This window comes from Tenrec ecaudatus, chromosome 4 (genome assembly GCF_050624435.1).
Source record: "Tenrec ecaudatus isolate mTenEca1 chromosome 4, mTenEca1.hap1, whole genome shotgun sequence".
Lineage (NCBI taxonomy): Eukaryota > Metazoa > Chordata > Mammalia > Afrosoricida > Tenrecidae > Tenrec > Tenrec ecaudatus.
In genome coordinates this window covers 167,574,156-167,646,244 of record NC_134533.1, presented here as the reverse complement: position 1 = coordinate 167,646,244, position 72,089 = coordinate 167,574,156, and the positions used below count along the sequence as shown (strand labels likewise).

General features: G+C 40.9%; 1 non-coding gene across 1 annotated transcript; it reads right to left on the bottom strand.

Annotated features, from left to right (window-relative positions):
- Positions 1-37,665: 37,665 nt before the first annotated feature.
- LOC142447318 (U1 spliceosomal RNA) lies at positions 37,666-37,829 on the bottom strand. Its single transcript, XR_012784060.1, has one exon. It is a non-coding gene; the product is annotated as a U1 spliceosomal RNA (small nuclear RNA).
- Positions 37,830-72,089: the final 34,260 nt, after the last annotated feature.

Genomic DNA, 72,089 nt, shown 5'->3' with positions numbered 1-72,089 from the left:
GAAAAATCACAGGCAGTGGGTGCAGAGTCACATAGATCTAAGATTGATGGGAATATAGCAGGTTGTCACTATTTCTCAGGATCGGTGGTCCCCTCGAGGCAGACAGAGTTCCAGCACTCAGGAAGATGAAAGGAGAGAGAGAGAAAGTGAGAGAGAGAGAGAGAGAGAGAAAGTTCCCTGAACTCCTCACTCTTTTTTTTAAAAAACATTTTATTAGGGGCTCATACAACTCTTATCACAATCCATGCATATACATACATCAATTGTATAAAGCACATCCGTACATTCTTTGCCCTAATCACTCTCAAAGCTCCTCACTCTTACACAAAAGGCAACACCCCCTAGAAGGTGTCGTCAAGCTACATCATCCAACTGTAACAGGAACCAACAACAAAAAAGGCAGCTGCTCTAACTAGAGCTGTTCGCTGCTGCTAGACGCCATCCAGTTGGTTCCTATCCAGAGTGGCTCTATGCACAACAGAACCAAACACTGCAAGGTCCCATGCCATCCTCACAATTGTTCCTATGCCGGAAAGCTCACTGTTGCAGCCACTGTGTCAATCCATCTCCTTGAAGACCTTCACCATTTTCGCTGCCCCTCCACTTTACCAAGCATCATGTCCTTCTCCAGGGACTGGTCTCCCCTGACAGCATGTCCAAAGCATGTTGATGAAACCTTGCCATCCTTACCTCTAAGGCACACTCTGGCCATCCTTCTTCCAAGATAAATCCCTTTGTCTTTTGAGCAGTCATGGTACTTTCAATATTCTTCTCTAGCACCACATTAGAATGCATCAATTCTTCAGTCTTCCTTATTTAATATCCAACTTTCAGATGCCCGTGAGGCAATTAAAATACCACGGCTTGGGTTAAGGGCACCTTAGTCCTCAAAGTAACATCCTTGCTTTGACAACTTCAATCTCTTCTCCATGTATCACGATGGTACCTACTGTCCCAGTTGAGAAGATTCTTGGTCTTCTTTAAATTGAGTTGTAATCCATACAAAAGTCTGCAATCTCTGATTCTCTGTCAGCAAGTGCTTCACGTCTTCTCACTGTCAGCAAACAAGGTTGTGTCATCTGCATATTACAGGTTGTTAATAAGCCTTCCTCCTATCCTAAGGCTTATTCTGCTTTATATAATCCAGCTTCCCTAAAGATTTGCTCATAAATAGATCTATATAGTCATTATCAGATGAAAGACTGTGAAGTAGTTAATCATCTGAAAATGTATAGATAGAGGAGAGCTGAGGAAATGTGGACAATGTACAACCCAGTAATTAACAGCAAGTAATAGGAGATATAATCTTACCCTGAAGCTTCACAGCTTAAGAACTTTACAACTGCTTCATCTTCTTTTACTTAAAAAATTAAATAATAAAGAGTTTTATGTCAATGAATCAGTTTATTACAGTTCAGCTGAAGTCCACCGGTCAGATGCTAGCTGGTGCCATCCAGACACAAACAGTTACAGCTGATAAAGCAGGATGGAGAAACAAGAGGCAGGAGGTCACAGACCACAGCGGGCCGCAGAGCACTGTAGATCCAAAGTTGGCAGGATGTGCAAGGACACAGACTCCAGGCTTGGCAGGCCACATGAGCCGCCAGCCCTAGAGCCAGATGCAAAGTCCAGGCAAGCAGGAGGGAAGAGGACTCTCTTTCACGGTTTTTTCTTTCTTTCCCAAAGCATCTTATTGGAAGCGAATACAGCTATCATATCATTCCATGGGCCAACCACACTGAGCAGTATTGTACAATTGCTAGTACAATCTGTGTCAAAACCTTCCCTTCCTTCTCGATCTCCTTAACATCAGCTCCCTTTACCCTTCCCTCCGCCACTGTCCCCCTCAGGAACCCTTGCTTCACTTGCTGTCCCTACAAGTTCATCAGTCCTGGGTTCATACACCGAAAAAGAGAAAAACATACAACAAAACTCAAGAGGGCTACGTCCAATGACAAAATACATCTGAGATGAACCCCAATATGAAAAGTAAAACAACAAAAACAGCACATAAAATGCTGAAAATCAGATCAGGACCAATGTGCATCACAGGCAGGACCAACTGACAAGGTTTTAACTGTTCAAGCCAGGTTGACCTGTTGATCTCCTGTAGCCAGTTTCTTCCCATTTCTCTGACCTCCAGGTGGGGGCAATCTTTCACTCTGTGATCACTTCTTAATCCCCATATTTTCTCATTTCCCTTGTCTTTCTACCACCCACCTGCCTGCTTTACTCTTTCAGCTCTCTTCTTCACTTTTTATCCGCAGGCCATTATCTCTCAACACATCAACTCCAATTCAAGTGGTTAGGGATGATATGAAAGTAGATATTTTAAAATATTATTTTAAACTAACTCACTGAATGTTCATATAACTTGTTATTTTATATTTAGCTTAATTTAAACTCTTAAACCCTTGAAACAAACAAACAAAACTTAATTGCCTCTTAACCTATTGTTATTTTTGCCTAATTGAATTGTTTCTATTTAGCAATGGAATTGGTCTTAAATTTAAGTAACGCTTACAAAGCTGTAAAGGCATATGACCTCTCCATTCTGTCTTCTTTTTCTATCACGAATAATGTTGAGCATCAGGACCTTCAGACTCCGCAAACACTACCTGAAGTGGATGTGTCTCCTGGAAAAAGCATAGATTAAAACAAATCTGTACTCAAGAAAAAACTTCTCAAAATTATGCCCAAAAGATTCATATGGGGTACAAATTTTTTAAATTATGCTTTTAGATGATAATTAAAACACGCATGTAAATGGAAACTACTCTGAATGAGAATCACTGGAAAAAAGAAACAGTAGATCTAGACATTTGGAAAAGATCACAGATATTACCATTAAATGCACTCTATAAAATACCAATGTCCCAATGGAAATTAATGTACCTACAAAAATAAGTGTACAGATGGCAAGGAACATACAGATTTTAAAATTTAGAAAGACATAATTTTAACGTTTATAATATACAATTTAAATATATTTTATAATTTACATTGTTGACATAACTGACTTAATGAACTGGTTAAACAGAAGTAAATGTAAAAGTGTTGAGTCAGACAATAAGACTAAAGAATTTACCAAAAATGGAGCAACAAGAAAAAAGGATATAGAACGTGTGAAAGAAAGGGGCACAAGACATGTGCACTTAACCTACAAGGGACCTTTAAAATATTCGTGGAAAAATTCCATTGTCTTTCAATTCCGTTTTGCTAAAAGGTTTTGAAGCCCTCTTATACATGGGGGCCCCCCCCAAACTGGAATTGCGTTGTGTGGAGCAAAGCTTTCGCAATACACAGTTTTCCTGTTAGGCGTGCTTCCAGCAACCTGCTCTGAGTTAGTGTACCCAATGGCATCACCCGAGAAGGTTCTTTGGTCAGGTGTAAATTTTTTTGTAAAAGCAGTTTTGCTTGAACCTTGTTTTCATCAGGCTAATTTAAAAGATCAGCTTGTGGCTGAGGAATTTTGTTTCCTTCTTGGGAAAAATGCAGCAGAAACTGTTGTGATGTTGAACAGAACTTACAAGAACAGCTCTTACGGGAAAAATTCAAGTGTGCAAGAGGTTTTCTCATTTCAAAAAAGGTGAAATGTCCATTGATGACGAACCTCATTCTGGACGTCTGTCAAAGGGACAAAAATGTCAACTCATGGTGCATGTGGAGTTCATTCCACCAGGTCAGATTGTTCGTCAAACTTTCTGTTTAGAGGTTCTGAAAGATTGCCTAACAGTGTGTGACAAAAAAAGGTCTGGTTTATGGTAGACTGGGGACTGGTTATGCCACCATCACCTGTTCACACTGCCATCTCAGTGCACCAGTTTTTGACAAAAGACAGCATGCCTCTCTTGGCCCACACACCTGACTCACCTGACCTCACTCTCTCTCTCGGCAACGTCTTTTTGTTTCTGCGAATGAAGAGGGACATGAAAGGACAGTGATTTGATGACTCAAAAGAGCTGAAGCAAAAAACAAGGGAGGTGCTGTCAGCCATCTAAACAGATGAGTTTGAAAAAATGTTTCCAAGAATGAATTGCAGATTTGGCAATTAAATGTAATGAAGAGTACTTTGAAGGTGATACGGTTGTTTTGTAAAAAAATTTAAATACATAGCCTTGAAAAAATATTGTTTCTTTGGAGGTAGGGTACTCCTGACATTCAATATGCTTTCATGGATGCTATAATCAAGAGATCAAAAGACATGTTTTCTTCGGTACATCTGCTATATAAGAACTCTTTACAGAATTGGAAAACAAGGATTTTACTTTGAGGAATTACGTGTGATTGGCCCAAGTCTTGGGATTTTCAACTGCCTCATGCATGTGAAAAGGTGGGTATTGAAAAAGGAAGACCAAAGAAGATTCAATACATTTGAATTGTGGTGCTGGAGAAGAATATTGGACTGCTCAAAGGTCAAACTGACCTGTCGTGGCAGAAGTGCGGCCAGAGTGCTCCTTAGATGCATATTGTGCTCCTTAGATGCATAGAGTGCTCCTTCGTCTTGCATATTGTCAGGAGAGACAATCCTTGGAGGACATCATGCTTGGTAAAGTGGAGGGCCAGTGAAAACGAAAGCCCTCAAGGAGATGGGTTGACACATTGGCTGTAACAATGGGCTCAGCATAGGAACCCTTGTGAAGATGGCACAGGACTGGGCAATGTTTTGTTCTGTTGTTCATACGGTCACTATGAATCAGAACCAATCCGATGGTGCTTAGGAGCAACAATCAACATTTTCCTAGGGTCCCGGTGGTGTAATGGTGTAGTGGATTATGCGTCAGGCTGTTAACCAAAAGGTCACCAGTGAAAACCACCAGCTTCTCCCTGGAGAACTCACTCACGCACTGTCAGAGTAGAACTTGCCCTGCACATTTCGAAAATGGTTACTTTTTACACCACTGAGGCTCCTTTCTGAGGGAGAAAGGTGAGCTTTTTACTCATGCAAAGTATCATAGTTCAGAAACCCACATGGGCAGTTCTACCCTGTCTTACAGGGCACCCATGAGCCAGAATTGCCCTCCAGGCAGCAAGGGACCATATTCATAGCCCTGGTAAGTAGAGGGAGGTTACCAAAATGGGGTTGCTAACTGCAGTCTGTTGTAGAAACTCTATCGTAGCAGTTTTACTCTGTCCTATAGGGTGGCTATGAGTCTGGTTTGACTAGATGGCAGGAGGGGCTTTTTTTATTATTTGATTTTTAAAAAATTTGTACTAATCTCTTCACCTATGGGACAAACACTGTCAGAAAGAATAAGAAGAAAACAAAACACACACATGCAGAGGAAAAATCAAGACCTTTTGTAAGGTCAGTGGGAATGCATAATTAGAAATCACTTCTTTTTTTTTACCGTGGTCCAGGCATTTTGCCTGGAGTAATTAAAGCTGAAAGCATTCTAGTTATTAGTATGAGTAGGAAAGATATTTTAAAATAAACAATCAGAAAGGATAGTCAACAGGTGAGCACTTAATATGATTAGCTGCCCTACGAGGGATGAAAAGAACCAAGTTGTTTCAAATCCCCATTGCATTCTCACGGCGGCCAACAACTGAGCTTATACGAGAAGGTCGAATTCATCGTTATCTTTGAACATCTCCTATCTACCACCCAAAATTATAGCTGCTTTACATGTTGTATTATCTCATGTAATCCTCACAGATACTCTCTAGATTTGGGAACGATCATTAATCTAAAATGTGTAGATAAGAAGAGTCTTGGCAAGTTTAAATAATTTACCCAAGGTCACAAAAATTGTGACAGAACTGGGACTGAAAATGAGAAATCTTCAGATTCCATATTTAACCCGATGTAATAATGCCTCAAAGCATAATTTTGTAAAATTAGGGTTTATGTTTTAATCTTTGCCTTTAATCAGTGAGCTTCTTTGGGGCAGAATTTAATCCTCATTATTTTCTTTGCATCCCCAGAGAATGGAATAATGCCTGATACGAAGCAGGAACTCGGTGGCTGTCAAGTAAGCACAAAGATGAATTAACAATAAAAGAAGGGTGGAAGGAATTAATACAAAAAGGAAGCAGGACAATTGAGGTTTGTTCAAAAAACTAATTCTACACTAAGAATTCAATCCCTTTGCTTATTTTTGTGCCCCTTCATTTCTATGGCAGCAACATAGGAGTATTTTATGATGATAAGCACCATTTTTACTTCTGAATTAAATGAAACACATTCAATAATATGCACTTTACCCAGGGATTTAAATGAACGATTGAAATTCCATAATCAGAACATGACACAACGAAGCCAGCATATAATCATATGTTTTCTATAATAAGCTACTCGAAGTGTTCTTTGGGCTACAATTTTGTAATCTAGACATGAGAGGAAGATCACTGCTCTCGACAACATTCAACACAGGCACTTCAGCAGGCTGTGGATAAAAGGAACACCCCTCTTTTGCATTCCATAGCTGTTCTCTCTTCCCTTATCAGTGAGCAGCCAGTTCTGATGGTTACCTTCACATCCTCTGCCATCTTCCTCCAGCTCTGGCCAGCTTGACATTTGCAGTAATAACTGCCAATTGTATTACAGCATCAGTCCTGACAGCCACCATTTTCAATGGCACATTCATTTATATCTGCAATTGAATAGTTAAACAGAATTAGCCTCCTCTAGCTAGATTCACAAAAGAAAATTCTCAGCCTCTCCTAAAATCAGTCATTCCAGACTTACCTCATTTTTTCCCTTGAACTCAGATAAAACGCAACTATCTCATTTTAATTCCACAAATTTTCTCTACTCTTGATGCAAAGAAAGAGACAACATTTGGTGTAAGAAATATTATTTTTGAACAGTGAACTAAGGGCTCTTCTAGCTTTATGGATTTTGGTTTATGGTACAGATCCAGAAATTTCACTTCCAAACATTTGAGGATTTTAGAACTAAGAGAGAGAAAGTAGAACACTTGGCCACCTCTTCATCCATTCAATATGCTGTTATTAACTTCTCAAAAAGTAATTTTCAGCATTCACCACTATATAAATGACATTGTGATAGATAGTGTGATGAAAAGAGAAGATGGTTCCCTATTTCCCAAAGCATAAAATCTTGCCGGGTTACAGGCCAAAACAGCAGTGTCATTCGGCTGTGCCTATGTGTTGGACGCCATAGGGAGAGGCACGCTGGCTGGGCTGCTGACCTCTTTAGCAGTTCCCATCCGCCAGCTGCTCAAAGAAGGAAAGATACGCCTTTCTGCTCCAGTAAAGGTTTACAGCCTTGGAAACGCAAGGTGCAAATATACTTTTCTAGTAGGTTTGTTCGAGTGAGAATTGAGTGATGCTGGTGAGTGTACACAAGATTTTCCCACAGCCCACCTTGGGGCTATAAGCCCCAAGTAACTCTTTATGGATAGGGCACAGTTTTATAGAAACAATAGAGCTCATACATATTCTGACTCATCTGTGGTTTCGACATAGTTCTTCTCCAAGGAAGTACTACTAGGGCAGGTTGTCTAATTGATTCAGAAGGTCCTTGTCTCATGAGGTGCATGAGGGACCATGTAGGAAAGGAGGACAAGGAAGGGAGATGGAAGAGGGACAGAGAATGAGTTAGCCAGGATAGAAGAATGAGGTAGTTAGTTTATTGTGCCAACCTGGCTGATAAACACATGTGGGGTTAATTGAAGGGCAGAGGGATAAATGGCTCCGTGAGTCTTGCCTTTCTGGTTCTTGAGTCTCTTGCTTTCTGATGATCGCACCAGGGTGTAGCTACTTTAGCCAGTTCCCTGCTTTAGCTGGCAAGGCTCACTTCTTGTAAGACATCCCTGAGGAGAAGCCACATGGACCTACCCCGATGCAGCCCTGGGTGCTGGAGCAGCCGGGTGGAGATCCCTGCCAGTGTTGAGATGCTTACTGGGTTCACTGATTCAGCTTTCCTTCTACAGGCGGCATCGTTGCATCTGCTTTGTGAGGAGGATTTAGTGGATTGGTGTTGGACATATGGGTTAATGTTGGACTTGTGGGCTTGGGCAGCACTGGGTTGGGATGTTTTGTTCACATGAACTTAACCTTTATATAAAACTCTCTCTTACACATATGACTTGCTGTGGATTTGTTTCTCTAAAGCACCTACATTAACACAAAGAAGTCGACAAAGTGGAAGTTCAGACAATGGGAGTGGAGCCACCGTAACTATGGAACTTGGATCCTGACTGAGTGTACCTAACCGAGGGCTCGTTGTGCAACTGTTAAGATTGATCTTGTTTATTTTAGTGTATTTCCAATGTAGTGTGTCATAATACAGAAAAGTACACCAATCTTAATTATTCAACTTCTTGAGTTTTCAGAAATAGAATATTCACACGATCCCCAGAATACCTAAAATAGAAAAAGTAGACTATCTCACATACTGCCAAGGATGAGTAGCATCTGGTCCCTAGTACAGTCCTGGTGAGAGTTTAAAATAGACCGGGCTTCTGTAGAATTCTATTTTTGCTATACTATTATCACAGAATATCTCATACCTTTTGACCCAGAATTCCCAATCCTGGATCTATTCCTCCTCAGTGCATATGTGATTTCATTAAAGACAAACAGGAAAAATACACTAATTCCATTCAGCATAAAAAGCAAACTCTGGTCAGCATATAAATAAAAATATGGAATATTCATAGGTTGGAGTAATATACAGGAAAGTGAATGACAAATGAAAGGGGAATATACATCTCACCAAAAGAATTCTGGAGTTTAAAAGCTAGATAAAACAACAACAACAACAACAGAAAATATACATAGATTCTAATTTTACTTAGTTCAAAAAAAGCAAAAGTAACAATGAAAAGGTATCAGTATACTTACCTTCAGCAAGGCAGAGCGATCGCTTCTTGGGTGTTTATTATATCCTATGAGTGTATGTATGCAATCACAGGATTAAGGTGATATTATCATATTGTGAATTCATTGTGAACTTTCCTGAAGAATTAGTTAGATCAAGTAACACACATTTATGGTACTGTTCATTTGGATAACATTTTCTAATTGCTTGCTCAAATATTTTGCCCATTTGTCTACTGATTAGAGTGGATTTTTCTTATAGATTGATTTAAACAGTCGAGTAGTATGCCTGTACTATGAATATTCCTTTTAACTCTTCCACTAGTGACTTTTGATAAGCAAAACATTTCAAATTTGAATGAAATTTAACTTTTTTTCCCCTTCTTTACAATTACAAAAATAAAAGATTTGTAGAAGTAGTTGTGTAATGGTTTAGCATTGAGTAGCAGTCCACAAGGGTCATAGTTCTAAACCACCAGCCACCCCTCAGGAGAACGACAGGGCTTTCCACACCTGTAAACAGTTTCATCTTTGAAACTCACAGGGGCAGTTCTGCACTGTCCTATAGCATCTGGCATCCACTCGATCGATCGTAAGGTAGTTATCTATGGTCATGAAAAATTCCTTTTTTTTCTTTCCCCAAAGCTTTACTGATTTACAGTTCACATCTAAAACCTGAATCATCTTCACTAATATGTGTGTATAGTTTGAGATAAAGGATCAGGTTATTTCAATATGAATATTAAATAACTAGAACATTTATGGAAATAGTAATTCTTCCCACCCCTAGTATTTTAATGATATTATCATAATTGACTTTGAATGATAAACTTATAACAAATATCAACTGTTTCTGGGAATTTTGGGTATTCGTGTGCCAACACTATCCATCTTAATTACAATGAAGTGCCTGAAGGCACCCACCTGCACAGGAAAACCTTCTGCCCCAGAGCACTGTTTTCTCATTCCATGGATCAGGAAACTCACTACACCGTCTGATGCTTTGGTGAACTTGCCACTGCTACCGCCCTTCTCCATGCCTTCTCTGCTGTCTCTTGCCGTCTCTGTTGTCACAGTGCTGTCTCCTGAACCCAGGATGTAAGAAGCTTCAGGTCCGAAAGAGGCACTCCACTCCTCATTGTTTCTCGATGCTAGTGAGATTCCCCCATTTCTGCTCCTGAGATGGCTTCTTTTATACCCAGCAGGATGGTGGGTGTAAAATATTAAAATAACAAAATTGAACAATCCCCACATTGGAGTTCCAAGTCTTGCGATCACAATTAGCCCTGCTAATAATTATTCAAAGTTGAACCATATAATCCAGTCAACATCTTCCCTTCCTTTCCTTTACCAGACTCATCAGAAAAAGAGACAACAGACCAAACTTGGTTAAGAGTTACAATCATATCAAGTAAATCACTGCACCTTAGACCTTGAGTATAGTTTAAAACATTTCACTGTAGATATGATGTGTATTGTAGGTTTGTTTTGTTTCTTAGATCAAGAAAGATCATTTCTACTCTAGATTAAGTGTTTGCATCATAAATGAGGTTCAAAGTTTTCATGACTCACTTTTCTTAATCTAGAAGGTTATAATATTCATTATTTATTCTTCTCATGATATAAACACATTTTTTGTGTGTTTCTGAAATAAAACTCAGTGTGATGCAACATTTTCATGTATTCCTATATTTAATTAGCTAATACATTGCTTAGGATTTTTGTGACTATGTTCATCAGAGATATTGGATTGCTTTTTCATTCTTGTCATAATCTTTGTTAGGTCTTGGCTTTGAGGTATCTTTGGTGAGTAAAATGTTGGAATAATTTTCCTATTTTCTGAAAGAGTTTATGAAATATTGGTATAATTTTCTCCTTAAATATCTAAGAGAGTTAATCTGATGATGTCATCTGGGCCTTTGTGTGTGTGTGTGTAATTACACATTAAATTTCTTTAATAAATGTAAGATTCAAATTTTCAAATGAACATGCTATATAAATTATGCTTTTCATCTGTCATTGATGTGAGCAGTTATACGCATGGGGTAAAATATATGAGACCCTTGCAAATTGAGATGAAATAATCATTTTCTCTCCTTCATGGTCTGGACATTGGGAAAAAAATTATGCTTTTCAAGAAATTAATCCATTTCACACAAACGTGCAAGTATGATGTTACATTGTTCATGATATTTTAACGTCTCTTTAATGTCTGACTAATATGTAGTGAGGTCCCCTTTCCTATTCATGAACTGAATAATGTGCATCTTCTCTTTCTTCCTTGCTAGGTTTTGCTAGACATTTTAGTTGTCTGTCTGTCTCAGTTTTATTTTAGTCTTTTAAAAGAGCTTCTGGCTTTCTGGATGTTTCAGTATCCATACTTTTTCCATTCACATTATGCTGTTGCTTTATTATGACCCTTTCTACCTTTCTGCATTTATTCCATTGCTCTGGTTTTAACTTTCGGAGATAGCATCTCCCTCCCCATGCAACCTCTAGGATTCCTCCAGGGTCTGGCTTGGGCTTTCTAAGTGCTGGTAGCGTCAGGGTAGAGATCTCTTACCGGGTACCTATCGTGCCATAAGAGACATTTCAATAGACCAAAACCGAAGTGAGGAAAGTTTTACTTTCTAGACATGGAAGCCACGCAGCATCAGTCCTTACACATCGATTGTTAAAGCAGTCACAGTCATCCAGGATTCCATGGGGTGAAGAAAATTCTCATCTCAATGTAAGAAATAGTATATGATTTCAAAGAGGTTGTGGAAAATTGAATTAAATTTGTTCACACATTTTTTTGAAGCCCTCTTGTAAATGAGTCTCAGGCGGGAAAAAAATCGATGGCAATCTCTGAGAGACTGTATGACACTGTATTACATTAACTATTTAAGGTGATACATTTCTCTAAAAATGCAGTGTCAACCACATACCACAGGTTTTGCCATACTTTCATTCAATTATGAATTAAAAATTATCATCCAATTAAAAATATGTTCTAATCTATGGTACATTTTTTAAAATTGTTTTGAAGCTTGTTTTGAGGTTTGTATCCTACACTTGAAGACTATTCTTTCATGTTGCTTTACACATTTCCAGATATATTGTACTCTGCATGATTTTAGTTCTGCAAAATTTTATGAAATTGTTTTTTATATTCTACCACATTGTTACTTTTACCATAAAACAAATCTATGTTTACTGAAAAAAAAAGTTCTATAATTGTTAGGTATAGGTTTCTATAACTACATGTATAAATAAACATTATATATGGAGAGATATATGTAAAGTATGCATATATCCATATAATGTTCATTATATTTGTACCTATGACAACTAAAATAAAATTTTATCACATTAGGTTGAATTTATTAATTAGGTTTTTAATATCTCCACATAATTAAACAAATTTATATGCATATTTTATCAGCTACTGAGAGATATGGTAAAAATATTCCCTAGAATTATGTATTTGTTCTTTTTAGTGCTTCAAGTTTTGTTTTACATGCTTAGAAGCTTTATTATACATGTGTGAATATATATCTATATATATATATATATATTTATATATATATATATATATATATATAGAGAGAGAGAGAGAGAGAGAGAGAGAGAGAGAGAGAGAGAGAGAGAATGGCTGTGTCTTCCTAAGCCACCACTTGTCTGTCAGTTTGTCATACTCTGGTGATTTGTATGTTGCTGTGATGGTGGAAGCTATGTTTCTGGCATTTTCAAATACCAGCAGGGTCACCCAAAGTGAATGAGTTTCAGACGAGTTTCCAGATTAAGAACAGACTACGAAGAATGAATAAACTGTCCGCTTCAGAGGAATTAGCTACTGAAAACCTTCTGGATAGCACTGAAGCATTGTCAGATATTGAAAACCTCACGAATATCAGCAGAGCATGATCAGATATAGTGCCAAACGATGAGGCTCTCAGGTCAAAAGACACTCGGCACCTGACTGAGGAAGAGCTACCTTCGCAAAGTAAAGTCAAACGTAGTGACGTGGATGGAGTAGAGCCTGTGAGTGTAAAGCCATTGAGGTCTTCATTTGCTCATGGGGCGTGATTCAAAATGAGAAGAAACAGCCGCAAACATCTATTAATGATTGGAATTAGTATGCATGAAGTATGAATCTCGGAAAGCCAGAAATGATCCAAAAGGAAACAATGTATAGAGATCAATACCATAGGTGTTAACGAGCTAAAATAGACGGGGATTGGCCATTTGGAACCAGAAAATCATTTGGTTTACTGTGCTGCGAGTGACAGATTCACGAGGAATGGCTTCACATTCATTGTCAAAAGGACTTTTCAAGATATAGCTTGAAACACAATGTTGTCTGTGCTAGGATTATATCTATCTGCCTCCAAGGAAATCCAATTGTTACAACTATTATTCAAATTTATGCACCAGCCACTAATGCTGGTGATGAAGAGATTACAGAATTTTACCAATGTCTTCAGTCCAAAATTGATCAAACATGCAATCAAGATGCATTGATAATTACTGGTGACTGAACTGGAGAAGAAGGAAAAGTAATTGATCTTGATGATAGAAACAAAAGTGGAGATTGCATGATAGACTTTTACAAGACTGATGACTTCTTCATTGCAAATATCTTTTGCAACATGGACTTCTCCAGATGGAATATACAGAAATCAAATTGACTATCTTTGTGGGACGAGATGATGGAGGAGCTTAGTATCAGTACTAAAATGATTCCAGGGGCCTGGCCTGTACTTGAGATGGTTTCTCAGTTCATGTAGGATATGCTCAAGGTTGTAATTGACTCTTATGGGCTGGTTTTTAATTTTATTCACCTTGAACTTGTACATGAGCAATTGTTTGTTATTTATCATTTGCCGTTGCTCTGTGGCCTTGTTCTGACTGCAGATTTTGAGCTCCTTAGTATCTTTGCACACGTGTAGTTGATTGGCTTCCTGTGTCTTACCACTGGAGAGGGCCATAAGTACATGCTGACTCTGCTTGTGCTTACTGTCACTTTAATACTCCTCTCTTAACTCCTTTTAAATGGATTTGTTTGCAGCATTCTTTTTACTAATTTATTAGATTTTCAGTCATGCTTCTTTTATTATTAGTTTAATTATCCTACACATACAACATCTATCATTAATGGTTATATAAGTAGCACTGTAACCACTTCCCACAGAATGCTAGACTTTATAAAACTTTAACTCCCTAGATATTCTTCCTACATTTCATGCTACTGTTATGATGTATTCGAATTTCACATAGCCAGTCCCCGTAGACCATCAACCATCCGTCATGTTTCCCCATCCAGTGGTTATTTGTGTATTGCTAAGATACATGTAGCTATGCCACTGGTATTTAAACAGCAGCAGACTCATCCACAATTGTTAGGCTTTAGCAAGGCTTCCAGACTACAGCAGACCAAGAAAAAAAGCTTAGAACGTTACTTCCTAAAATTAGCCAATGAAGATTATTTGAATTACGCTTGAGTTTGGTGTCACACAGAGCTAGAAGATGAGCCCAAGCCTGGAAGGTTTTCCAAGTTCACGGTGGCTACAGCAGCAGGCCCCGAGCTTATCAAAGAGTGTGACGAGGGGCAGAACCCAGCCCCATTTCATTCTGTTCTCCGTGGGGTCACCATCAAAATCAACTTGACTAGAACAACAACAATAACAACAACCCCCAGAAGACATCATCATTTATCTTCGTCCATTTTAGCTATTTTTTGCTAGAGTAATTTACGGGCCACTAATGGTTAAGCACTCACATGCTCACCAGAAGGTTAGAAATTCATTCAAACCGTCAGCTCCATGGGAGCAGGGACCTGGTGATTTGCTTTCCTAAATATTGCATCCTAGAAAAACACTCTGGTTGTGCTGAGCGGGAACCAACTTGACAGCACACAGCCACAGAGCGCAGCTTGCAGTGGCTGCCAACCTGCAAGGTGGAGGTTCAGCCCCACATAGCAACAGCATTTCTACCCAGCAACCCCTGAGGTCACTGGAAGTCAGGGTCAACTCCACAACTAACAACAGCAGCCTCAGGATGCAGTTGAATTCAATCACACAGGATGCAGTTCGTCTTCAGCTTACTCACCCTTTCTGGGGCTCATTAGTGTCTCCGACATTCCTGGGAGGCTTTCTGGTATCACATTCTTCCTGTCTGAAAACCAGGTGTAGTACATTCACAGGGCTCAGCTGGAAATATATTCTTTTAGATTTGTTTATCTGAAAATTTCATATTTTTGATAGTTTTATTAGCATATACTCCACATATCATATGATTGAATTGTTCACTCATACTAGGAATCAATTTCAGAACATTTTATTCTTTTACTCATTGCTATTAGTGTCCCATTTCCCACCAAACTCCCCTTCCATGCTCCCCTGTTCCTGTCTTTATAAGGTCACCCATCCTAGATTTCATGTACAGAATACACAAACAAGACGCTAACCAAAAAACCCCAACAACAATGACAAAACAAAATAGTGAAAAACCTCAATCAAAAAGAAAGCAGAAAATATTAAAAACTGAATCAGGTTTAAAATGAGTCAAAAGGGAGATCAAATCCTAAAGTGTTAATTTTTTTTTCTTTGTAAATGCCTTTTATGGTGAACATTTTATTTATTTATTTATTATCATTTTATTCGGGGCTCATACAACTTTGATCACATTCCACACATACATCAATTGTGTAAAGCACATTTGTACATTCATTGCCCTCATAATTCTCAAAACATTTGCTCTCCACTTAAGCCTCTGGCATCAGCTCCTCATTTTCCCCTTCCCTCCCTGCTCCCCCCACCCTCATGAACCCTTGATAATTTATAAATTATTATTTTGTCATATCTTGCCCTGACCGACATCTTCCTTCACCCACTTTTCTGTTGTCCATCCCCCAGGGAGGAGGTTATATGTAGATCCTTGTAATCAGTTCCCCCTTTCCAACCCATCCTCCCTCCACCCTTCAGTATCGCCATTCACACCACTAGTCCTGAAGGGATCATCTGTCCTGGGTTCCCTGTGTTTCCAGTTCCTATCTGTACCAGTGTACATCCTCTGCTCTAGCCAGATTTGTAAGGTCGAATTGGGATCATGATAATGGGGGAGGCGGGTTTAGAAGCATTTAGGGACTAGAGGAAAGTTGTATGTCTCATCGTTGCTACATCACACCCTGATTGGCTCGTCTCCTCCCCGAGACCCTTCTGTAAGGGGATGTCCAGTGGCCTACAAATGGACTTTGGGTCTCCACTCTGAACTACCCCCCTCATTCACAATGATATGATTTTTTGTTCTGATGATGCCTGATACCTGATCCCTTCGACACCTCGTGATCACACAGGTTGGCATGCTTCTTCCATTTGGGTTTGACCTACATGGCCACTTGTTTCCCTTTAAGCCTTTAAGACCCCAGGCACTATATCTTTTGATAGCCAGGCACCATCATCTTTCCTCACCACAATTGCTTATGTACCCATTTGTCTTCAGCGATTGTATTAGGGAGGTGAGCACACAATGATATGATTTTTTTTATTTGATGCCTGATAAATGATCTCTTCAGCACTGCGTGATCACACAGGCTGGTGTGCTGCTTCCATGTGGACTTTGTTGCTTCTGAGCTTGTTTACCTTCAAGCCTTTAAGACCCCAGACGCTATATCTTTTGATAGCCAGGCACCATAAGCTTATAAGCTTCCTTCACCACATTTGCTTATTCACCCACTTTGTCTTCAGCGATTGTGTCGGGAAGATGAGCATCAAAGAATGCCAATTTAATAGAACAAAGTATTCTTGCATTGAGGGAGTACTTGTGAGGAGGCCTAATGTCCTTCTGTTACCTTAATACTAAACCTATAAATATATGCACACAGATCTCTTCCCCATCCTCATATATAAATATATTTACATATGTACATGCCTTTATTTAAACCTCTATAAATGTCCTCTGCCCCCTAGCTCTTTCCTCTATTTCCTTTGACTTTCCTCTTGTCCCATTATCATGCTCAGTCTTCATTTGGGTTTCAGTAATTTCTCTTGGTTACATTACCCTTGATCACGCCCTACCAGGTCTCATACACCCTACTCACCACCGGTTATTATCTCTGCAGGTCTGTCTAAATAAGATAGGCTGGATGAACAATCTGGAGGAGAAAACAACGGGACCGACAGTTCCAGGGGGATATGGGGGAGGGAGAGGGTGAGGGAAATGTTATGGTGGTAACAAACCAAGGGACAAGGGAACAACAAGTGATCCAAACTGGTGGTGAGGAGGGTGTAGGAGGCCTGGTAGGGAGTGAAAATATTACATTTGAACTTGTCTACATTTCCGCATTCTCAGCTTCACAATGCTGTCTGTCTGATAGCACGGATAGTCATACCCCCAATGTCAGAGGGGTTCACCTAGGCTTCATTCATGTGGGGACACTGAAAATGGGTTGGGGCTTCCACTGCCATCCATAGCCTTCTGCAAACAGGTGTTCACAGTTTAAACTGTGACAGCTTCCTCCTTCAAATGTGGATTTTACACATACAATCCTTGGATCACAGAGACTGTTGTGCTTCTTCCATGTGGATTTGTTGACTCCTCACTTAGATGGCTCCCTGTTTTAAGACAAGACTTTCTCAGTCCAAATGCTATTCTCTCTGATGTTTCTTCAGCACACTTTGCTAGATATAACACGCACATCTTCAGTGACCTCTACATGAGAGTGAAGATTGAGTAGGACCATGCAATCAGAAGTAATTGTTCTTTAGATCGGTGTTAGAATTAAATGCGAGTTCCTCATCTAGTCGGATGTCTATGGTTTAACTATGTCTCTGATTCACTTTAGAGATATCAATATCATTTTATAAGGAGAACATTGAAAATAATCCCCCGGGGACATAGGTAATTCTTCTATTGATAGTGTCATTAATTTAGTGAATGGTATAGAATTTAAAACAATGTTGCAGTCCAAATGAATTGTTGACTTGTACAGATTTAAATGATTAAATGACTGAAGACTATTTACATGAACAATGGGATTGATGACATGACAAAACTTTTGATAACACGTTTCAGAGGCAGAACCATGCGAACTAGACCAATATATGTAAGAGATCAAGGAGGCCATTAAAATATATGGTAGGCTCTCACACCATCATTCAGTGTGCACCTTCAAAGCAGGAGATTTCCAGGTCCATCTATGTAATGAACTGTTTCATGCTTTTATCGCTGCCTTTTAGGGATTCAAAGTCCTCCACTGTTTGCATGTACCATAGTTTCTTCATCCATTCTTCTACTGATGGGCGTCTGGCTATTTCAAGCTTTTTATTATTGTGAACTGTGCCGCAGTAAACATGGGAGAGCATACATCTGTAGTGTTCTGTCTTTTAATTTGGGGGTACAAGCCCAGCAAAGATATTATACTTCGATTCCCAGTTTTAGGGATCGCCGTATCACTTTCTACTAGCTGCTCCATATTTAAGAACCCACTAGCAGTGTATGCGAGTTCAACTCTCTCTGCACCTTCTCCAGAATTTATTGTCAAATTTCTCGTTGTTTTGATTTTCATCTCCCACATGGCTAGTGAGTGTGAGCATTTCCTCGTGTGTTTGTTAGCCATCCAAGTGTCAACCCTGGAAACTGTCTGTTCAGGTCTTTTGCCCACCTTTCCACAGCAATTCTTTTCCTTTTTCTTATTGAGGCGTTTCAGAATTCAATAAATTTTAGTAATTAGTCCCTTTTTCATTGTATCATTGCTAAAGATTTCCCACCAATTCCTGGTTTCTCTTTCTACTATTTTGATAGTCTTTTGATGTGCATAGAAATGCCATATTTTTAACTTTAATATTTTGTAGCTTTTTCTTTTTGAACAGTTTAGATTGGTTCATAGAAAAATCTTGATTGTAGATATATCCTGCACCCAATTTCCACTATGATAAACATATTAAATTACTACGCTGAACTTGTTACAATTAATGCCCCGATATTAAAACATTGTTTTTATTAACTAAGGCATCCTGGTGGTGCAGTGGTTTTTGTATTAGGATGCCGGCTGTAAGGTCATTTGTTCAAGTCCATCACCTACGCCATGGGAGAATGGTAAGGTTGTTTGCTTCCATAAAGACATGCAGTCTCAAAATCTGATTACTCCTCTATCCTATAGGGTCATTATGAGTGAGCATCAACTCAATAGCAATGGGTTTATTATTAACTAAAGTCCTTACCTAATTCAGATGTTCTTTGTTTTTATGTAATGTCCTTTTTTCTATCCCAAGAGCTCATCCAAAATATTACTTTTCTATTTGGAGTCATGTTGCTTTAGGCTTTGTAGATTTGGACAATTACTCAGACTTTCCTTGTTTTGGATGACCTTGGCAGTTTTTAGCCATGCGAGTTGTGAACCTTGAAGTGTGTATGGTACTTCAACTTTCCCTATGGTTAGATTAGAGTTATGTTGGAGTCAAATTTTCCAATATAGCTCATCTATGTCTCTATAACTTATACCATATGATTGGGTGAGACTATGTGAATGGGTGTTTGAAACATGCACCGTGGGGATTAGTGGATATGAGAATGAGGCATTTCAGAAGCAGGAAGATAAAATCCCCTGGACCATCAAGGAAGAAAAGCCATCAGCAGAGCATGTTTGAAATCCCTGCCTATAGTGACAGAAGGAGCAGAGGCCATGCATGCCATGTTAGATTAGAGGCAGAGGAAGGCCACAGAGCCAAGACTATGAGACTGTAAGGCAGAGCAGTAGGCTAGCTTCCTGGCCCACAGAACAAGGCAGAGGCTAAGAGCCATGTGACTGAAAGGCTTCGGACCAGAGAGACATTCAGCTGTTGACTGGGAAGAGCCACCGCTATGGACCAAAGACTGTATCGTTAAGGTTTTCTGATCCTGGATTGTGATAGCTTGCTAACTTCTCTAATACCCCGCCCCCCATAGTTGTGATTCTTGACTCTGAGGTCTGTGGGGTAACTGCCACACCTTTCTGAACCCAGCCAAAAAAGCAGAGGATTTTAGGAACAATTGTTGTTGTCAAAACTGGGGAAAGAAAGATGGCAGCATGGAGCCACAGCTGAACTCTGCCTCACGGCAATAGCCTCGGCTGGTGTGGAGATGCTACTCCGTTCTTGTGTAGCCAGAGGTGGCCATTTTCATGGGAGTTAGGTACTCTTAGTAAGTACAGTAGAGCCAAGGTGGAGAAGAGTTCATGTCTCTGAATTATGGTGGCAAAAATATTGAACATACGATGAACTGTCAGAACAGCCCACAAATCTGTCTCAGAAGACGTACAGTCAGAATGCTCCTGAAAAACTAGGAGGCCAAGATTCAACCTCTAGGACATGAAGATTTCATCTCACATACATTGAGCATATTCTCAAGAGAGAGCAGTCCCTGGAGAAGGACATCATGCTCTGTAAACTAGGATGTGAGTGAAAAGAAGCCCCTCCATGGGATAAATCAATGCAGCGGCTGCAACGCTGACCTCAAATATAAAAATGGCCATGGCAGGGCTGCGTTCTGTTGTGCAAGAGGTCATGCCATGATGAATCAGAACTCATGACTTTTAACAACAACAATCATATCACAGAAATAAAGGGCCATTTTATCCACTATATCAGGGAAACACACTATGAACATAATATCATTGTTGATGTTACCCTTGATTACCCGACTAAAATAGTGCATGTCAGATCTCCACTATCAAGTTTCTCTATTTTAAAAACTTCCCACACGGAATGAATCAGGAGGAAATCCCTATGCAAAGCCCCTATTTAAAAAGTAGAGACCCTCCTAATCCCATCCACTTTAAGGGAGGACCATCCACGTACATTACTTGCAGTTCTTCTGCATGGAGGACTTATCTAGTCCTCCCCATTTATTTTACCTTCGTTTCTGAAGAATTTTTCAATAGATAGGTTGGCAGTTGCTATCTTTAAGCATTTCAAAACTGTCAGTCCATTACCATTTGGATTTCTTTTTGAAAATAATGTGCCTTTTTTTTCCTTCTGTCCGCTTAAAAATTTTTCTTTTTGTCGTTTCTTAGAAGTTTTACTATGATATGCCTTGATGTGTTTTTCTTTGTATTTATCTTCCCAGGGGTTGGAGTACATCTGGATTCTGTGGTTTGATGTTTTTTTAGTTTTCAAGAGACTGCTCTGGCATTACCTGTTCAAATATTGCTTTTGCTCCATTTCTCTGTCCTGTTTCTTCTGGTACTTCAATTGAGTGCTTATGATAGGTTTTCATCAGACAGCATTTGTCTCAAGACATTTTGTTTGTTTGGTTTTGGTTTGTTGTAATCCCTTTTTTCTTCCCTTCTTGAGTCAAAATATGCTTGCATTCTATAGATCTCCCTTTTAGGTGTTAATTCTGTAACCATCGATTATGGGTCCAAATTTTGCATTCTACATGAAAGTCATTGTCTGTTTCCTCTCTCTGAGTTCCAGTTGATTAAAAAAATTTTATAAGTTCTGCTCATGAAATTTCTCATGTAGTCATTTATTTTCTTGTCTTTAAAAACTCACTCTTTGGCCTGCTTCATGATATTGTAGCTTGATCTTGTACCCCTTTCTCTTCTCGTCAGCGGATGCACTGTAAGGTCACTGTAAAGAAAAGTGCTGCTTCTTTAATTATCTATCTATCTATCTATCTATCTATCTATCTATCTATCTATATATCTATCTATCTATCATCTAGCTAGCTATGTCGTTTTGGGCTTTTATAATGTGGTTGCCAGCAGGCCTCGTCCTTGGAAGTGGGAAATGGCTTTATGAGCTTGCAGTGTTCCTGCCAGTGGTAGGTGGGCACCCACTCTGAGTGAGTTGCATCAGAATTCTGCCAGGCAGCTTCCCTGTGAAGCTCATTGCCATCCCATGGACACGTTCCTACCGCTCCCCCCACCATCAGCAGCATGTCAGCACACTTGGCCACCATCCAGCGTACAGTCTCTAATGAGATCTAGAGTCATCCTGGCCGGGATGGCTTGCAGCGCGCGTGCTCCCTACCGCTGGAATTCTTCTATTCCACAGCAGTGCCTTTAGACGCTCTTACTAGTTTATCTCCACTTATTTGGCGATCATTTTTATATAGCCACATAAACGCACAGGCACACATAGTTTGTCCTGAACAAATTGCCGTTCTAATTCCGTCTTTTATGGAACCTGAGGAATATACCTTCCTTCAGGTGTCTGAGCGATCTGACTTCCTAGGTAACTCTAACCTTCAATGTATGCCTTCCCTGTCCAGAGACTGCTGGCCACACTGTCCAGCATCGCCTCACCCTGTTAGCAGTCACTGTCTTCTCACTGCTTGTCCTTTGCTACTGTGTCCTTTATAAATTAATCTCTCAAGAGGAAAACGCACCTAACTGACTCTTCCAGCTGCCAAGATAGTCTGTGATGTCTTCAGATGAGTGATTTATGTATGAATCCAACTCTCTTCATTGTTTTCAGTGATGTAATTGGTCTGCTATTATTCTGTCCATCAGAGCCCCAAAGAGGTCTGCTCATACTGTGTCTTGCTTCTCTTTGCTGGTTGTATTATTCCAAAGAAAATCCTGTTAACCGGAACTTTATGAGCTTATTTATTTTTCTTGAAATCTGCCTCAGTCAACAAGTTCACCATTCACGGTTAATTTGTTGCAATGATTAACAAAGAGTATAGAGCTTTGGAATTAGGCCTGTACAATGTGCTACAGGAGATCAGAGATAACGAGTTCAGTGAAGGTTGACTTCTAAGGTATCCTCCAAGCTTTCTTTACTGAAAAAGCAGAGACTTATTACAATAGATGAGGTATCCTGAGTCCTAAAGAAGTTTCATGCCTTTTAGCATGATGTTACTCTTCAAAATTCATCCAAAACTGTATTGCAAAGAGTTTTCAAACATGCTAAGGAGCCCAGGTGGTGCAGTGGGGTATGCACTGGGCTGGTAGCAATTCGAAACCACCAGCCAGCTCCCATGGAGAAAGACAGGGCTCTCCACTCCCGAAAACAGCTTTGTGCTCAGAAACCCACAAGGGTAGCTTGGCCCTTCTTATCTGTATCATACAGCTCTCTGAGTGAATTGATGAAATTAAGATTATGATTTTAAAAGTATGGTAGTTAAAAAGATAAATCCAAAGGTCATACATGTAGTTAAGCAAAATATTTATAACAACTTCAAATTTCAATTTCAACAATATAATGATTATGTAACGGTAATAATTCAATCTCTCACTTCACTACAGTCATTAAAAACTGTAATTGTGGTGACTATAAAACATGTAAAACCCCATGTTGAAATAGATTACATATTGATTCTGCACTGTAGTTGCAACTATAAACGCTATATATTTTTATTGACAAAATTGGATAGACAAAATTAAGTAAGTTGATGTACTACTGCAGTGGGCTTATGTCTTTTCAAGTTCTTATTTTTGTTTTCATAATATTGTTTATACCATTATATGTTTTAATAGGCTTGAAATTTCTGACAGGCATTAAACAAGGAAACGAACACTGGACTATCTAATTTTCAGCGACTGTTTCAGGAAAAAAAATTGTCTTTGAGATGGGGTCAATTTTTGCTGGTACTAAATTCTTATTTCAACTTGTAACGAGCATTTTGAAGATAAGAGACATTGGGGAAAGAACCATGCCTTAAGCAGGTTTTGTGTAAATGCCACGGTTCCCTTGTTGACCTGTCCTGATGGTGAAGGCACAGCAGCAGCATATTGAGGCCCAGTATTTCAACGGAAAGCTATTACCATGACTCCATCAAATTGCCTTCGCCTGACTTTATTTGACATAAGCATATAATTTCAAGACAAAAATAATGCTTAATTTCCATAGGCCTGAATAGTAATTCGGAAAATATTTTATGCCTTTACACTGAACATGTGCATAAGCTTTCCAGTTTACCACAGTTTCTCCCGCAACCTCTTCCTTCACACCGAGCGACCTCATTGCTTCGTGTTACTTCATGGCTCTGAAGGCATTTGATGATCAACATGCCTGGTTTGAGAAACTTGCTCCATGTCCATAATGATTCACAGACTCACACACCTCTGGGCAGATATGGCTGGGGATGGAGAGAAGGCTAGAGTCTGAGGTAAAACTGTCAAGGAAGAGATTTATTTTTAATTTGTAAAGTTTAAAGAATGAATACTAGAGTAAAGTTTTTTTCATATATATGTATAAATAGAAAAATATAGTAGTATCATATATAACTATCTACAATAAGCCCAATAAGTATGCCTATGATTAGCCAATGTCATACAATGTTTTGAATTTCATTTGATCACAGAAGCATATTCTTCCTATGTATATGCTACAAGTCCTGTGTTGCTGTATGGTAATGTCATGGTTTTCTGCTCTTACAAGGGCCAAACCTGGACAGAAACCATAGAAATTAGTACCAAAATGGCCACTAACACCAGAAAGCTAATAACATACTGGTATGAGAGGATGCAAATGTATGCAACAGTTAAAAAATAAAAGACAATTTAAGGTGTTACTGGTTAGAACAGTACACCCTCCCCAAATAAAAGAATGATACACCCATTGCCATCAAGTCAATCTGTTTCACAGTGACATTGTAAGACAGAGTAAAATCGCTGCTAAGGGTTTCCAAGATCATAAATCTTTCTAGAAGTAGACATCTTTCTCCTGTAAAATAATTAGTATATTAAAATAACATTAAAAATAATTAAATTTCTTTCTTGTGCTCAAGAAAAAAATTAGTAACACATGAAACAGCTAAGAATATTTTAGATATGTGTTTTATATTTTTGGAGCCAGAATAACTTCATAGGTAAAAAACAAAATTGAAGAGGTCATAGAATTTTCCCCACATAAACTTTAAAATCTCCCATTCAGGGTAAACAAATTAAAACATAATTGAGAAAACAATTCTAACTCAAAATCATTAATAAGAATTCATTTAAATCAATAAGGAAGAGATAAATTCTCTCAAAAAAAATTTGGATGGATGAGATACTATAAATCCTTATTTGATTCTGCACTTTAGTTGCAAGTAGAGAGCTTCCTCTTTCTCTGTAGGAGCAGTTGCTAGCAGGTTCAACTGCCGACTTTGCAAGAGTAGCTCTTTCTACCACAAGAGGTTCATAATGCTTAAGGTATTCTTTATTAATTAAACTGCACTACTGCTTGCTTTTAAGAATAATTCAGGAGATTATATTTATATGTTAATTATTAAGATACAAATGGACATTAGGCCTCTACTCAAGTACCCCTCAACACAAGAACACTTTGTTGTAATAACCTGGCATTCTGTGATGCACACCTTCCTGACACAATCATTGAAGAAAAAATAGGTGCATAGTAAATGTGGTGAAGAAAGCTGATGGTGCCCAGCTATTAGAAGATATAGCATCTGGGGTGTTAAAGGCTTGAAGATAAACAAGCGGCCATCTAGTTGAGAAGCAACAAAGTCCACTTGTAAGAAGCACACTAGCCTGTGTGATCCTATCTTTCTGAATGAGGGGGAGGGCAGAGTGGAGATCCAAAGCCCACCTGTAGACAATTGGACCCACCGAAGGGTCACAAGGAAGAGACAAGCCAACCATGCTGCAATATAGCACTGATGAAACAACTTTCCCCTAGTTCTTTAAAGCTCCCCTTCCACCACCCCCCCCCAATCATGATCCCATTTCTACCATACAAATCCGGCTAGACCAGAGTATGTACACTGGTACAGATAAGAGCTAACAACACAGGAATCCAGGACAGATAAATACCTCAGGACCAAAAATGAGAGTAGTGATACCAGGAGGGGAAGGGGAAGGTGGGGGAGAAAGGGGAAACCAATCACAATGATTGATATATAACCCTCTCTCAGGGGGATAAACAAAAGAAAAGTGGGTAAAGGGAGACAGTAGTTGATGTAAGACATGAAAATTTTTTAATAAATTATCAAGTGTTCATATAGGAGGGAAATTGGGGGAGGGGGAATTAGCTGATACTAAGGGCTCAAGGAGAAATAAAATGTTTTGAAAGATGACAATGGCCTGCGCTCTAATGTTCATTGCGGCACAGTTCACAATTGCAAGGAGTTGGAAACAACCCAAATTTCCATCAACAGACGAATGGATTAAAAAACTGTGGTATATACATACAATGGAGTACTATGCATCGCTCAAAAGCAGTGATGAACGCATGAAGCACATCGATGCATGGGAAGAACTGGAGGAAATGATGCTAAGTGAAGTGAGGCAAGCACAAAAGGACAAGTATAACGTGAGTCCGCTGAGGTAAGTTTATTTATACATAAAAAAGAGAGAACAGAAAGGCAAGTGCAAAGGGGCACCGGGAAAAAGCTACCGTATACAAACACTCCAGGGGTGAGGTCCAGATAGAATGGCAGGGGCCAAACCAAATCCAGGGGTACATATCGTAGCCAACTAAAATGGGGGTGGAGGGAGGAAAGGGGAAAGAGGAAAAAAATGTGTGGTGGGGGAATAGGGCGCTGACTCACTCAAGGGGAGGGTATTGTTTGTGTGTCCACAGGGAAAGAGGGACCAGATACAAAGCCAGTGCCAGACGAATGCAGTGTGCTGGCAAGGAGTCAGGAGCCAGTGGAGGGGCCTGAGGGCTCGGCCCCCATACCAGCTATGTGGACAACTGCCCCTCACCCCAGAAGAATTTACTTGAGAGGACGGCACTGAGGCTGCAGCTAGGGGAGAGGGGCATGTCTGATCAGCACAAATAGGAGCAAATGAAGGGGGAGGATGAGAGAGTGGAACACATCCTGGCACATCAGGCCTGGAGGATGATGTCCTGCTCTGAATAGCCAATAAACAGATGGACAATATGGCTGATCCTACTACGAGAAACACCATCCCTTGATGACCCAGGGCCTTAAGGGGGACAACTCAGGGCCGGGACTGGCCCAGACTGACCCTGTGACACTGAGGCAAACCACTAAAAGCGTGCGACACAGCAACTGTGGGAGTAGAGCAGGGAGCCCCCGAGGGAGTACAAAGGACAGACTCTGGGGCCAAAGCATGGTACCCCATTGGACCTGACTGAAGGACACACCTAGAGATCAAAAATCAGACCTTGATCTATTTACAGATTTTTCTTTCTTTAAATTTTTTTCTTTTAATTAATTTATTCTTCTATGGGTAATTGGCTTCCCTTTTTATTGTCATAGCTGTGTTCTCACTCATTGTCTATCTTGCAATGACTTTATTTTTAGTGCATATTATCATCTCTACAGATCTATCTTGATAAGATAGACTGGATGAATAGTCTGGAGAAGAAAACAACGGGACCAATGGTTCCGGGGGGACACAGGAGAGGGGGAAGAGGGGGTAAGGAGGTGGTGCTGACCAACCCAGGGACAGGGGAGGAATAAGTGATCCAGCAAGGGCAAGGTAACGGGAGAAATTACTGAAACCCAAATGAAGGCTGAGCATGCTAGTGGGACAAGAGGAAAGTAAAAGGAAGTAGAGGAAAGAACTAAGTGACAAAGGGTATTTATAGAGGTCCGAAGACTGGAATGTACATATGTAAATATATTTATATGAGTGTGGGGAAACAGGTCTATATGCATATATTTATAGGTTTAGTATCAAGGCAGCAGATGGACATTGGGCCTCCACTCAAGCACTTATGCAATGCAAGAACACATTGTTCTATTAAATTGGCATTCCAGGATGCACACCTTCCCGACATGATTGCTGAAGAAAAATGTGTGCAGAAGGAAATGTGGTGAAGAAAGCTAATGGTACCCAGCCATCAAAAGATATAGCATCTGGGATCTTAAATGCTTGAAGAAAAAACAAGAGGCCATCTAGCTGAGAAGTATCAAAGCCCACATAGAAGAAGCACACCAGCCTGTCTGACCACAAGGTGCAAAAGAGACCAGTTATCAGACATCAAAGAACTAAAAATCATATCAATGGGTGCCCATCTCCCTGATACGATCAATGAAGACAAACATGTGCATATGTGCAAATGTGGTGAAGAAAACTGATGGTGCCCAGCTATCAAAAGGTATAGCGTCTGGGGTCTTAAAGGCTTGAAGATAAACAAGTGGCCATTTAGCTCAGAAGCAACAAAGCCCACATGGAAGAAACACACCTGTGTGACCACGAGCTGTCGAAGGGATCAGGTATCAAGCATCAAGGAACAAAAAAATATATAATTGAAAACGTGTTAGTGCTGAGTGGAGACTCAAAACCCAATGGTAGTCAACCGGACACCCCTTACTGAAGGGTTGTGGGGAGGAGATGAACCAGTCAGGGTACAGGGTAGCAATGATGAAATATATAACTTTCCTCTACTTCTTTAATGCTTCGTACACACCACTATCATGATCCCAATTCTACCTTACAAATTTGGCTAGACCAGAGGATGTACACAGGCACAGATAGCAACTGGAAACACAGGGAATCCAGGACAGATGGCTCCTCCAGGACCAGTGGTGAGAGTGGCGATGCCTGGAGGGTGGAGAGAATGTGGGGTAGAAAGGGGGAACTGATTACAAGAATCTACGTATAGCCTCCTCCCTGGGGGAGGGACAGCAGAGAAGAAGGTAGGGGGAGACATCGGACAGTGTAATATATGACAAAATAATAATAATTTATGAATGATGAAGGGTTCATGAGGTAGGGGAGTGGGGAGGGAGGGGGGAAATGAGCAGCAGATATTAAGGATTCAAGTAGAAGGCAAATGTTTTGAGAATGATGATGGCAACAGATGTACAAATGTTCTTGACACAAAGGATGTATATAGGGATCATGATTAGAGGTATAAGACCCCAATAAAATGATTAAAAAACAACAATAATTCAGGCTATATATTTGGTTATGATCATCTCAGGGTAATAATTTCATCCAATCGTTATGGCTGTAAGAAGTCTGTGTGCTTCTGAAGTTCTGTTCTGCATTTTCCCTATTTTAATCAAGATTCTGCTGTGGAATCTTTGAACAAAATGTTCAGTGAGGGGATGTCCTATTGCTTACAGATGGATTTTGGGCCTCTGCACTGACCTCCCTACTTCTCAACAATCTTTGTGTTTTGTTTTGGGTCTTCTGATGCCTGATACCTGATCCAGTCGACGTCTCATCATCACACATTCTGGTGTGCTTCTTCCATGTGGACTTTGTTGCTTCCATACTAGATAGCCAGCCATTAGTTTAACCTTAAAGTCTTTAAGACCCAAGATCCTATATCTTCTAATAGCCGGGCACCATCAGCTTTCTTCACCACATTTACTTATGCACCCATTTTGACGTCAGCGATTGTGTCAGGAAGGTGAGCATCACAGAATGCCAGGTTATTAGAACAAAGTGTTCTTGCATTGAGGGAGAACTTGAGCAGGGGCCCAAAGTCCATCTGCTATTTTGATACTTAACATATAAGTATAGTCCAATATCCCTTTCATGTTATATTAATATGTTTACATATATACATGCATATGCTTATACCTCTATAAATTCCCTTTGCCTCCAAGTTCTTTCCTCTATTTCCTTTTACTTTCTTCCTGTCCCACTCTCATGCTTGACTTTCATTTGGCTCTCGTTGTATTTGAAGAGTCACAGCAATGACATAAGGAAGGGACAAACAAGCCAGGGTGCAGTATAGCACTGATGAAACACACAGCATTGCTCTAGGTCTGTAATGCTTTCTCCCCACCATCACGACCCCAGTTCTACCTTACAAATTGGCGATACTGAAGCATGTACACTATTACTGATAAGAGCTCTCGACACACAGAATTCAGGACACATACACCCCTCAGGAACACTAATGGGAGTAGTGATTTCATGAGGGTAGGGGGAAGGGGAGGAGAGAATGGGAAGAAAGGGGAACTAATGCCACGATCAACGTAGAACTGCCCCCCCCCCCGCCGCAAAAAAAAATCAGTGGGATGAACAAAAGGAACTTGGTTGAAGGGAGACAGTGAACAGTGTAAGATATGAAAATAATAATAATTTATAATATATCAAGAGCTCATGAGGGCGGAAGGGTTGGGGAGGAAGGGAAAAAAGAGAAGCTGGTACCAAGGGTTCAAGTAAAAAGAAAATGGCTTGAAAAGGTTGATGGCAACCTATGTACAAATGTGCTTGATACAAGAGATGTATGGATTGTTGTAAGAGCTGTAAGATCGCCCAATAAAATGATTTATAAAAAACAAAACAAAATGTTCAGTATTGGTAGTCGGGCACCATTCAGCTTCAGTCTGATGGTAAAGGAAGCAGTTGTTGACGGGAGTCATAAGCCACACCTGCCATCTCCTCCTCCGGTTCCTTGCTACCCTTCTATTGACTAGAGGCCAACTGCTACCTTCTATTGACTAGAGGCCAACTGCGTCCTGAATCGTCACTGACAGGCTTTTAATAGTCCGGCAGCATCCAACTAAGAGGTCCAGTAGAACCCCGGGACTGGACAGCATCAGTACTCAACATTATCAGATTTCGACGTGAAATGTCGAGAACAGGTTGCATCAGAGCCTGAACAAAACATCGGACTCCGACCTGACACCCACGAGCTTTGTGAACAGAAGCAGTTTGTGTTTCAGTCACTCGGCGTTAGTTGGCATTGTTAGTACGCATTGTTTAAACATTTTGCAGCTCTGTTCCAAGTGTTTTGCTATAATTTTCTTAGTTTCTGTGACTTTTGTACTGTTTTTAGATAAAAATCATGGGTCCTAAGAAAGAAATTTTTTTTGAAAAGAATCATCATGATAAGGAACTGGTTAACCGTATTATTGATACTGTGTTATTGATATTGTTGATGATAATTTTAAACCCTTTTAGAAAACAGTTAAGGAAGTGCCAACAGCAGACCACATTAATTTTTTTTTTTTTTTAAGAGAAAGCTAGCCAGGTCCTAGTGTAAAAAAAGGCCAAGAAGGGGGAAAAATACTCCTGAAAAGCAGCTACCAGTTGATTTGATGGATAGGGCTTCCGCTTCTAAACAACAACTCTTTCTCCATCCCTCCTCTCCACATCAGTGTCCACAGATCCAGATCCTCATCAGTCTAAAGGTATGGGCCACACTGTAGTTGCTAAAATCATTTAAATGTTGTGTTTCTTATTTAAATTACATTGTTTAACTCTGAATTTATTTACTTTGAAATTCCTGTGTCATAGATTGTATAAAAAGGCAAGTTTAGCATAAAAACTTAGGGGTCGGGAACAGATTAATCCCTTTTCAGTTATTTCTTATGGGAAAATGGACATGGAACTCAACTGCAATTCGATGCTCCTTCTGGAACGGATTAGCATTGAGGTCTGGGGTTCTATTGTATAACAAAAGCACTATACATGGTACTAAACCAATTATTTTGAATGTCCAATAAACTCGTGACCTTAACAGTCTAAACCAAGAAATGAAATTACAGGATGTGTTTGGTTGTACATAATCAACCTCAGAAGCTACTGTTTATTATTACTAATACTGTAAATATGTATTTATTACACAACTGTTGCCAAATCCCTTTTTGCAGGTGTATAATTTAGTGATTAAATTAAAATTTAACTTAAAATTTGATCTATTTTTTGTGCTTGTCAAGTTGTTACTTAAAAAAGATAAAGCTGCTCATCAATCACACTCTGGTATGGATGATGTCAGCATTCTCTTTGGACCATTTCCTATGGCTAAGGCTCAGCTACACCACCTTTGAGAACACAGCAATGCATGAGAATTCTTCTAACATCTGGAGAAAGAGTCTCAGTCCAGTAATAAGGCCAACATTCTAGAACATCCTCGGTGAAATGTAAATAAGAGACCATGTACTTCCTTGGAAACCTGGACCAGGCTAATACACTGAAGATGGACAGAATGTCCTGTCTATACATTGAACCTCTTGCTAGGGTGAAGTCCAAATTCATAAAGAACCAAGACATGTCGCAGGCAAATGACCTCTGAGGGTAGACTACAATTCTAAACGCAATGTCTCTTAGGTGGCTTCAGTGTTTTCCATCAGTACATAAGTGAGCACAAATGTGAACTCCTTCATGAAATACTTGTCTCTGACCTCATGGTCCTTATTTTTGTCATCTATGCAGCACAGAAAAAGAAAATTAGGCTTTTGTGAGACTCAAATGATATGATACATTTAAATGGTTTGGGTACAATTCCTGGAAGAGAGGCAAGCTCTAGAAATATTAGCTCTATTGTTATTAGCTAAATATTAGCTATTATTAGTATCATAAATGTGAAATTGTTTAAAAACAGAGTGAATTTCCAATCAAAGGATCAGTGCCACGAGTCATGTTCATTCGCTGGCCAGGTAGATATTGACACTAGTAAATAAAAGATACGCACATGCATTTCAAATTCAATTATATTTTACTTTTCTTTAAAGAGTAAGTTAAAAAGTATAGGGTATGTGTGGTGGCCTCAGGTATTCAGAAAAAATGCATAAAGTTACTGATATCAATTGAAAACTAGTGTTTATAAGTAAAAAATTTGAAAGTCAGTGGCTTTAAAGATCATTCTGAAAACCAGGTCAATACTTAGGATTTTATATTAGAGTTTCATAAGATACCCTCGGCATGATAGATTCAGCTGTTTCATATGTTCAATGTCATTCAAGGTTGTAATAAATTTGGCCTTTCAAAAGCAAGATGAATGACAAAAATTCACCGACACACAGCACATCTTCCAGGTTAGGGCTGACAAAAGTTCAATGATATCAGCAAGGCCATCAATCCATCTGTAATGACATGCTGCGGTCTCTTCAGGAATTGCATGTGATGTTTGCAAGAGCACAGTTGCATTTCTGCAGGTAGGACAGAGCACAGCAAAACTGCCAACACTTCGAGCCGCTGGTAAATCAATTACAGAAATAAGCCACTGAGTCCCCCCTTTAAACAAAATGTGTGATTATGGGCTCCTTGTGTTTGGCCATTTGTCTGAAGTATACTTCTGTTCTAAAATTACATGATTCATTTCATCTGCAGTTATAGAGTTTAAGCGATAGCCTATACCTCTGGAGAACAGCAAATACCCTGAATGGGGGCAGCCACAACATTCCGTATAACGGCAACACTTGAAGAAATTTGCTAACACGTATAGCCTTCTCTAAATGAAATGCATTTTCCCCAGTTCAAAAAGTGCCTTTTTACTTTATTTTTAAAGGATTGTACATTTTCTCTGTGAAAATGACCCCTCAAATGCATACCCATCGTATGCATCGTAGTCATTTTTGAATCAATAGGTTTAACAAAGTGATGACCTAAGCTGCTTACTGTAATTAGCTTTTATAGAAAAGCAGTCAATTTCTTTTTAGGTCTGAGGGTTAATGTCATTCTCTACTGGTTAAGGTGAGATAGGGCACTGATCAGCATTTCTGGGAAAAGCATACATACCCAAATCATTGGGAAGGGCAATTTTAAAAAGTGCTAGGTCTTTATTACCTTAATGTTGAGATTACAGATTCATAAAATAATTATATAGAGAATTCATGTTTGCTATAGGAAAGACCAGAGTTTTATTCTAAGCAAATGGCAACCACCATTCAACTGTCAGTTGAGACTTGTGTGTTGGTGTGATCTGAACAACTCTGAGCAGTGCGCCCACACCAAGACAGCCTTGGAAGAAAGGCTCTTGGTGATCAACTTCTGGAAATCAGTCAATGAAAATCCTATGGAATCATATGTTCCTGTAAAGACATGACACAGAAACCCTATAAATGACTACTATGAATTGGAATTGACTCAATGGTGTTGGATTTATTTTTTGGATCCACAACCAATCTTGGGGATGGCTCAGGATCAAGCATTGTTCTGTTGTCAGGAGTTGGGGCACTATTGCACAGTAGTTAACCACAGTGACACCCAAACCAAACCAAACCTACTGCCGATTAGTGGAGTCAGACCAATGAGCCTCCAGGACAGAGTAGAACTGCCCGTGTAGGTTTCCGAGGTGGTAAATCTTCATAGCACATCTTTCTCCTGCAGCAAAAATACTCTGAAGATAAAGCTATTCTGAAGCATTTATATAATGCCAACGGAAAGAATTCCATACACGGTTTTAATTTTAGTATGTTCCTAAAACTAAGATACACATACTTCCGTTACCAGACTTGATAATGGAACTCCTACTCCTTTCAGAACAAACGAAAAAACATCTCTGCCATAGATTCAATGCCAACTCAGCAACCCTATGGGACTGGGTAGAACTGCCTCCAGGAGTTTCTGAAACTCTGTTGATGGGAATAGAAAGCCCCCATTATCCATCCAAGAAGGCAGTGGTTTCCAACTGATTTCACCTCACAGTCCAAGGCAGAACCACTACACCATGAGGATTCCTAGGTTTCAGCAAGTCCTCCTAGGTTTCAGCAAGTCCTCCTTGATTTCAGCAAGTCCTCCTTGATTTCAGCAAGTCCTCCTTGATTTCAGCAAGCCACGGTTGTTCCATGTGCCTATCAAAAGTTGCTAATAAGTTTCCCATGAGCCTAATACCACTCTCACTGCCATCCAGTCAATTCTGACTCATAGGGACCCCATAGGAAGGGGTAGAACTGCCCCTTCTTGGGTTTCTGAGATTACAACCCTTTCTGAGAGCAAATAGCCTCATCGCTCTACTTTGGAGCACCTGGGGGTTTGAACTGCTGATGTTGTGGCTCAGAGAATAACACACTACACCACGAGGGCATTCCCAACCTGATGCCACAGTCTTCTTCAAATCGCCCAGTTCCTCAGATTAATTTTTCCACATAAAGTTTGAACAAGTATAATGAAAGGGCATAACCTGAGTCACACCTTCCTTGATATTAAACTACGCAGTGCACTATGCAGTCCTCCTTTGTTCTGTTCCTATAAAGGCCACTTGGTGCACGAATAGGCTCCTCATGAGCATAGCACAGTGTTTTGGAATTCCCATTCTTTGCAGTGTTAGCTATAGTTTGTTATGATCAACAGAGTCATATACCTTTTTATAGTCAATAAAATACAAGTGAACATCTTTAGGGTTTTCCCTACATTCCTTTCTAAATTCAGCTTGAATTTCTGACAGCTTCCTGTAGATGAATTACTTCAATCCTTGTTGAAGGATCTTCAGCAAAATTTTATTTGCATGTGATATTAATGACATTGTTCAATAATTTTCACATACTGTTCAGTCACCTGTCTTTGGAATGGGCACAAATATGGATTTCTTCCAATCATGTGGCCAGGTAGCTGTCTACCAAAATTCTTAGCATAGGCAAATTGTTCTAGTGTCTCATCAATTTCTTGAAACATTTCCATTGACATTCCATTAATTCTTAGAACCTTGTCATTATTACTATCGTCTACACAGTGTAGACTTCTTTCATCATTATCATTGGTTCTCAATCATATTCTCCCTCTTTAATGTCTGAATGTTAACCAGTTCTTTTTGATGCGGTGATTCTGTGTAGGACTTAGATTGTCTTTTGAAGCTTCTTATATCATTCAATATTTTTTCTTATAGAATCCTTCAACATTTCAAATGGAGGCTTGGATTTTTTCTTCAGTTCTTTCAGCTTGAGATGTGCTGAGTCTGTTCTTCCCTTTTGGTCTTCTCCCTCCAGGTCTTAGCAGATATCATTATAATATGGTATTTTGTCTTCTTGAGCTTCCCTCTGAAAGTTCCTATTCATTTATTTTACTGCATCTTTTCTGATGCATCCTTTCCTCGTTTACTGCATCCATCTGGTTCAGTGGCAGGGAATTTTCTGATCTCCACTTTGATCTTAGCTTTCTTTCATTCCTTTCTTTTTAATGGCTTTTACTTTCTTCGTGTTTGATATTCTTGATGTCCTACAACCCATCAGCTCTTTTGTCTTTAGTGTTCACTAGATTCAATAAAACCGGCTCTTGAGTTTTTCTCAAAATTAAGGTGGAATATACTCTGGCTCTGTTTTGGCTTTGGTGGAATTGTTTTAAATTTCTTGAACTTACATATGTTCAACTGACGGCCTGTTCCAAAGCCTCATTTGTCTGCTAATAAGTGTTTTTTTTTTTTATTCCCGTAGATGTAGTCAATTCGATTCCAAGTAGTCTGCCTGTCAAAGATGCTGAGTACAGTTGTCCTTTATGTTGTTGACAAAGTTATTTGCAAAAAAGATGTCAGAACTGCAAAATTCCATCATGGTCTCTAGCTTTCTTTCTATCACCAACGTGATGCTTACCAACTACTGTTCCTTCCTCTGCTTTCAACTTTCGCATTCTGATTGCCAATAATTATCAATGCGTTTTGACTGAGTCTGGTCAATTTCAGAATGAAGAAATTGGTAGGATTTTTCAGTTTCTCCATCATGAACTTTGGTGGTTGGTGCATAAATTTGAATAATAGTTGTACTAACTGGACTTCTTTGTAGGCATATAAATATTATCCCATCACAGATAGGACTGTACTTTTAAATCTTGAAATGTTCTTTTCGGTGATGAATGTAGCACCATTCCTCTTGAGTTTGTCATTCTTACCAAAGAAAGCTGTATGATTGCCTGACTGAAAATGGCCCATGTCAGTCTGTTGCAGCTCACCCATACCTAAGACATTGATTTTTATGCATCCCATTTCATTTGGATGAATTTCGGTTTCAATAGGCTCATACTTCATACGTTACATGTTCAGATCACCAATAAATATTGGTATAGTTTCTTCCCCTTTGAGTGGTACCCTACCAGCAAACGAGCATCCTGGAAGTGTGACATCATTGTGATTGACTCTACTCTGAAGAGGCAGCTCTTCCCCCATCATACTTTGAGGGTCTTCTAACCACAGGGGCTCACTTTCTGGCACTATTATCTTACCATGTCTCATTGCTACTCAGACGGTTTTCAGTGGCTGGCCTCTCAGAAATGGACAGGTTATTCCTTCTTCATAATCTTTCTTAGTCCAGAAGCTCCTCTGCAGTCTGCTTGCCTTGGGTGGTCCTGCTGGTGTTTTAAATATCAGTGTCGTAGCTTCCAATATCGTACCAACTAGAAAGATACCATAGTGTGACAGACTGACAAGTAGTGGCATATATTTTTAGAGATATAGTTATTTAAGACATTTCATTAAGTATCAAAATAATTATATTGAAGTTATTAACTTTATGTTCATTTGAAATTGTCATAGCTCAAAAAAATTCAATAAATCAACAATTACTCTAAAATTATCTATCTTTTCTCTAAAGTCTTTATTTGCTAATTATGAGATATATTTTGAAATGTTTATTTATGAAGTAAAAATTTTGATTGGCATTAAAATCACATACTATAGTGCCCCACAGGGCTTAGTGGCATGGCTGGATAAGCATGCGACCCCCAACTGCAAGGCTGGTGGTTTAACCCATCGGGTGCTTTGCAGGAGAAAGCCAAATAATAACAACGAATGACCTCAAGTGCATTCTGACTCAGAGTAACCCTAGAGGCCAGAGTAGAGCTGCCCTTTGGGTTTCCAGATCATTAACTCTCTACAGGAGGAGACAACCTCACCTTTCTCCATTGGAGCAGCTGGTGGTTTCAAACTGTTGCCCTTGTAGTTAGTAGCCCAACACTAGGGTTTCCCCATAGGAAGAAGAGGCTATATGTTCCCAGAAAGAGTTATAGCCTCAGAAACCTGTCTGGTTGCTGTGAGTTGGAATCAACTCACTGTTTATGAGTGTGTGTGTGTGTGTGTGTGTGTGTGTGTGTGTGTGTGTGTGTGAGAGTGATTTTTATAGTGACATAGGACCCCTGGCAGCACAGTGGGTACAATATTTGGCTGTTGAACACAGTTTAGCAGTGGGAACCCACTATCTGATTTGTGTTGGGAAGATATGGCAGCTTGCTTCCACACTGTGTTTGGCCCAGGGAGTCCTATGGACAATTACACTCAGTTGTGCACAGTTGCTATGAGTCAGAATTGACTCAACTGCAGTGGATATGGTTTGCTTTCTGGTAACATTATCAAGAGTATATTTTATTTTTCTTTTTTTTAGGGGAGAGCGCGATTGAAGTCCCCCACTACCAAAAATTAGGCAGTCGAGTTGACCACATTTGGGGAAATCGCAGGGGTCAGCACACCCAGAGTGAAGTGGATAAGCCTCGCCCTGGGAAAACCACCTTTGTGATCATGGTATCTCCCCTGCCAGGTAAGTGTAAGAGTATATTTTCTAATAAATCTTCTCTTTCTGTTTTCCATGTTCTCATTTGCAACATGAGAAACATGTAATAATAGCCACAGTGCCTGTCCCATAAGTTTGTTGTAAGGATAGACTAAATTATTATATGTAAAATATTTTGAACATTTTCAGTCACATAGTAAGGACTCAATAAATGCAATGTATCACTGCTATTTTATAGTCCCCAAATGTTAATAACATTTACAATTGTTTGCCATTTTCTTTTTAAAGTTAACTTAGAGCAAGAAAGCCTTCCGAGGACACTTGTCTTTACTTCTAATCTCCATGCAGCTTTATCTAAAAGCAGCATTCACAGAGTCACTGCAAAATAGCTCCATTGACTGATGTGGTGGATATGGCAAGTTCATAGATTACAATCTTATTGATTTATCAGTTTTTCTCCATGAAGGTGAAAGGCTATAGACGAGTTGACAATAGCAGTAACAAAAAGACAACAAGAAAATCGAGCCATTTTGCTTTATGTGGTCTATATATTTCTTGTTATTAGCTGTATACTTTCATCGAGAGTAAGGATTATAATTGCCCATTATATATTGTTTCACAAGTCACACTGATATCATACCTTCACATTCAAGATTTCCTTTGAACTTCACAAGTCAGGGGAGTAGATAGAGCTGGGCTTATACTAGATAGACTAAACTTTCTGAATTAGGTTATTCATGCTTGAGAAATTCTATATCTGCCCCTCTCCCTGAAAAAACTAAGGAATTACATGAAACTCTGCAGTCTGAAGTACAATCAGGTATTTTAAATCTATCTTAGCTGGTGTCTCAAACTCTCCTTCACTCATGCATCATTACAGGCCAACGGTGAGCATTAATGTTACTTGAGGGCTAACAGTGTTTATTTGACTCAAAGCACTGGCCTATCCCCCAATGTGTCAAGGAGGTAAATTTTGAATTGAGTTATTCATTTATTTAGGGAATGCAGACCTCTGTTGACTTAGAAAAGTTCCTGGTACAAAATAGGACAAGGGTTAGCAATCTCTAGATTGCAAACTCAACTCTCAATTGACATTTAACAAATACGGAAACTGAGGCTCTGAAAGAGTAGAGTTACTCATCCTTTTTTCATTTAGAACGTATTTATTGAATGCTTTTTTTTTCCCTAAGCTGGGCTGTAGGGATTCTATGATGATTATTTTTATTTTTTGTTTAAGACAAGATCTCATTTCTAGGCTAAATAAACTTATTCACTAGTGTGGGAAGTGTAATTCAACAAGTTTCTGTAATTAACTACAGTCAAGATTGAAATTCATGTACAGTAAGACCCAAGCTCTCTGGCTGTGAAGTAACTTTACTCTGCCATTCTCAAAATTGTTTATTCAGAAATTATTGCTTCACCAAATTCTTTTTTTTCTTTTTATTTCCATCCTCTATCTAAACTGCCATGTCATTTTAATATAGTTGGATGTCGTTATTCAGAAGATGCCGCATAAAGCTCTCCAATCCCTGTCCAGTCAACTTTTACAATTATGACAGCTGATATGTTTATGGTCCCATAAAAGCCCCTCTTGTTCTTCCTTCATTTAATTTCAAACCATAAAAGAAAAAGCTCACTAAGCAAAAAATTAAAATTCCTGCCCTTCAAATTATTGATCAGATGGAGAAAATTCTGCAACACATTTGTGTAACTTAAACTTGAAAGCTTAGATAGAAATCCTCCAAAGGATAGCATTCCGTGTGTCGGCTCTGAAGTCAAAGGAGGATCCAAGGCTAGCTCTCCCCGGTGTTCGCTGCATGACCGCTCCTGTTAGTCGTGCTATCTAGCAAATCTCCCCAAGCTTTGCGGTCTTAAAACAGCATCAGTCATCTTATTATCTCAGTTTCTGTGGTTCTAGAACTTGAGACAGGCTTGTGGGGTTGGGGGTGGTGGTGGCAATACAGTCTCCTTATCTCTGAGACAGTAACAGTGAAATGGTGGCTGAAGCTGGAAGGAACTGGGTAGCTACCCAATTTGGGGCTGTAGCTACCCTGTTTGGGGCTGTGGCCACCCTATGCAGGGGCTGTGGCCACCCTATGCAGGGTCTGTGGCTACCCTATGCAGGGACTGTGGCTACCCTATGCATGGGCTGTGGTTATTCTATGCAGGGGCTGTGGCTACCCCATGCAGGGGCTGTGACTACCCTATGCAGGGGCTGTGGCTACCCTATGCAGGGGCTGTGGTTACCCCATGCAGGGGTGTGACTACCCTATGCAGGGGCTGTGGCTACCCTATGCAGGGGCTGTGGTTATCCTATGCAGGGGCTGTGGCTACCCTATGCAGGGGCTGTGGCTACCCTATGCAGGGGCTATGGCTACCCTATGCAGGGGCTGTGGCTACCCTATGCAGGGGCTGTGGCTACCCTATGCAGGGGCTGTGGCTACCCTATGCAGGGGCTGTGGTTATTCCATGCAGGGGCTGTGGCTACCCCATGCAGGGGCTGTGGCTACCCTATGCAGGGGCTGTGGTTACCCCATGCAGGGGTGTGACTACCCTATGCAGGGGCTGTGGCTACCCTATGCAGGGGCTGTGGCTACCCTATGCAGGGGCTGTGGTTACCCTATGCAGGGGCTGTGGCTACCCTATGCAGGGGCTGTGGCTACCCTATGCAGGGGCTGTGGTTATCCTATGCAGGGGCTGTGGCTACCCTATGCAGGGGCTGTGGCTACCCTATGCAGGGGCTATGGCTACCCTATGCAGGGGCTGTGGCTACCCTATGCAGGGGCTATGGCTACCCTATGCAGGGGCTGTGGTTATTCTATGCAGGGGCTGTGGCTACCCCATGCAGGGGTGTGACTACCCTATGCAGGGGTGTGGCTACCCTATGCAGGGGCTGTGGCTACCCTATGCAGGGGCTGTGGCTACCCCATGCAGGGGTGTGGGTACCCTATACAGGGGTGTGGCTACCCTATGCAGGGGCTGTGGCTACCCTTTGCAGGGGCTGTGACTGCCCTATGCAGGAGCTGGCCTAACAACTTTCTCTTCTTATCACCCCACGCTTCCAGATGGCCTCTCAGTCTGGGAAAATGTGGGCTTCCTCAACAACAGGATAGCTGCAGGGCAGTTGGAAAGGCCGTTTGGCAGCTTAGCCTCCAGCTTCAGGGTTCTAGACATCCAGGTGAATGAATGTTCCTTTTTGACACACCCTTGGAAGCCAGTCAGTATTACTTGAGTCACATTCATAGCAGGTTTCAAGCAGGTTGCAAATCCACCCAGCTTCAAATTCCCAGGGCTTGGGCTAGGCTTCTTATTGTGGGGGTGGCAAGAGCCTGGACAAGCTGAAAAGGGCTATCTTTGCAGGGCAGTGACCTTGGTCACGTGGCTTGTTTTATGTGCCTCAGCTTCCACATCTGTAAAATGGATATAATAATCCAGGTCAGATAAACCTCTCAGGAATAGAATTGAGAGTAGCAATATCAGGAGGGTAGGGGAAAAGGTGGGGGAAGGAAGGGAGAATGGGGGGCACTGATTGCAATGATCAATGCATAATGTCCCCTGCACCCCGCAGGGGGATGAACCACAGAAACGTGGGTGAAGGAAGGCAGCGCTTGGTGTAAGGCATGAGCACACAAATCACTTATAAGCTATCCAGGGGTCATGAGGGTGGGAGTGGGGGAGGGAAAGGTAAGAAAAGGAGCTGATGCTGAGGGCTCAAGTAAATGTCTAGAAAACGATGATGGCAACAAATGTCCAAATCTGCTTGAAACAGCTGATGGATGGAATGTTATAAGAGCCCCCAATACAGTGATTACGAAAGAAAGATTCCCGAGTTTTGTGAGGTATTGCAGTGCATTGTAGAACCCTGGGACATAAGGGGTATACCATGGGGAGGTGTGATGGTTAAGATCAGCGGCAATGGAGTGGTGCAGCATTTTACAAAAGTGGAACATCTGAGACTTCTTTAGTGTCCTCCCACCTTATCGGGACTAGCCTTGCATTAATCTTTCTACAAGAAATAATGTTTGCAGCAACACAGAATGAAGGCTGGACGATGTTCAGGGTAATAAACGCATACTTTCTAGTTACTGTCACTTTTCCTCTCCAGGTTCCAAAGGTTAAATACACCTTAGTAAGGAGGTGGTAGGATTCTAAGCAGGACAACAGAATTATGAGTTAGAAAGCTCTATGTCAAATGAGCATCTAGAAAGAAGATTAAATGCAATGAAATATTCTAGCTTGCATTTCAACTAACTTTCCCATCATGGAAATTTTCCATGTAAAGTGTCTCTAATAATAATAATAAAGTTTGCTGAAAGACAACTGCATTTGAGAGGGGACATAAACTTTGAACCTGTGAATGACGTCAATCCTCAGCATTTTATCTCTTTTGTAAAAGAAAGCAACATTCCTGCTAATCTAATGCGACAGAAATCTCTCTCCCTGGGTAGCATACAAAAATCAGCAAAATGTTTCGCAACATAAAAGACTGCCAGCTCCTTATGAATATGACTGAAAATCATAGATGAGTCCTGAAAAATGATAAGCAGAAGTTGGTTTCCTGTATTAAGAATAATCATTGGAATGCTAAATGAACAAAGAAAATCGTAGCACATGGAAATTTCCAAGAGTTACTGTGCCTAACACAGCCTATAGTAGCTGAAGTCTTCCCCTCTGGCTCTTCCTCTCTCGCACCACGGATGTTTACATATGAACTTTGCAGTTGAACTCTAGGACCGTCGGATCTCAACAACATAGACGCAGAAACTAATTAGCGGCGATGAACGCTGATTACGGAGCACGGATATAACAATGATTACAAAAGGTGGGGGGGCGACGTGCTGCATTGGTCCCACATATCAAGTATGGCTGCGTAATTAGAGAAATTTAATCGCAGCAGGAAAATGTGATGTATTTGCATTTGAACCATTTGTGGCTTCACGGGCACCACTGTCCTCAGAAAACACAAAAGGAATAAAAGCATTCAGATTTTACGAGCTTTATCTCGAGACCATTTAATTCGCAAAGGTCTTCCCCTTGCTCTTGGCCTTTTGCGACCTCTTCCTGGTGCACCCTAGAAAACCTACTTCTATCTCAACCAAGTACTCAGTACCTTACCATATTAGGGTGGTGTTGTTTTTTTTTTAACTGCTCCCAAAGCCTTTGTATTCATAGGAGATTCACATGTGCTCCTAAGGAAAAATAGAAATTGTTTGACCTGAAATCCCTGATTTTAAAGCTGTGCTCGCCCACTTATTTCTGAAAGGGAGTCGGAAGCGCCGCTGCCCCTACAGAGGAAGCCAGGGACAGAGCTTATGTGCTCCAGCTCGGGGACATCAGGCAGAGACTTACTCACTCAGCCGGACTCCCACAGAAAATTCCGCAGCCTGTTAGGAGGTCACAGAGTTTATCTTGAACAAGAGTCTGGTTTGCAGCTTGCTGTCTTTTGATTTTCTGATTAAGTGATGGATGAGAAGAAGAGGCTACCAAGAATAAAATGAAATAAATCCCTCATAGAAACCGTGGCTGTCCCGAATTATGTCAAGTAACAAATTCTGCTTTGCACTGATTACTTGTAAGCCCTTTTCCCAAAGCTAGTTTTATCTTTTTCTTTTTTTGGCTAGTGTTGTTCTATAATTAGATGTTTATGCTGAAATTAGGAAGAAACATGAAAGAGCTGTTCTTGCAATATATTTGTAAAAGGTATCCGAGCTACCACTAGTGAAGTTGGATTAAACTATATAATTTATCATTATGACATTGTATCTGTGTTTCCAAGGGAAACACTTAGGAAGAACAAACTAGAGAAATAACATGACTCATTAGAAGGCTACACACATACATACCTTATACCTTAAGGTTGTGTGTAGATGTACTACAATCTGTGAATTATGAATGCATATTTTGGCCATAGAGCAATGAGTACAAACACTCACCCACATGATAATATTGAAGTTATTCAGAATGCCATCATTGCACAACTTAAATAGGAGAAAAAAATTCTCGTTATTTCAAAGTGAATTCTGGTACAAACATAGTATGAAAGGGCACGAAAACATACCCATTTTTTTGTTACCAACTCGTGCTAAAGAACCATGAAGCTCGGAAGAGAAGGGGGTGAGGGAGACTCCGGATAGGGCAAGATATGACAAAATAACAATCTGTGGATTATCAAGGGCTCATGACGGAGGGGGAGCGGGGAAGGTGGGGGAGGGGGAGAAAGAGGACCTGATGCAGAGGGCTTAAGTGGAGAGCGAATGCTTTGAGAGTGATTAGGGCAAAGAATGTGTGGATGTGCGTTATACAATTGATGTATGTATATGTGTGGATTGTGATAAGAGTTGTATGAGCTCCTAATAAAATGTTTAAAAAAAAAGAATCATGAAGCTTTCTAATCTTGTAAAGGGTTGCAGTCTCCGAAGACCCAGGGGCAGCTCTACCCTGTGCTACAGAGTCACTATGAATGGAAATCAATGATGGCAGTGAGTTGGTTCGGGGGTTTGTACTAAAGAACTGCAAATTAAAATGAGTTTCTCAATTCATTTTTGTGAGCACACTCATAAAATAACTAGCAGTTTCCCTTCATCTCTGCTCTGTTCCTGCCCCCCACATATATACACCACTTCTATTTGATTAATCTTCCACACCTGGGAGTTCAAATGTCTATTGGGACAAGGTAGACAATATATATACATGAGCAAAGTGGGGTCCCGATGTCAATGAGCAGTGCATATAAAATGTGTAAGTAGTGAAGAAGGGTAAGATTATTGATAATATGGCATTTCTCAACCTTTGAGTAACGGTTCAATTTGTAATGGGCCTTCTCTGGGCTGATTTGTCCCAACTGGCCACCATGCTGGGATTGTCCATAGCACACTACATTTTATCATCAAAAGGAGGTTTACCCTCAGTGGCAAGCTGTTGCCAGAGGAGGGAAGTAGAAGGTGGTAAAGCAGAGGCTGGCTGAGCAGGACACCACCAGTCACCTCCTGGTGCAATGTGACCGGTCTTTTGGGGGTACTGCAGATTACATGAGGGTCCCTGGTGTCACAGACAGGTGAGTGCTTTCAACCCCCCAGCTCCTCGGTGGAAGGAAGATGCAGTCAGCTTCTGTCCAGATCGGGAACCTTAGAAAATGCCTGGGGCAATCACACCTTGTCCCTTAGGACGCGATGAGTTGGAATTTGACTCGATGGCAATGGATGTGGCCTGGTCATATGAAATGAAAATAAATGGGCAAAAAGGAGCAAGAACTTGGAGTGAGATGAGCGAGATGGCTGCAGAGGGCATTGGAGTCCCCTAAAAACCTGGCTCACCAGTGAGAAAGAGATCACGTGATCCCCTGGAGGGTAGGCATCCTCCCGTAATCCAGTGTTTTATATGGTCAACGAATGAACTTGATTTCAAATATTAGTCACAGGACGAGGACAAACACCATTTCAGAAATGACAATGAGAATGAATTAATCATGAGAATGGGCTCTCGTGACGCTTCTCACAAGCAATCATCTTCAAGCTCCCCGTCTTGACACAGCAGCCGCGACAAGCTGGGCCACAAAACAGGCATGATGGAGCATGGGCCTTGTGGCTGCGAATAGGATCCCACAGCAAATACCTGTTTTGTTAGCTGATAAATTACTCCTGGAACAGACCAGCTCTAGCATTTAAAAGTCGATGTAAACAATGGCAACTGAAATGTTGCCATAATCCACTATTTTCAAATAATCCGCTATTTTCGAATAATCCGCTATTTTCGAATAATCCGCTATTTTCGAATAATCCACTATTTTCGAATAATCCACTATTTTCGAATAATCCACTATTTTCGAATAATCTGCTATTTTCCAACTTAATTGAGGATGGAAGTTACAACTCAATTTCTTCTTCCTGTCTTTCAGCACTCTTATCGTTAACTGAAGGTATGTGGTATACACAAAAGAGAAGTGGAGCAACACCTTGTGGGCAAAACCATTACATGGGAATTGTATCCTTTCAGATAACTTGATAGCTTTTCTCGAACCCGTGTTCTCATGGTCTTGCCTTAACGATCCAGAAGACTGGAGAGGCAACTTGGTTGGAAAGCATGATCAAAGCAAGCTGAACATAGGTCCTCAGGAGGATGGTTGGACACAGTTACTCTACCCAATTCAGAAAACCAGCAAGGGCAAAAATAGCGCCATGGCTATCTTCAAGGTAAGAGAAAATGAGACTTTTCTTCTTCTCAGAGACTGCTGCTATTTCAAAAGAGAAGGAGGACTGGGGGCCAGGATTGAAAAGCAAGGTCAGGCTAATAAAAGCTGTAAATAGAAATGGTCACTCTGTCTAAAAAATACCACTTACATTTCAAATCAAATTAAGGGTCAATTGTAGGGCCACCTTGCAAACTCTGAATTCCAAAAGAAAAAGATTCAGATTCTCAATGACCCCCCTGGAACTAGCTTAGGTCTTTTCTACAGTTCCAGCATTTGACAAATGTTCCAGCAGCATACGATTTTAAGAATAAAGGGCACTCAAGCACTGTTTACAGAAAAGGCTAATGTCTACTCCCAACTGATCCTGGCAAAACGAACCAAATCTTTTGCTGTCAAATGGGTTTCCAGCTCATAGCAATGACAGAACAGAGTAGAACTGCCCAGCAGGTTTTCAAGGCTGTAAATCTCTAGAGAAGCAGACTGCCCATCTTTCTCCCATAGTTGGTTTGAATTTCTGACAATTCAGTCAGCATGGGGCCAGCAGGACTGCTCAGAATTCTGGCAAACAATTAGAATCTAGATATTCTAAAAGAGAAAATGCAGCCCAGTGCAGTTACCTGCCTGTCGTCTCAGAGCTGATAAGGAGAAAAAACAGGATTAAGGCCGAGTACATTTAGACACTTTAACTGCACTCACTTCTTGTTTTGTTTTTTAGTATCATGTAAGTATATATATTTGCAATGTTCACCAGTGTCTGCTTATCCTCAGCGTGGCTTCTCTGATGCCACTGTTTTGGGGGATTGTGGCTCATTCCATCTAAGGCACCTAAGAGAGCAATAGCCCCAGGTCATGTTTTTGCAACACAAATATACAACAAACTGTTAAGAGCTTGGCTGGTTTGCTTGCCCAAAATCAAGGCAGAGATTTCACAAAAACTATTGGAATTGGGGAAGGGAAAAAAATGTCAAAGTGAGAAAAGGTGTTGTAAACAAACCACTATAATAATAAGGTTGAAGAAAACTCAAGGGCACAAGAATTTGCAGCCAAATACTGAAGATGAGAAAATGTAAAAGCCTGAATGCTAAAAATCCAAAGAAGCAAGGAATCTGAGAAAAATGGAGAAAACCGTGCAGATGGCGAGACTTTATGTCTAAGACTGTACCCGCTTGACCCGCAAGCAGCATCAGTTAGAAGAAGCAATCTGGAAAATGTATGTTTGGTGCTTAAACATCACTTTTGATTTGTGATAGATACATGTCTTTCATATATTACATTTTTCATAACTACAAAATGTTAGGAAAATAAACTCTCTAAACTGTTTATGAGCTAAATCCTTTTTGACTTTTAAAATATGAAAGCATTTCAATAAAAGTTGAGCTAAAAGGAAAAAACATACCCACACTGTATTTTGTGAAAAATTCACTGTCATCAAGTCAATATTGACTCATAGAGAACCCCATGTGAGCTTCTGAGACTATAACTGTTTACAGTTATAGAAAGTCCAGTTTTTGCCCTGTGGAGCTGCCCTGGTAGTGTAGTGGTTAGGCATCGGGTTGTGATCCATGTGATTGGCAGTTCAACATCACCAATTAATTAAGAGGCATAACAGAACTATGACCTAATACACACACAGGTTAGGGGCAAACTACATCTCATTATCCTATATTTCACATACATGACAACTATAAAAAACATAGTACCCAATAATTTTCCACATAAATGGCATGTCTAGGATTAATGAACACCAAAGTGCAAGGTGAAATTAACACTGGTTGTGCTGACTAGGGTATATCAACTTGGCTGCCCATAATTCTCAGTGGTTTGGACATCCTATAATGACTTAATTTGGAGACTATGCAATGATTTCTCCAATTTTGTGATCTCAAGTGGTCATCCTCCAATTTTGTTTAACTCCAATTATCATATAACCACCTGATCTTTAGACCTGTGTCAATAAATGAGGTGTGTGTGTGTGTGTGTGTGTGTGTAATAGGGGAGAAGAGCCTTGCTTATTTGATGTTTGAAATATGATAAATGCCCCTCACATTTACCTCCAACCTTGTATCTCAAACGACATAACCCCGTTGATCATAATCCTTTGGTTGTTGCCCCAAACTTAAAATTCAAGTAGTTATTTCTGGTGACTGAAAACTTCTGTTTAGATTAAGAGAATGTGCTGATTGAGATAACTAACCAACAATTTATGATTCTTGTGATAGTCTGTCTGGGTACTTTAAAGAAACAAATCCACAGATACCCATGTATAAGAGAGCATTCTATATAAAAGGTAAGTACATATCAAGAAAACATCCCAATCAGTGCTGCCCAAGCTCACAAATCCAACATTATCCCATATGTCTGACACCAATCCACATAGTCCTCCATCTTACAAAACACACCCAGTGACGCTGACAGCAGGAGGAAAGCCAAATCAGTGAATGTGTAAGCATCTCAGCACTGGCAGGGGTCTCCACATAGCTGCTCTAGCACCCAGGGCTGCATCGGGGTAGGTCCATGTGGCTTCTCCTCAGGATGTCATGCAGGAAGTGAGCCTTGCCAGCTGAAGCAGGGAACTGGCTAAGGCAGCAGGACCCTGATCTGACCATCAGAAAGCAAGAGACCCGAGAACTAGCAAGGCGAGGTTCACTGAGCCATTTACCTCTCCTCCCTTCAATTAACCCTACATGTGTTTATTGGCCAGGTTGGCATGATAAAATTTAACTATATCAATTATTTAAAATTCGGATCCACCTGTGTGTCTTTGAAACTAAATATCTAAAGCATTTTAAGTGCAGAGAAATATTCACATAAAATTTAGTGACTGGTATGTAAGAAAGGAATTCACTTTTGTTTATAGAGTGTAAGTGTCCTTCCCTTCAGTCTTCCCCCTTTTCCATGCAATCTGCTACAGACCACTGATCTTGCGAATTTCATTCCTGCTTAGGAGAGTTATGTCTGTACATCTTGACTCATGTTAATATTAATTTAAATTTATGGTAATATTAATTTCCATTTTCTCTTTGTGTTCTTCTTTCAGTTTTTTTTAAATGCAGGTAAGAAACTGGGTCTGTTCTGAATGTAGAAAGGAAAGCAAAGGATCCCCCAGTTGTATCTTTATGGCCCTTTTGAAACATCTGTCCATTATGAAAGTGAGTTCATTCACAAATCAGATTATTTGTTTGATCCCAAAGTTTAAGATATGTCTACATATTTAATAGAGCAATCCCCAGGCTTTTCGTTCTGGTTCAGAAATTGACTTTTGAGAGTCTCTAAGCTGATTCCCTCCCCCAAACTATTGATTTCATGGCTCATTTCAGTGTCTGTTATTTTGCTAATGTAGGGAACTGCTCATAGCTATAAAAAACAATGGAAATAATAGTGTTTTTTCCTGTACTTTTTCACTGTTGTCCTCTGACAACCTTACCCCACTCAGGTCTCATCCCTGTCCTCTTTCTATCTCTTCAAGCTGGTAGTTAGTGCCCTTGTTTTCTAAGAAATACATTTTCAAAGAGAACTTCCTTCTGGTCCGCCCAGTGGCTTCTCCCCTCATGTAATTCACCTGGAATAATACCAGGTAAGAAAAGAAGCTCCTGAGCTGATGTCACGTTCTTCAGGTAACACAAATACTGTCTCTTTGTGTCCAATTTTTCAATATACCATGTTCATCTTATCCATGACTTACACCCTAATTGTCCTTCAAAAGTATTTGCATTTTATAACTCCTTCCAGGTTCAAATGATCAATCGCCCTCTCTCACTGCCTCAAAGCTAGCCTCTGTCTGCCACACACGCTCCTCGGTCATTGGGTGCACAGAAGTCACTGTTGAGAACTCAATGTAAGTGAGATTAAATCAACAGTTAAGAGGCTCTAGCCAGTCCCCATGAAGAATGAGAATATGTGGGAAACACGAAGGAAAGTAATATTAATATTTGATTTCAGTTGTATTCATATTAAATCACATATTTGAAATTACCACACACTAGAATTTCAGTCCTTATAAAAGAAAATAAATTACTTGAAGGGGGAAAAAGGGCTTGTGATAGCCAGGGGGTGGGGTGTATAATGCCTCTCTGAGAAAGAAAGGGGTTACAGTTTTCCCCTAAAGTCCTCATGTTTAGGAAGCCATTGGTGGCTAAGTGTGATCAGAGGCAAAGCCGGAGACTTCTCATAGTTCAGTCTATGAGGATCACATAGAAGACAGGGAAGTGGTTGCTATTATCAACTCAATTTATTTGCTAATACTTCATTAGTTGCATGTTAATATTTCTTTCTCAAAGCCTAACTCACACAGCATTTCATTACCACTGCCATTCCGGTGTCAAATCTCTTTGTGAAACAAAACAAAGGGGAGGCCTTTGTAAGACTGGATCTTTAGTTTTATAGACAAAGGAGCCTGTGAAAAAGAAAATTAAATCTTCATCAGGTTAACTCACAAGGCCAATGCAGAGGGAAATAGTATTATTCAACATTTAAATTGCCTAATTAGTCTTGGGAGATTTAATATATATTTTTTCTCCTTTGGTCTGTCCAAGGCAAAGGCATTCCACACCTAGTTATGACAATGCTAACTCCTAAATAGCAGATTTAAGTAAATCCTCCATTGAAAGAGATAAATCACTCATGTGCTGAGGAAGCTCTATTAAGATACCATCTGTAAGATCTATTGAGCTGGGAGTGAAATATATACATTTTTAAAAGGATAAATGTAGGAGAAAATATCTGTAATGCCTGACGGTGAATATATCCACCCAAACGTTAAGAGCTCTCTGATTTATTCGTAGGTAACAGCCTTGGCTTTGACTCTTTAGACATTGTTTATGATGGTCGAAGGAGAACATTTACACAGTTTCAATACCGGTTAGCTGCCGGGCACATTTCCTATTGAGAGTGAAACACTTAGTTTTGGCTTCCTCCAGATTGTAGTGCACAACTGCGTTCTCAGTGACAGCTCAAGCAGCTTTTCCCGGGCACCCTTATAACGGGGACCCTTTACAACTGTTTGAAATGGAAGAAATGGGCATATACCCCAACTACTATTTTTACAGCATGTTGTAGGAGGCGATCTTTGGCTGTGTTTTACTTGGATGTATTTTACTCGCAAACTGGAACAGTGTAAGGGATGACATTTAGTTTTTAACTTGAATGCTGAAGACCGTCCGACAACATTCGCAGCAATACATTGACAGAGAGCTGCCAGAGGTGCAGGTTGGATTCAGAAGAGGATGTGGAACAAGGGGTATCATTGCTGATGTGAAGTGTATCTTATATGAATGCAGGTACTATCAGAATGAGGTTTATTTGTGTTTTATTGACTGTGCAGAGGATCATAGAAAGCTATGGATAGCCTTGAGACCACTGGGCCTTCCAGAAGACTTAGTTGTGCTCTTTGAGAGCTTGTATATAGATAAGAGGCAATCGTGGGACCAGAACAAGGAAATGTGCTGCATGGTTTCAAATCAGGAAAGGTATGTGTCAGGGTTGTATCCCCTCACCATACTAATTTAATCTATCTGTTGAGGAAATAATCAGAGAATCTGGAGCTACAAAGAGGAATGTCTCATCAGGATTGGAGGAAGGCTGATTAACAACTTACATTAGCAGATGACACAGCTTTGCTTGCTCAAAGTGAGAAGAACTTGAAGAACTTGCTGTGGAAGATCAAGCATTACAACTTTCATTGTGGATTACAAATCAAGGTAAAGAAAACTAAACTCCTCACAACTAGACCAGTAGGTAACGTCATGATAAATGGAGAAAAGATAGAAGTTGCCAAGGATTTTGTCTTGCTTGGATCCACACTCAGTGCCCAAGGAAGCAACAGTCAAGATCTAAAAGATACGTTGGGTAAATCTGCCATACAACAACTCTTTAAAGTGTTGAACATCAAGGATGTTATTTTTGAGGACTACGGTGATCCTGATGTAAGCCATAGTATTTTCAATTGCCTCATACGCATGTGAAAATTGAATGTTGCATAAGTAAGACTGAAGAAAAACTGATGCATTTGAATAATAGTGTTGGAAAATAGTGGTGGAAGTGTAATACAAAAGAAGAAATTTATCTAGGAAGATGTGTAGCCAGAAGTCTCCTTGGAAGCAAGATGGTAAGACTTTGAGATAGTTCATGTTTATTGTGCCAACCTGGCCAATAAACACATGTGGGGTTAATTGAGGGGCGGAGGGATAAATAGCTCAGTGAGCCTCGCCTTTCTGGTTCTCAGGTTTCTTGCTTTGTGATGGTCAGACCGGGGTTCAGCTGCCTTAGCCAGTTCCCTGCATCAGCTGGCAAAGCTTACTTCCTGCAAGTCATCCTGAGGAGAAGTCACATGGACCTACCCCGATGCAGCCCTGGGTGCTGGAGCAGCCGTGTGGAGACTCCTGCCAGCGCTGAGATGCTTACATATTCACTGATTCAGCTTTCCCCCTACAGTCAGTGTCATTGCGTCTGTTTTGTGAGATGGAGGAGGACTTTGTGGATTGGTGTCGGACATATGGGTTAATGTTGGACTTGTGAGCTTGGGCAACAATGGGTTGGGATGTTTTCTTGATGCGCACGTAACCTTTATATAAAACTCTCTCTTATACGTGAGTTTCTGTGGATTTGTTTCTCTAAATTACCCTGACGAACAGACTTCATCTCACATACTTTGGGCATGTTATTAAGTCCCTGAAGAAGAACACCATTCTGCGTGTAGAACAGAGGTAAAGGAAAAGAGAAGGATCCTTGAGAAGATGGATTGACCTACTGGCTGCAAGAGTAGGGCACACACATAAGAATAATTGTGAGGATGTGCCTACACTGGGCAGTGTTTCTTTCTGTTGCACACAGGATGTCTGCGAACTAGAACCTCCTGGTGGCACCCAACAGCAACAAGAAATGGTACAAGACAGGATAAAGACAAAGCCACATGATATGGACGAGGGAGACCTTTAACATGAGGTCATAGTGCCATTGGAGGGTTTACATAGAATTGGAGGTATGATCGGGATTTGAGAGAGCAAATGATACTGCTACAGAAGCATGATTGGTGACTGATTAACATATTGTGCTGCAGAGAGGACTATAGAAATGGGAATGGGACAAGCACAATAAGGTAGATAGACGAGTTAATAAGATTGACCCAGGGCCTTCTGGCCCTGGCATTCAGGGAATGACTCATGACTGTGACCCCAGTATGCTGATCCCCATCAAGGACACAGCAGGCAAGTCCCTAAGAAAGGGCTGGAAGTAATCTACTTTCTAAAGCATTCTGCCGACAGGTAAGACTATGCACATCCTTGGTTAAAATGGATTTTGGATATTCACTGTTATCCAGAGCTTTATATAAACCTGGTGCTAAGAATGTGAACTCTAATGTGGATGCAACTAAAAACAAACTCACTGCCTCTGAGTCCAAGTCGCCTCCTCGGGACCCTGGAAGTAGGAGAGTGTGGAGCTGGCCCCGGGAGTTTCTGGGACTCACTTTCTAAAGCAGGTCAGCAAACTTTTCAGATTGAAGACCCAACCCTGTCCCTCCCAACAATTTAAAAATTATTTGAAAGCCAGAAATAAAATATTTTACAAACAAATGAAATCGCCTTTAATGATGATAGCTTCGTTTTCATTTTCAATTTTACTTCAGTGCCACGTGTGCACACAGAGAGCCACAGACGGCTCGACAGTTTGCAGACCCTGCGTCTGAGGGAATAGAACACCCGTCTTTCTCCGGAGGAGCAGCTGGCAGTTGTGAACGCTGACCTTACAGTTCGCAGCTCGACTCATCCTAGCCACTCTGCCTCCAAGGCTCCCGACATAGAAGTAAGCTTTGTAAACGTATTTCAGGATCCTCAACAGTATCTGGAAGTTGTCTTTCTTGTAATGATGCCGGCCTTGCACCAGTATGACGTTTGGAGGCTCCGTGACTACTGTGTACTTGCCAAGAGATCGAGTAGGCAAGACAGGATCCAAAAAGGCACATAGGTGCCCCATTATGTCTACCCTGAGTGCCAAGGGACATATGTATCCTATACAGTTTTACCCCTAACATCTAGCATAACAAATGTGATCCACAGAATCCTATCCCAAAGTCAAAAGGGATGCATCGGTCCCACGTCATATGTATCAAACGCCATATTCTATAACTACATTTCAGAAATTCTCCTTCTTTCAACAGACTTTTTCATTCATGTAAACACATGGAATCAACAACAACAAAATATCAAAGTGGAAAGTGATTGGGCCATGAAAGGGTTAAAGCATCGGTCCTTTCACAAACAGCACACGCTCACCATGTGGCCCCATTCCTGTTAACACCAAAGTAGCAATTTGAGCTTAACAGCTTGGGAGCACAGTTTATAATACTAATAGGATGTGATGTCAAGTCCTCAGCTTCTCAGGTGTCAAAGGTGATCAGGAACATAAGTGCAAATTCCCCAAATCTGCTCTGCAGGGGAAACGGTCCTGGCCAAGGCCAAGGGAACCAGTACAAATACAAATACATGGTCTCTAACTTCTAATAAGCCTCAGAATTGTCTTTCCAATTTCATGGCATCACCTTCATCTGGTTCTGATGTGTCCACATGCCTATTGAATCAGTTCCCCTTCGAGGAGAATTTTGTTGTCTCTAGAGCTTGAGATTTCCAATGAAGTGTCAATGATCAGATACAAATTGCTGAAAGTTTTATATTATAACTGCTCTCTTCTTTCTACATGAGCTGACTGTTTACTTTGTGAGCACCTTCAAACCTTCTAGCATTTTAGAATAATGTTTTAAACATAGTATTATTAAGAAGCCTTAAGGTTACAGCTGTGAAAACAGACCTATGTCATTATAATCAGTGAGAAAGTTCCTTCACTGGGATTTCAGAATATAAAAGGAGGCCATGCAGAGAATTGGCAGGGTAAAAACCAGAGAGAAATAAAAGGGGGTGAAAATCCATCAAGCAAATAGAGGGGTGTTTCTATTCTTGACAGCTCATTTAAAATTATAAAAGTGATTCCGTTTTTGAGTAGAAGATTATTTGTAGGGGGTGCTTACTTACCAAATTGATTTGCATAATTATTTTACATATCACATCTATTAGAGCACATGCTTTTTCTATTTTAATGACTATTTGTCTGACTACTTTTCCCACAGACTGACTTAAAGCTCCACTAACATGGTATATACACAACTTATCCAGCATAATCAATATACAATATGCGCATTTAAGTACATGATGTTACAGCATGTTATTACTTAACATCATTATGTTAAAAAAAAGTATCTTTGGTAAGACTAGCATGCCAAGATAGGACACTATTAGGGAAAGAATACATTATTTCATATAAATATTGTATTAATGGGGGAAATGTTCAGTATGCATTAGCATCTTATTATTCAATGATTGCAGTTAATAAGCAAACTGTGCACCACTCCTTCGGAGATCCCTCATGTCTCAGGACAAACAGCCTACAGTCCAACCCTGTGTGCATTTTCTTCAGAGCACTAAACACCCTCGACCAAAGGAAGTAGACTATATTCCTATTCATGTGGCTTGTTCAGAGAATGGGTGTCATGAAAACTAAAGGTTATAAAAAACCTTAGATTATCTTGAAAGTGTTTTAGGGTATAAGTGACCCCACATCTCTAATAATTTAAGGAGAATATTTATTAAGTCAAAAACAGGATGAAGACAAGACAAAGGCACGCCGTCCTGATGAGGCAGATTGTTAGCACGAGGTTGTAATGGCATTCGAGGGTTGACTGAGATACAGAGCTTTAAAAAGGTCATGAAAGGGCAACAAAACCTGTCACAAAAGCATGACTCAATGCATCATAGTTACAGACGGGAACAGGAACCTGACTGTAACTTGTGTATGGAGTTAGATGGTTGGCGCAGGCCTTCAAGCCAAGACAGTCAGGTCATAACTCAAGACCATGAGAGCCCCATCATGGATACGCCCTGTCCACCCCATATAGGGAAACTGCGTCTCCCTGGGCTGGCAGGAGAGGAGGGTGCAGGCAATGCATTTGCCAGAGCACGCTGCCTGAGAGGGAGACTCTCCGATGCCCGGTCAGTGCTCAGAAAGAATTCTATGGAGTTAAGTCCATGTGAGGACTCTGCAGTCATCCATAGCCTTCCACAAACCGAGTCTCCAGAACTTAAGCTCGAATAAACGTGCAGTTCAAATAAATCCAAACTGTGTAGGAAAGAATAGATCCCAATTATATGCCGATGGACTGGAAAAACGATCCCAACGTACGTTCCCTTACTTTTCCTGGCTTGCCAGACTTCCTAGTTCTCTCAGTATCTACACGGCATCTTCCTCAATACACAATCTGTTCGACCCCCTCTTCTGCTATCTCTTCCCTTGCGTCTGTCCCCTTCAAACACGGTCATTTCTTCAACCCAGCTCCTTTTCTATCTGCTTTCATGCCAACTCATTGCGTCTCAACATACTGAGGTCTAGCTTTCTCCTGCATCACTCGGGGTCCAGACACTGATCTCATTGACTTTGCCATGACCTTCTTATTGCTCTATTGTACAGAACTTCTCTGTTGCATTTGATATTGTTAATCCTTCCTTCATTCAATGAGCAAAGGAACTGAAAATAGAAGACTAGTTACACAGATTAATGAAAGTAAAATGCTTCACCGGGGCTTTCGATTCCTGGCTAATATGATTGTAGTAGGCTTTCCCTCACTTTCCTCGGTGATTCCACCTGGTAGGCCGATTCTTCAGGAGTCTTTCAGCCAAACCCCGCACCCAACTCACTGCCATTACATCCACCTCACAGGGCCGCTCCATAGTTTCAGAGATTTTAAATTTTTATGGGAGCTGACCTCCTTCTCTCTTCCCATGGATTGGCTTATCCTATATGACGACCAGAGCTCCCCATTCCTCACCTGGGGTCTTGTTTAGCCAAACAGTCCAGCTGAGGACTCTGATCAGTCTTTCTTTCAGCAGCATTTGCATTATGACTTCCAAATCTACACCCAGCTCAGGTCGCCACTACATTGTTATTTGTAAGTATAGAACTTCCTGACGGAGACCCTGTCGCCATTGGCAACTGCCTCTTTGAAGGTGAAAGTAACCATTGATGACAACCACTGGCCTATTTACATATGTTTACTGGCGTCTTTCTGCAGCTGACTACAAATTTCCTGAGAACCAGAACAATGTGTTCTGGACATGACCCAGAGGCCCTCACCTACATATCAAAGTCACAAATCTCTTTCTCTGATTCTCCATTTAGGTGATCTTGTTTTCATAGGCCACCATATTTGTAGGCCCACATCACAGCAGTCCCTGTATAAACCCCCGGCTGAGGAGTCAATTCTGACTCAAAAGGACCTTCTATGGGAGAGAGCAGAAGTGAGGCTAATCTTCGAGAGGCTGTAAATCTTCATGGAAGCAGACAAGGTGGTACCGTGCCTTGCTCTTATCGGCAGGGTGTAGGTAGGGTTGAACCCCTAGCTCTTTCCTTAGCAGTCCAATATTTAATCCTACACCCACTGCCATAAAATGACAGTCCCTGTCTAGACTGTTACATTTGACCTTGAGGCGTTTTGTTTTTAAGGAAGAATATGGAATACTTCAATAATGACAGAAATACATAACAAGTGGATGGTGACAAAAATTTTGAGATAAGAGTATACTGCTAAATTTAGAAACCAATGAATCTTTATTTCTGGAAAGATTTCAATCATAATATATCCTAGTTAAGGGAAGCGAGGATTGTTGGTTTTACTTTTCTTTTTTTTTATAACTCAAGGAAACAAACAAGAATTCTTAGGATGTGGCGGCAGCCTAAGTCTAGGACTTGACACAAATAAATAAATTGCTGAGGCGAGTCTGTCTGCAGTTAGAACCTTATGACTCATGTCAATTTACACTGGAAACTATGGCACGGAAACAGATTTGTCATGGGAATTCTATCACAGACTGGTGGCAGTGAAGGGAGGTGTGGATCATACCCTCAGAAGTCTGGAGCCTACTTTGGGGAAGGGGCCACGTGTAATGCACATTAGATGGGACCTTCAAACGCTTCCATGTTTCACACACCAGACTGGCTGAACTGCCGAGCATATTTGCTGCATCTCCACAAGTTGTCACGATAAGCTACCCCCACTTGGCTGTTTGGCATAAATTGTCTCGCGGAAACCAAACCTTTGAACGAAGGTGACGGACGAGAGCGTAAATGAGGAGCAAATGGAAATTCATTTCAATTCTAGCATTATAACGTTCTCCATGGCTTGAAGCCACAGAGCTCTTTACCTGGGATTTGATTTACTCAAAATATCATCCAATAATAGATAAATTAGTGAAACCTCTAGTTTTTTTTAAATGATGCACTTTTTTAAAAGTTATCCTTAAAAGTTCTTGAGTTGTGTGTCTTAACGCAATGCTTCTCTTGTGCGTTGTTTTCTTGCCCTCCTCTGTTCTCCAAAGTCGAGGCACCTGCCCGCTCCATTTCACAGACGCTTCGCCTTCCTTTGAGGCCTTAATTGAACAAGTATTTATGTTCTAGACAACAGGGAGCTCTACATTATCCCTGTCTTCAAAGCTTTTCATATAGAGAAACATGAGCACAAAGCCAGGTAGAGTATGAGAAATCATGGTAGGAGAGGAGAGTGTGCAAGCACCATGGGGATTTCAGAGTAAGGAGCCACCACTCAACAGAGGGCAGCTCTAGTCTTAAAGATGAGGTGTGAATTCCAGTCAGCTAATATGGCCTTCTAGTCAAAATGCCTTATGTGATGTATTATAACATCCACTCTATGCCTGTGACTATAATTCCATTTTTAGAAGGGGTTCTCTGGTACATTGTTGGATAGGATTCGGGTGAGATTTAAACCTGACTGAACACCTGTGGTCCAATGTTTATTGCAGCACAATTCACAATGGCAAAGAGTTGGTAACAACCTAAATTCACATCAATAGAAGAGCAGATTAGTAAACTCTGGCCCACACACACAATGAAGTACTATACAGCCCTGAAAATCATGGACAATCACATGAAAAGCGTCATTTCTTGGGAAGAGTTGGAAGGAATCATGTTAAGCGAGGTAAGCCAATCTCAAAAGGACAAGTATAACATGAGACCCCTGAGGAAAGTACAAACAGCACAGCAGGAATAGAAGAAAAGACACTTATCTCACAATGTACAGGTGGAAGGTCAGGCCAACCCGAGGGAGGTCCATGTGAATCCAACATAAAGAAGGGGAAGAGGGTAGGAGGAGGGAGAATGCGGGTGGGGAGAAACTGAGGTGATGACATGGGGGAACAGGGCAGTAACCTACCCAGGGGGAGGGTATTGGTTGTGTCTCCACAGAATTGGACCGTGCATACAGATCCTACCATGGCGTGCCACACCAGGAGGGCAATGTAACATGTGAAAGAATCCATTAAAAGACTGGACTGCAGGGCCGGCCCCAACCAGAACCAGCCTAACCCCCCACCCTGGAAGCGTGTGCCACAGAGAATGACACTAGACCTCTGGTGGCGGAAAGGAACAGACTTACCATATCCAGATGGAAGCAAACTACAAAGGACAAAGAGAAAGGGGCAGTCAGCCTAGACTCCATATGGACACACAAAGCCCAGAGGATGAGTTCCCTGCATGGAGCTGCTAAGGCACAGAGAGGACTTGGGACCACCAACAGCTCAAGACATGTTGCTCCCTAACTGGAGCATACGGTGACAGAGGACAATAATGGGGACACGGTGTGGGGAGACAGTGTGGGAATGAATCATAACAGATCAGCAATTGGAGTATAGCCAAGCCACAGAGCCCCTGAGGAGCCCTCAAGAATGGACTTCAGGCTAGGAGGGGTAGTCCCCGGATTTCCCTCAGGACCAGGGGGGAGGGTCTCATGGGGCCAGCAAACAGACCTGGACCTATGTAGGGTTGTTTTTACTTTTTCTCTTTCCTTTTCTTTCTTCAACCATATGTTTTCTTATTGTTCAGACTAGGACATGGATGATTTGCCTAATTATATGGTTGGACATGGAAGAGAAGCTAAGGGAGAAGGTAATGGGGCCAGTGGCCCTGGAAGGTAGAGGGGGAAGAAGGAGGTGGGGAGAAGGGTGTGGTGAGTGGATCGTGTCATGTACAGCAGAATAACTAGGGCAGCTGAACCGGAACCGGCATCTAGGAGAGGGTAGAGATCCTGTGAGTATTAGAGCAACACCAAGCTAGTAGAGAGGAAGCACTAAGAGGTGGAAGAAGGGGGAAAGTGATGGCAGGGCAGGAGGTGACGAAAGGAAAGAGGCAAGCTCTAGAAGCAAAGGTATAGATGGGGGATTAACAAAGGGAAGGTGCACCGATTGCAATGAATGACACATAACCCCCCTACCCTCCCCCCCCCCCCTGATCCAGGGTGAAGAACAATAGAAACCAGAAGGGAAGGGAGATAGCGGTTGGTGTGAGCTTTGAAAATAATTAACAATCTACAATCTATCAAGGGGCCACAGGATTGGAGTGGGGGTGGGGGAAAACAGAGGAGCTGTTCCCAAGAGCTCAATGAAAGTAAATGTCTAGAAAAGAATGATGGAATATATGTACTAATATGTCAGACACAATTGATGTATGGATTGTAACAAGAGTTGTAAGAACCCCTAATAAAATTATTTAAAAAATCACAACAAACCTGACTGAAGTAGAGGGTGTCAACCAAGTCATACTCTTTTCCTTGGAGGCATCTTTCAGACTCTACCTTAGTAGAGGATATGACTTAGGACACCAACCTTTATTTCCCTTGCATGAGGTTTATATGGTGGTACCACTGCAATTCTACCACACATCACACCACCTGGAGAGCTATGACTTTAATTCCCAACTGATCTTTGGTAACAATGAAACCTATGATTTTTTGACATTTTTAGCTTTGGGCTCGGGATTTCTTCAAAGTTCTGAGTGTTTATTGGTCATTACAGTGAGTCGCAGAGCCCAGGGGCAGGAGGAAAGAAACCCAAGGGAGGCCTGGAGGGAAACTGAAGCAGAACAGCATCTTGGAAGGGTTGGCAATGGGGCCATCTTTAATCTCCAACTCTTTGAGACTCATCTGATATTAATTATTTTAAAGGAAATTGTTAATATAAGGCGATTTGAATAGAAACTGGGTTAGTACATGTTCAGGAAAGCATCACAATATCCATTTCCCCTTCAAGATTTAAGGCAAAGCATAAAACACAGTGCTTCCTCATTGAACGGTAGGCATTCAGGAGACATCCATTTCCTTCTGTGAAGATGGGACTTACGGGTGTGGCTGTGCTATTAATTGCTGAGGCTTAGGGACGAGATTTGTTAGTCAATGGGAAATCAATCAAAGTTTTTGAGTTCCGAAGGCCCTGAGAACCTGGAGTTCAACTCTGTTGAACTTTGTGTTCAGAGTACAGTGTTAAAGGAGTCTGGATGTTGGAAGATCAGTTTGGAGAGTAGATTATCTGAAGTATAAGGAGCTTGAGTGGCTCATTGATAATAGAAATGGCAAAGAGGTTGTAAGAAAAAACTTGAAGGAAATTATAGGAGTAGAGTGTGGTAATGAATTCTATCATGGGGAGTCATTAAATAGGAAAGCTCAATGGTAAAGTGTTCAGCATGATGGAGCTATTAACAATAATGAGAATGCCTGTGGCAGTTACATAATCTCCTGTCAATTTGAGCGACGGGGTGGAGTCTAGCCTGTCAATCAGGTCACAGCTTGATGACCCCATTAGGAGGCTCAATGGAGATAATAGCTCACTGGAGGCCAGGCCCATTCATTCATTCTCTCTGCCTTCCCCTTCATGCTGTTGAGATACTCAGAGAGCTAGCAGAGACAAATGGAGACCCATACCAGCGTTGATATGCTTCCACTGCCACTGGATCCACAAGACCTTCTACCCACTGGCTTGTGATCGTTCTGCACTCAGCATTATTGCATTGGTTATGTGAGCCTAAAAAGGAATTTATGGATTAGTATCAGACATAGAGGCTAATGTTGGACTTTAAGGACTGGATCTGATCTTGGCTGGGATGTTTTCTCAATATACAATTGCTTTTGTATATAAAGTTCTTTCTTATACACATCAGTGTCCATGAATGTGTTTCTATAGTCAACCCCGACTAACACAATGTCACTGTAGTTTCAAAAAGTTAAAACCATGGCTCTTTTATACCTCATTAATTAATGAAGGAATCATCAATACACACACATAACACCAATACCAAACATAATCAAGAATGCTTAAGTTAATGTGCTAAAATTGGAAAAATGTTTAATATATTTTAAAATGCAATGAAATGAATTAGATGATCTTTTCCATTGGCTAAAGGCCAATGTGTTTCTATCACACAAAATACCTTTGTATTTCTGTGGAGAAGAATCCACAGCAATGGCTCTCAGTTTTCGAAAACTTGCAAAATTGCAAAATACCTTAGCCACTGACAGATCATCAGAAGTCTACATCCCTGTAGAATGAAACCATCCCCAGAGAGTCCCCTCACTGAAACCATCCCCACAGGGCCCATTGAAAGGATAGACGAGCTATTTCTTTTGTCTGTTTTCAGGTCTCACGCTATTTGTCTTAGGGATAAACATAGGAGAAGCTCTTTTCCATTTAGGTCAGTCAAATATGCAGAGAAACATTCAGGCGAGACAGAGGAGAATGCATTCAGAAACATGAACTGGGTGTTAGGATTATGGCAACTAGACGTGGTCCACACATCTTCTCAGTTACCTTAAGACTTGGAGACATAGTCATCCACTGGAATTCGAGGCAAGTATGAGACGACACATATTTGGAAACCCTATGAAGCACAGGGCCAAGGGATCGGCATGAGTTTAATCAACCCCACAGCCACTGGTATGGTTCTTAGTTTGGCCCCAGATTCCACCCTTTTCTTTTCATTCTGTTAACCTGCTTTACTGCGAGCCCTGCGTTTGCCAGGGTTGAAAACCTTGATATTCAACCTTTGACCAAGATTCTCTCTTGAGTGTTTTGGTTTTGTGTTTAGTGTACCTGCAGGTTATGCTTCCTCTCTGGCACCTGGGCCTCTGCTTTTCTCGTTGTTGGGTTGCCAAGCTCCTTGGACATGGCCTTCAGCTAAACCTCCTGGAATGAAAATGGACTCCGGTGTAGCCCTATCGCGGAGGACCCCATGTCTCTCTCAGACACGCGGCTGCTGCCGGGTGAGCACTTCACGACAGCAGTGGCTGGATAAGGGTAATCGAGCCACTGGCACAGAGATGAAATTTCCCACATTAATAAATACTGTGATTTCCTTTTTTTTTCCCTGGAGCCTTTCACTTCTGTCACTCACTATCAGAGAATCTTCTCTTCACTGGCTCTATCCTGGGGACTTGCTAAGTAATTTGTAAACAGCTCTGGGAGCCTGGAAGTGAAAGTGTTTGTTCACTCCCTCATCCATTCTTTCACTTTTCCAGTCACTTGTTAAAGATTACCAACCCCCCTGTGTGTGCTTGGTGTCCGGAGAATAAATAAAATATATCCTTGGCCCCCAGAAACCTAACCAAAAAGGGCTATAAAGCATTACACTTGTGACCTTTTCTAGTAAGCTCCAAGTCTGTACATGCCTGCCAGAGGTCCAACACATGAAGGAGCCGTCTGTCAGAACAGACTCAGCTGTAACCTGAAGCAGAGCTGGAAGGAGAGGTGAGCCTCAAGGAGTATTCCTCAGGTCATGTCTACCTGTCCCTGCTGAGTCTTGGAAAGCTCTTAACAGCACTTCTAAATTTTCAGTCACAAATATGCCACATTTTTACCCGAAAAGTTTCAATTTCCATACAGAAGTTGTACTTGTAAATTAACTGACCTGGATTCTGCCTTGTTGGTTTTAAAATCATTTTATTGTACTTGAAATACAAGCTTAAAATGTCATGCTAAAAATATCAATAACTGATTAGATATGTCAGTTTGATCACCAATCATCTAAATTTCTTATTTACCCAATATTTTCAAAGCACTTTTAGTAAGAAGCACTTTTATGGATGCTTATTTAATCAGAGATGTGTTCAAATAATTTCACTGAGCTACCTCAAAATTTTGTACAAGAGACAAGTCTAGATGAGTCTCCATATTTGATACAGGCTAATTGAAAGAATACACATTTATTTGAATATAATTGATATATATCAATAAATACGAAGGAAGCAATGGACAGCAGAAACTCAGAATGGAGAGATTTGATTTTGTGGCTAGAGGAGTGACTGATAAGCCATTAAAATGTTGTGAGAAATAATGAATGACCTGGTTCTCTAAGCCTTCAAAGGGATAGAGAATCTAACATGTGTTCCTGGAAGAACATTATTCATTCCAGGGTCTTTCAAATCAAATGAAACCATAGGCAACCGGGTAATAGCTGTGTCTGAAGCATCTAGGAAGCCTGAGGTTTCTAGAAAAAGGATGGGACCCACTACTGTGTCCCCTGCCTGCTCTCTCCCTCTCTTTCAGTGCTCCTCATCACAACAGCTCATTGTTGGTTACTCTAGAACCAGCTCCCACTCATGGGGACCGCAGGTACAACAAAACCAGACACTGCCCGGTCTTTGCCATCCTCACAATCTTGGGGAAATTTGCACTCATTGATGCGGTCATTTCACCAATCCATCTCGTGGAAGGTCTCCTCACCTTTGCCGACCCTTTACCAAACTGGATATGAGAGGGCGACTTAACTACCCATCTTGGAGCCCCAATGGCTTAGTGGTTATACATTGGACAGCTAACTACAAAGTCAGCAGCTCAAAACCACCAGCTGCTCCCCGTGGGAAACACAAGGCTTTCTACACCCTTAAAGAGTTAGTCTTGGAAACTCACAAGGGCAGCTCTACCTTGTCCTGTAGGATGGCTACAAGTCCGCACTGATTCAATGGCACCGAATGAGTAAGTGACCCAGCTATCTACTTGTTTCTGTGGCTGTCTTATTTGTTGGGGTAAGCCAACAAAAGATTTTAGAGGGAAAAAAAATCTCTCTCAACTTACCAACAATAACAAAGATACCTCAACACCTAAATAAACATAAACCTTGTTCTATAACCACATTTTATCATAAGTAAGGTTTTCGGGAGTGGAATCTAAAAGGGAAAAAATAGGATTGTTTTTATTTTAAACAATGTTTTGCCTCTTTTACTCTAGGTATCTTTCAACTACTACACAAGTCTTTATTAGTATGAATATAGTAACATAGGAAGCCCTCGTGGCTTAATGGTTACACTTTGGGCTGCTAACCATTAGGTCGTCAGTTTGAAACCACCAGTCACTCTGTGGGAGAAAGAGGAGGCTTCCTATTCCAATAAATTGTTACAGTCTCAGAAACTCACAGGGACAGTTGCACTCTGCCATATGTGGGGGTCACTATGAGTTGGCATCGACTCAATGGCAGTGGGTTTGGGTTGGGTCTTATGGCAACATAGTATTATCATAAACAACTCATCATTTCATATTTAAAAGACAATATTGTAATAGAGTGGCATACATGTTATTCTATCCCTTAGCATGCACAAAGATCTGGTACATACTTTTGAATATATATATATATATATATATATATATATGATAGAGGGTGCATTTTCCAAATTTACCAAGGTCATTAATGCACCAAATGTAAATGGTCTCCCATTTATCAAATGCCCTGGAGAAATCAGGAGATAATTGAAATGATAGATGAAGAGATGAAACTCTAGGCTAATGGACTGTATATCAATGAATCAATGTCACATTTAGGAAAGGTTTGGGAAAATGGTTCCTTGTCTTTGCCTGTTTCTAAAGTGTTAAACCCCAGGAAGGTAAGCTGTAGGAGGACTCAAAGCTGACTTAAAAAGTGACTCCATCGATCCATCAGACACATTTCTGCTATGATTTTTCTTATGATAATTTGCACTTCCCTGCTCTAATTTTAGCAGAATTTATCATTATCTCCACCTTCTTGTATTTGCATGGCCTTTCTTTTTCTCTCTAGGAAATCATCAGTTCATAAATTATCTCACCTGGGGGTCAATTCTCCTACATCTTCCCTCTGACAAAGTTACAGGGACTTTATGTGGGGCAGGGGGGGATTAGCATGCTGAGAAAAGATTTAAAAACTGAAACCTCTTTCAGTTTCATTTAAAATAAAGGAAGGAATAAAAAATTCATAACTTACAAAAATCATTAAAATGTACTTAGGGTGACACCAAAGTTAAAGGCCCCAATGAGATAAATCATTTTGTAGAGCAGGCTTTATAAGGTTACATCAGGCGTAGGTCTGGGGAACACAAATGGTGCTTAGAAAGAAAACATCTTTCTTCTAAAGGGGACGAGGAATCGCTGAAATTCCAAGTATTTGAGAAGAGGAGAAATGTTAAAATGCAAATAGAGAGCTGAGCGATGAAAGAGTTTCAGGAACAACAAGGGTTATCTTCCCAGGACAAGTGGGGTTTTGTCTCCATTGGACAAAGGTGCTTCTTGAAATCCTTATTTGATGGTTCAAACAGATGGCAAGGATGAGCCATGTTTCCTTCATGCCAGGACAAGATTTGGGGGATCTACCTGAGCTGCTGTGACTTAAAACTCTTAAAAGTAGCTGTGGGCATCCACAGTCAGCCTTAGAGTAGGGACTGGAGGAGGTGACGAGCAATAGAAGAGCAACGTCAGAACCTTGACAGTTGTTTCGATCCTAAGGCACACAGAACATGATCTTGCTGATCACTGTGAGACAGGTCACGGTAATTACCTCTCTTAGGACTTGATCTGGGAAGCCTGGTCAACCACGGCCCTCCAAGAGGTCAGGATCCTGGGTGCATCGGGGAGAGAGGGCAGGAAAGGCTTGGGAAAAATATTTTAGAATTGAAAATCATTGGATTCTAAGCTCTCAACAACGTATGCCCCTGAAACTGGCCTAGTAAATACTGGGAAGAGTTTTTCTTGTACAGACCCACAGCTGATTATTCATACCAGTTGTTAAAATATCATGTTGGGGTACAAAAGGCACCCCAAATCTTACATGCAATTTAAGGAGAACATTTACCATAGTATGTCTTCAGGTGACAAAAACACATCTGGATGTGAGAGACCATTAACACGAGATCATAAAGATGCCCAGGGGCTTGCTGAAACACGGAGCTTTAAAAACGTCAAGGTGGAAAAAGAAAAAGGTCACAGCAGCACAATAGGGGGGGAGGGCGGCTGATCGATATCCATTACAGTTACACCTGGCACTGCAGAAGGAGAAATGGGGCGATGACCAGGACGTGTACATTCCGTTAGACAGGAGAGCTTACAAGATTGGTCCCGGGCCCTCTGACCAAGGCAGTCAGGCCCTAACTCATGTGACCAAAGGATGTCAGTCGCCATCAAGGACACATCCAGACAAGCACCCAAGGTAGACTGCCCTTTCTGAGTTGGCTAGAGGGGTGAAGTTGATCCACTTTCCAATACACTCTGCCTGAGGGCAAGACACATTTCTGGTGAATGGTCATAAGGAATTCAATGGAGTTGAATGCAAACAGGGACTTAAGCCATGCTGGGAGTCTGCAAATGCAATCGTCTGCTTCAAACACAGCGCTTGGAATTGAAACTCTAAAAAATGTCACAGATGGCTATAGGACAAACAACTCTGTCTTGGAAGAAGTGTGGCCAGAGTGCTCCTGAAAGTCAAGCATACCGAGGCTTCCCCTTACATACTTTAGACATGTTGTCAGGAGACACCAGCCCCTGGAGAAGGGCATCGTGCTTGGGAAAGTGGAAGGGCCAAGAAAGAGAGGATCCTTATTGAGACGGATTGACGCAACAGCTGTAATAAAGGCCCAAGTTAGAGACAATTGTGAAGATAGCATAGGACCAGGTAGTGTTTCATCCTGCTGTGTATAAGATCACTATGGGTCTATGGGTTGGAACTAATTTGATGGAACCTAACCACCACAACAAGCCAAAAACCCACTGCCCCTGAGTGGATAGATTCTAACTCAGGGTTGAACTGCCTTGGTGTGTTTCTGAGGCTGTGAGTCTGAACAGAAATAGAAAGTCTCCTCTTTCTCCCATAGAGCAGCTAGTGGCTTCTAAAGGATGGCTTTGTGTACAGCAGCCCAGTGCATAACCCACTGTGTATTACTGTTGGAAAATAATCCCCTTCCTGAGACTTTACTCCAACCCTCCTGCCTGAAACCCTGCCCTGGATTTCCAACACATTCCCAGTCATAAGAATAATTATGAGCTCCTTCAAGCTGGGGTCCCAAAGACCCTGGCACCTCTGGCATCTGTTCTGAGTATGTGAACTTTACAAGACAACCAGGTAGGTAAATATTTTTAATGTCACCACTGGATAAGTTCAATACTGAACACGAAGCATTCTGCATGTTACTAATCTTCATTTTCCATCCTCACCACACAGCACTCTCACACCAGGCTTCTATGCACTTCAAAAATCAGGAAGCTGCTCTTGTTTTCTTACCTGCAGTCTTATCTGTAGCACCAACAAAAAAGAATATTAATATTCCTATTTGTCACTGAATTCAAAGCTTCAATCGTTGTTTCCAATGCAGGGTCCTTTCTGCGACTGCCACCACAAGAAATAAAGAAAAATGAGATGTGACAATAAAGTAATGAAATTGATTTCCCCATGTGGCTGGTGGGATTCCCCTGATTACTTGTTAGTCATGCTGGGTATTAGTCATAGCTCAAGCTAGTCTTTTGAACAGCAAGGTTTCTTCCAAGGTCCAAATAAAATATCCATTCTTCTCACATTCATGAAGACTCTTTATATGAGAAAAATGTGATGTTTCTGAGCCACTCCAAAGCCTGATTAGTCTTTTTTTGCACCATTAATCAGCTCTTTAAAAACATTTGTTTAACGAATGGGCACCGCATTTTTCTGAAATACTCTAGCACTGCCAATGTCCATCATGGTTATCAAACTACCAAATGAACCAAACTGCAAAACCAGAGTCCAGTTTTTATGATGGCGCATGTCCAAAAGGGCCCAATAAGTGATGCTGAATAGCATGGTCTGGCGGTCATCACTTGGTGCCCCCCTTCGTCAGCGAGTAAGACTGGCCATCAGAGAATTGGGCACAGCTGTTTCAAGATAGTCCTTTGACATAGTTTTATTTCTCGGGATGTTCCCTGTTCCTTCCCTCTGCAGAGTCTAGAACATAATGACTTTCGTGTGTGTGTGTGTGTGTGTGTGTGTGTGTGTGTGTGTGTGTGAGAGAGAGAGAGAGAGAGAGAGAGAGAGAGAGAGAGAGAGAGAGAGAGAGAGAGAGAGAGAGAGAGAGAGAGAGAGGATATTGGATGTTTTCTAAAATTCTGACACTTAACATTATTAATGGCATGGCCAAGGAGAGACCGAGAGTGACATGGGACAAGGACAGAGCTTCATTTTCCCAGCTGAACAAAAATGCAGTGTCTTGCAAAAGTGAAATCTTAGATTCGTAGGCTGTTTAACCTCCTCAAAAGAAGTTCCCCTAATAATCATCCATGTTTGGGAAGGAATCATAGACTTCAGGAAAGACCAGTGCAATTCTTTGCTTAGTCCTAGGATATTTATGTCCTCATAGAGATAATTATGCAAAGGTAATTACACATGCAAAAATGTGGGTGATTTAAAGACATGTATTTCCCATTCAAATAAGCAAACTTGTTGTGACATCCCAATTCTACAGAGGAGATCTTAGAAGAGTGGTCTAAAATTTCATAAATTAAGCTCTGTCGGAGAAACTAGAGCTTATGCGGTCTCTCCAGTGCGATTTTCTGTATCATGGTGCCCAATAACTACAGACACGGCCATAAAAAACCAAGACAACAAGAAAAAAAGGGGGGGTTTGTTGTAAGGCTATGTAAACTGATAATCTTACTAAGTGAATATTGTATTGAATATCTTCCAAGCATTTCTCCTCTTTTTTATATACAAAGCAAAGAACATAGGAATCTATACATACTATTTACATATTTTTAACAATATGGAATCACAGTCTCTTTGAACTGTCTCCTTGCCCTATAGATGTCATAATGTGACCTCAGCATTTTGCAGATTGCGACCACTATCACAGCTCTAATCAGCTTTACTACATGGTTGTAAGGAGATGATTTATAGAATTTCCCATTAGCAGACTTTAGTCTTTTCCCCCCTTTTTAAAAATCATTTTATTGGGGGGAACTTACAGCTCTTATAACAATCCACACCTCAATTGTATCGATCACGTTTGTGCATATATTGCCATTATCATTTTCTTTTAAAAAATCCTTTTATTGGGGCCCGTACAACTCTTATCACAGTCCATACATTCATCCACTGTGTCAAGCATATTTGTACATCATTCTCAAAACATTTGCCTTCCAATGGACCCCTTGGTATCAGCTCCCCATTTTTCTCCTCACTCCCTGCTCCCCCCTCCCTCATGAACCCTTGATAATTTACAAATTATTATGTCATGTTTTACACACTGTCGAACATTTCTCTTCACCCACTTTTCTCTTGTCCATCCCCCAGGGAGGGGGTTATATGTAGATCTCTGTAATTGGTTCCCCTTTTCCATCCCACCCTTGCTCTACCCTTCCGGTATCACCCCTCTCACCACTGGTCTTGAGGGTTCTTCTGTCCTGGATTCCCTGTGTTTCCAGTTCCTATCTGTACCAGTGTACTTCCTCTGGTCTAGCCGGATTTGTAAGGTAGAATTGGGATCATGATAGTGGGGGGAGGAAGCATTAAAGAACTAGAGGAAGTTATATGTTTCATCCTTGCTACACTGCACCATGACTGGTTCATCAATTCCCTGTGACCTTTCTGTAAGGGGATGTCCAGTTGCCTATAGATGGGCTTTGGTTCCCACTCCACACTCCCCCATCATTCACAATGATATGATTTTTTGTTCTTTGATGCCTGATACCTGATCCCTTTGACACCTCGTGATTACACAGGCTGGTGTGCTTCTTCCATGTGGGCTTTGTTGCTTCTGAGCTAGATGGCCACTTGTTAATTAATCTTCAAGCTTTTAAGACCCCAGACGCTGTATCTTTTGATACTCGGGCAGTTTAGTCTTAAGTTTCCCTGTTATCAGTAACACTTTCATTAATATCTTCATAACTAGACATCAGTGTATACCCATTTTTATGATATGATTCCATAATGTTCCTGAAAATAATGTAATGCAACTGTTGTGGTTAGGTGCCATTGAGTTGGTTCCACAGATACTTTACGTGAAACAGAAGGAAACACTGCACAGTCCTGTGATGTCCTTGCCATTGTTCCTATGCCTAAGCCTTTTTCTGCTGCCTCGGTGTCAACCCATCATGTTGAGGGCCCTCTTCTTTTTGCCTCCCCTCCACTTGACTAAGCTTGGTGTCCTTCCCCAGCGACTCTGCTCTCTTTTGACAATATCGCCAGAGTATGTCAAGACAAAGTCATGCCATCCTTGCTTCTAAGGAACACTCTGGCCATACATCTTCCCAGACAGACAGACTGGTCTGTCCTTTCAGCAGTCCATGGACTTTCATTAATCTTCTCCAGCACCGCCATCCTAGTGCACCTATTCTTTTTTGGTCTTCCTTGTTCAATGTCCAACTTTCACATGCACACGAGACAATGGAGAATACCATGACTAGGGTCAAGCACATCTTTGTCCCGAGAGCAACATCCTTGCTTTGCAATCATCTAAAAAGGTTTTATGCAGCAGATTTACCTAATGGAATGCCTTCTTTGATTTCTTGACTGCTGCTTCCATGAGCATTCATTGTGGATCCAAGAAAGACAAAATCTAGGACAAGTTCAAACTTTTCTCCATTTATCATGATGTTGCTATTGGTCCAGTTGTGAGGATTACGACCTTCTTTACTTACCTTATATTCTTGAGTATAAGCTGACCCGAATATCAGCCAATGCACCTAATTTTACCACAAAAACTGCATTAAAAATGTGCTGAAAGTCCGGTGTATACATGAGTTTATACGGTAAGCCATAATCTAGATGGAAGGCTGCAGTCCTTGATCTTCGTCAGCAAGTGTGCCGTAAGTCCTCCTCACTGTCAGCAGGCAAAGTTTGGCCATCCGCATGGCTCAGGTTCTTCATGAGCCTTCTCCCAATCGTGACGTCACAGTCTTCTTTGGTATGCCAGCTTCTCTGCTTATTTGCTCAGCATGCAGACTGAACACAAAGGGTGAGAGGCTACAAG